The sequence below is a fragment of the Alligator mississippiensis genome, chromosome 5 (assembly GCF_030867095.1).
Source record: "Alligator mississippiensis isolate rAllMis1 chromosome 5, rAllMis1, whole genome shotgun sequence".
Lineage (NCBI taxonomy): Eukaryota > Metazoa > Chordata > Crocodylia > Alligatoridae > Alligator > Alligator mississippiensis.
Window position 1 is genome coordinate 72,438,182 of NC_081828.1, and position 71,736 is coordinate 72,509,917.

The following is a 71,736-nucleotide window of genomic DNA, read 5'->3' on the forward strand; positions in this document are numbered from 1 at the left end:
GCAAAAGGGAACCCCAGAGGAAGGGGGAAGGAGGAAATCCCAAGGGAGAAAGGGGAGCCTGGGGGTGTGGGAGAACCATGGGAGCCTGTGGGGCAGAGGGGAAGCCTGGAATGGGAGGTGTGGGGGGGATTCTTACTTTTCAGTCCTCCAGGCCCCTGATGGCCTGAAGTTTGACTGCTCCAAATTTGAGCTGATCAACATCTGTTTGGCTCATGATGTAATGTATAACAAGGCCCTTGTTCCCCAAACCTTCAAGGTAGGAAAGCCAATTGTATTCAGAATGGAGTTTTGAAATTCTATGATGCTTTAGTTTCCATTCAGCCCACAGGATCCGAAACTCAAAGCAAGGGCTGACTTACAAAATATGCAAATTCTGGTGCGTGATATATGTTACCAATACAACATCATGAGTAAAATGCTTTAAAGATCTGATGTGGGTATCAAAAAACTACACACCAGCTAAATGCCACAAAGGATTTATTTGTCAATTACAATTCTGAAAAGGGATCTGCGAGTTTCCTGATGCTAAGGATCTGGCTGACAAACTGAAAATTGAAGTCAGGTTTCTGCAGGAAACAAAATAGCATATGAGCCAAACAGAATGTTCAGGTCTGATTATGAGTCCAGAGACAAATAGTTAACTCACCTCGAAAAAACTATAAAGCCTTGTAGCTTCCTATAGTGTATATTTATTATGTTTTGGATACTGCCATACAGTCAATGAAAGAAAGATTTTTAGAATTAAAAGCATTGTCAGTTACCCAGAGGGTTTTTTAAAGGAATCTCTGAAACACTGAAGATGGCTGTAACAGGGAGCAAGAAGGCTCCAATTACTTTAATTTAAAGCAGCTCAGCTAAGCTACCACTGGAAAAGGCAAACTGATCATCAGGCCCAAACATGGAAACCCCTGTGGAGGGCTGGAGAGCCACCTTACAGGAGGGGACAGGGCTTAGGATGAACACAAGACCAGTGCCTAAGACCAGACAGTCAGTCAGGCCCTGCAGGCAGCAGGGAGGGGGCTCCTGAGCAGGAAGGCTGCAGGAGAGTGTTTGGCTGATATCTGAGCTGCCCTGGGAACTGCAAGTAAGGAGCTTACAACTTGCAAGGAAGTATGACCCAGTATGAGGACAGTTTTGTTATATAGTAGTGGGTTGGTGTTTACATTTGGAATATAGCAGCAGACCAAGAGTGGCTATAAGGGGTAATGAGGCCACAGGAGTGCCAGTGAGGCATGCTATTGAGCTCTGCCAGGGACAGGGGGTGCAAGCCACAGAGGTGCCTGAGAGCTATACTATAGACTTGAGTCCTACCAGGGGTTGGAGCACACCCATAGGGCTGCCAGAGGGGCATGTGAAGCTCTGAGATCCTCCAAGGGCTAGGCACAAACCATAGGTGCCTAAAAGACACATGAAATTTTGAGCCCTTCCAGGGGCTGGGCTAAAGACACAGGCAAGCAGAGCCTGAGATGGACAAAGCCTGAGAAAAAAAAGTAAGAAACACCTTGAAGCCAGGAGGGCCGGGGCGCAGAGCCTAAGAGGGGCAGAAGCCATGGCTGGGGACCTAGAGTCCAAGGGTCAAGACAGAGGCTGGAGACCATAAGCTAGCTCCAGTGCAGTGGGCCTAGGCTCAGGACCCAGATAGAAAAAAGAGGTGGAAGTTGAGCAGGCTGGGCCTAAAAAAAAGGCTTGGAGGCCTAACATTGTATTGTGGGCAATGAGCCCCACTGATGAACATTAACATCTGCAAGGCATGGTTTCTCCTAGCCAAATCCTAGACAAGGGCTCACTCTGGGACCCTGGGGCAGCCTCCCTTTCATCATGAAATTATTCTAAGAAAGACCTGGAAGGCAAGAGAAAAGCGAGGGTTACCTAGGGACCTGGAGTGGGGCAAGAGCTGCATGGCCACCAGGGGGCATCACAGCTGCCCATGGGGCCGGATATTATTACAATACCCTGCAGAGAATTTCAACAGCAATGCTTCTTTTAAACAACCATTAGAACAGGGGTGGGCAAAGTGGTGGATCCAGCCAACAGCCAGACTCCATTTCCCAGCAGCCCCTATTCACATCTTCCATGGAGACCCTAGTAGCAGCAGCACAGTAACAGCATGGGGCCAGGGTTTCCATGAAACTGGCAGGGTGTGTGACTGGGTGGGGAGCTGCTCCTAGGGTGGCCATCATAGAGGACAGTCTGGTTGTCCCCTGTCCTCTATTGATATGAAACTGGATGTCTGTATGTCCTCTATTTTTCTCTTTAAGAGAAAAGTAGAAAACATAAAGGTGTCAGGTTTCATATCAATAGAGGACAGAGTAGCAGGAAACCAGAATGTCCTCCATGATGGCCACCCTAGATGCTCCAGAGTCGGGATCTTACAGCGGTGATGATGCGGACCAGAGCTGGGGCAGAGCTGCAATCTGCTCGTAACATGCTCAGCTCTGCCTCAGCTCTGGACCATGGTGTCACTGCTGCAAGATCCCAGCCCTGGCCCTGGAGCAGCTCCCCGCCCAGCCGCATGCCCTGTCAATGCTGCTGGGGTTGATCTCCACGGGAACCCTGTCCCTGCACTGTCACGGCACTACCACTACTTGCATGTCCGTGGAAACTGGCTGCAAAAATGTGGGCAGGGGCTGCTGGGAAACGGAGTCTGCCACAGGCCTGATCCAGCTGGTGAGCCAGACTTTGCCCACCCAGAACTAGAAGATGGATAGCCTGCTGAAGAGAGACATTCTTTGACAGAAATAACTTGGACTTTTTGCAATATACATAAAGTTCTTGGCAGTTGGTTGAAACCTGAAACATTCCTGAAGACCAAACTGGAGTTTCTGTGCAAAAAATAAACTTTTGTCCTTATTTCCAAAAGTAGTTATCACACTCTGGCTTCTATTGGCTTTGGGAGTATCTAACTAAATGGAGATACCGGAGTCGTTTGACCCCAGCATTCTTTCCTGCCCATGGCAGGGGTCGGACTTGATGATATGCTCAGGTCTCTTTCGACCCTACCAACTATGAAACTATCGAACTATGAAACTATAAATATTTAAACTTCTAAGGAAGCTGGTGGGTTTTGCTTTCATTTCAGTTGGATTTTATGCATGCAAGAAAAGTTAAATCTATTAAAAATACTAGCTGCTAGTGTCAAATCTTGTTGTATGAACATTTTAAAGAATTGCTTGCATGTTTGGTTGTTAATTACTACTCTCTTCTTCATACTTGAATAATTACTGAACACGTGCAATTTAATTTTGTTAGCTTTTTATTGGGGAGTTTGGAAGTCAATAGGAGAATGCCAAAAAGTACTACTGCCTATTCTAAAAATAGGGTGTCTTTTTGTGGAGAAATGCAAAATCAAACATTCAAATTTAATGGCTCAGAATTTCTTCATGGGAAACCTTTGTGGGTGAAGCAGCTCTCAAGTTTTGCCTCTAAGCAAGCATCCCCAAAAACTTTTTAAAAGATTAATAAAAGGGTCAGTCTTTCCAAAAAACCTGGGTATTTCACATATCGACGTTTAAGTCAAGTAGCCAGATATTTTAAACTATTCATCAGAGTGGTAGTCATTGTTTTGGGACCACTTAAGTACATGAACTTTTGCATATCAGACAATGTATCCATGGAAATAATCTTTGTCTTTGCTGACTAAAGAAGTAAACAACACTCCAAACTGTCAAGTTTTCACAAATCTCCCTTGAGAGAGAGAAACCTTGGCAAGTCTTTCTTGAAACTCTACAGCCTTTTTATTCTATTTCTCCTTCATTTTAAAAAGTGTGATTCTGGTGAAAAGCATGGTGAAAATATTTTGTTATATATTTTACTCTAATAATTTCAAAATCTTTTGGCATTCTACTTTTCTTGTAATGTTTTTCAGTGTTAAATACTAGACCTAATTATATATGGGCACCTATGCACATGCCGGATGTTTGCCCTGCCTCATGTAAATTAATACACATCAGAGCAGACTCAACTAATCAAATCTGCTGGAACATGCTAATTAGTATGCTCCAGCAGCCTCTGCATCATGTGTATTCAGCGTCCCCATGCTTCAAATTGTGGTGGGGGTACTTTAACTAAAGCTTGTTCAACAAGCTATAATTAAAGCTCCCTTGCTGCCATTTTGAAGTGCTGGTTGCAGAATACATGTGATGCAGCAGGTGCTTTAATTAGAGAGGCTCTTGGAGCTGCTCTTATTAAAGCACTCCACCATCAGAGAACATGTGTAAAGACACCCCATGTGATTTATTTATATACTCTTCCATTTAAATTCTGGATCAAGCCAAAACATGTCTTACAGGTATATAAAATTAACCTGCAACATTCTTATCTTTAAATAAAGTCAGCATTTTCTTCTTCAGGGGAAACCTGTGCAAGAAAGCAGCCCCCAAGTCCTGCCTCTAAGCAGACATCCCCAAAAGCAGGTCCATTCCTAACCATAACCAAAAAAGGAGATTTCTCTGATAGTTTTGGCAGCAAATTACACCAGTTTCTATTCTTCCATAGGCATAGATCATTTATTTACAAGTTATGTTATTTTCAGTTGCCAAGCTACTGCCATCATAAAGTGGCAGAGGTGATGTCACCTTATTAACTCAACTTTTAGAAAAAGTTCCCTCTGGGTAATCTCTCTTTCTGTCTCTCTCTCGCTCATCCAAACAGGATGTTGGTGGCCATGATCTTCTCTTTGAGGCATACAGAATTTTCAGTGTTGATACCTTCATCCATTCAGATGGACTGTTGACATAAGTCAACCTTTGTCTTCTGTGATCCCTCCTTCCTTCAATCTTTCCAGTTACAACCAGACTTTCAATTTCCTCTTTCCTCACAACATGTCCAAGAAACTCCAACTCTCTTTTTCTGGTGCTAATCAGCAGCTTTCTCTTGCAGTTTGCTCTTCACAAAATATCTTCATTTGAAGTGTGACTTGTCCAACATACCTTCACATGTGCCTTAAGAATCACACCTCAGTTGCTTCAATTCTCTTTTCCTCACTTGGCGATAGAGTCCAACATTCTGATGCATACACGAGGACTTGTATAACATAGCAATCCAAAACTCTTAACTTTGTCCCCATAGAAATGTTGCTATTTGTCAATATCTTTCATTTTCAGAAATATGTCTTTTGTCATCCCTATTCTCTGTTTTATTTCATGATCACATTTAACATCTGATGTTATCCAGCTTCCCAGGTAGTTAAATTTATTGACCTGTTTTATCTGTTCCTTTTCCACTTTAATGTTGCATACTGGAATGATTTTCTTCTTTGTATTATCATGCATTCTGTTTTTCTACAGTAGATACTTAAAATCTTCTTCTTGCTTTCACTAGCAATTTTATCTAAAATTCCTTCTGAACCAACTATTTAGACTGTGTCATCAGCATAATGTAAGTTGTTCAAATTCTGCCTGCCAATGATCAGTGTTGGTAAATCCTCAATCTCCCTCAGTATTTTCTCACTGTATAAGTTGAACAGATCAGGAGAAAAAACACAGCTTTGCATCACACCTCTCTCTGAATTTGGTTGAAATCACTTAGGTCATTTTCTACCTTCACTGTTGCAGTTTGAAACCAATAGAGGTTTCTTAAAATTCTCAAGTCTTTACCATCAATATCCAGTTCTTCCAGCATTTTCATTAACGTCTCATGCTTGACTCTGTTATAAGCTTTGGTATAATCAATAAAACACAAGAAAAGGTCTTTCCCTCATTTCTATTGCCCTCTCCAAAAGCATTCATACCATGAAGATAGCATTTCTTGTACCTTGATCTTTAACAAAACTACATTGAACTTTTGTAATGTCCAGTCTTATTCTACTTCTAGCTTTCATCATCAGAACCTTTAATAGGATCTTTGTCATATGGCTCATTAAATTGGTGGTTTGATGAAGTTTCCATTCAATGGCTCTAGGTTTTTTGGGGGAGTGCAGTAAAGAACGATTTACTGAGGTCCTCAGGTATTTCTCCACTTCCATAAATCTCATTGATAACAGTTGTTAACTTTTCTGTACCAAACTCTTCCAAACATTTTATTTGTTCTACTGCAATCTCATCTGGTCCTGTAGTTTTATTGGTTTTCATTCAATTGATAAGTGTTCTTACTTCTGACTTAAACATTTTCAAACTATGTTCTTAATAGATTTCTTTTTTTCTTAACTGTCATGGAATAACCCTTCAGTATATTCTGTCCATCTTTTCAATACTTATTATCATTCTATAATTACATCACCATTGTTGCTTTTTATGCATCCCCTAGCAGTACATCCTCCTTTGCCTGTGATGTCATTGCTATTTCTGTATATTGATGCAACATGTAACATGTTTTTCCTCTTGTTTTTCTATCTCTGTACATTTTTCATTAAGCCATTTTTCCTCCTCTTCATTGCACATAGATCAAATTGTTTTGCCCAGTTTTTTATACTCTTCCATACTTCAGGTTTTCATCAAGATAAAAACCCATAGGCTAAACAATAGCAGGGGAAAAAAAGGAACAAGTTCATCCTTTCCCCACCCTGTCCAGCTCAGAGAGCTGTTAACATTTGAATTAAAGTTGGTTCCCATGGTCATTTGTCTGGAAAATGACACAATGGTAAAATGAAATCTGTTTTCAGGGCATCTCTGTGCATATTCAGCTTCATGCATGGTAGCAAATGTACTTTGTCCAAACTTTGTATTATATAGTGTCTTTTGCAGGTGCTATATCGCTTCAGCTTGTTACATTCATAAGTAGATATTGTGAAAGGTTAATTGGGTTCACATTTTCCTGAGAAATGATCAGGTGTGTGCATGTTCTCATGCATCTCCCTCAAGTCAAGAATTATTAATTAAATAAAGATTAGATTGTCTTCAGCTTGTGTTGTTGTTTCCAATTCATTGGATGCTCTTTCACTTGCTTTTTACATAATGAACAGTTTAATACTCTATTTCTTTGTACTGACCTTTTTCAGAAGTAAAAGCTTGTGTTTTTTAGCTGAACATATATTGAGTAGAACTGAAGTATTCATTTTAAATATAGCATGAATCCATCTGATCAAGAAGAGCCTCTACTGTAGTAACTTGTGGTGTGCAACAATTCTTTATTTACAGTACAGTAGAGAGGGAACATTTCTACTACTGCCCTGGCATTGCATGCTTAAGGTGTATAATTTATAAAGAAAAACAAACAGGATCTTTTTCAGGAGGGACAAAGTGATAGGCCACGTTTATTGAGAATACAAAAGTATTAAACTATAAACCTTTTATTGAATACAAAAACATTAGACTATAAATCTCTTATTGAATGCACAAAAAGCCTTAGTTTTGAATTATCCTAAAAAACATATAGACATACATACATACACACACACACATACATACACATATAAACAAACAGCAAGTTCTGTCAACGTTACATGCATACATACATGCATTAGCAGCAGGCTCTGCTGATGTTAAAATGTTACCAGTCTTAGTTGCTCAGGTTAGCTTGGTGGCCAGCCAGGCTAAGGACGAGAATGGAACTGGGCAATGTTGGGTGTGTACCAATGGTCCAGAAGTAGTTGCAGAGATCACCCAAAGACTTTCTGATCTCGCCCATCTTTTATGTTACTTGTCTCCTGTTGTTTTCTATAGCTGCGTGTTTGTGGTTAGACTGTTAAACTTGTTTGTTTTCATCTTGGGTTCTGTCGGTTGAATGTTCCATTTTGGAATATTCCATGTCAGTTACATGCTCTGCATCAGTTAGATGCTTCGTGTGATTGAATGCTTGGGCAGATTTCTTCACTTTGGGTCTTATCTATCTGCATTATCTGCATCTTCAACCACTTACTGCAGGTTGGACATTCTCATCTCTCTCTTTCCTATCCCATGCATACTGCATTCATACAAAACAAGACAAAGATCTTTCCAACCTATAAAACCTTAAAACATAACCTATAAAAACATCAAAGTGGTACTTAGGTTAAGTATAAGTTAAGATTCTATTTTGTCTTATGTCTTCTTAGCCTATTAATAAAGACTAAAGGATGAGAAAGAGAGAGAATCATTTAGTCTTTATTACATAGCCTATCTCTATCTCTAAATTAAGATTTCATTTTTTCTTATATCTTCTGTGTGTGTGTGTGTGTGTGTGTGTGTGTGTGTGTGTGTGTGTGTGTGTGTGTAAAAAGCTTTGCATGATTGCATAAGAGCAAAGGTTATTTTTGACCAACACTGGAAGGGATCTTGTGGCTGCCCATTCTTGTTTTACCACCAAGAAATTCCTCCTGAGCAGACTTCCTAGACACTCTGCAGGTCAGGGAGAACTTGTTCTAGGTCACATACATGATTTACAGCAACTATTTTTTCATATATGAGTTGTGTTATTGGAATATCACCTTTCTAATAGAAGTCAAGCTCTGAAGAAAAAAGTGTTATGACATATTGTGTAACTGCTATTTTAAGTAACCAGTAAAGAAAAAGCAAGCAAGGAGTATTGGGAGATTTTGTTATTGTTTTGCCACCCCATATACATGCGTTTTTATACCAGTTTTTGGCAAAAAACCTGAAATCTTGGTTACTTTCCAGCCTGCAAACAAATGTATCTATTTGGTGTGGATATTCAGGTACCATTGTAAAACACTGGAACTAGTCAGCAACAATGTTTTTATATTAGACAGAAGATTGTACAGGCATGAAAAATTTGCAAGATTCAAAAGTGACTGTCAGCTAGAAAAAAATATTGTAATCCAGCCAATTCTATGTGAGAGAGTCTGATGGCTTTTTTAAAGCTAAGTTTATGGATGTGCAAAAGAGTACATTTTGTGTGGAGCCACCTTAGATACAAGAGGCTTCTTTTTGATCAGTCTGTCACATAACTGTTCTGTCTGTAGCAGACACCACAAAGTAGCCTGTTGTCAAAAATGTACTGCTTTGTAATCACCATTTTATCAAAATATTCACTGAACAAATGTGTTGCATGCTATTTTATTCCACTATTAGGCAACAGGATGCCTTCAGGGAAGGAAGAGGCCTCTCCACCAAAAGCTCCCCCAAATAACTTTTGACAGTGGAAGGAATGGTCTGAACCACTTCAATCTAAATGTTTGGGGGTTTTTTGCTTCAGTGTTTTAATTTATTAGAATTCTGTATTACATCTAAAAGACAATAAAACAGAACATAATTTAGGAAAACAGAGTAAGGGAGAAAATTAGGGAAAGAATTTCTGTTTATCATGGTCTGCAGATTGAATACATTATCATCCTTCACATGTTTCTCAGTAGTTGCATTTTATTATAATTAACTGTGATCTAAATTTCATTCTCTTGGGGATTATTGAGTGACTTGTCAGATCGTATGTGCTCCTTTGTATTGTCCCACATGCAGCTATATTCACCTCTCACTAAACAGTATAATAGGCTTTTAAAATTATGTTAATGAAGAAGAACAAATACTGAGCTCATGTACAGAACTAGACCTTGCTTTCTTATGAGTATTTTAATAACATCATCTCTATTCTTCACAAATTACAGAAGTACAGACCCTGTCATTTTTGTCAGAATTTCCCATGTACATGACATCTAATCATCCCATTTCAAGTGCGAAGAGTTTGAGGAACTTAATGCTCTTTTGGGATGTTATATCAATAAGAAATAACCAAATATAGCTTGGTTGAGGCAGTGTTATTTCCATTGGTAGTTAGTCTGATATTGTGAGTTGAACATCACCTCAGTATCACTACTGACAGTTAAAAAATGAGTGATTTGGCGGGGGGGGGGGGGGGGGGGGAATAAAGTAAAACTGAACTCAGAAAATTGCCCTTGAAACTTAGTGGTTCTGTTCCTATTCCTGTTTGCCTAGTACATCTTCTCCATTTCACTGCATACTATGCCTGTGCAAGTTGGCAGTGATCTGATCTGGCTTCGGATCCAGTCGCTTTGTATGGCTGCGATCTGATCCAGACCCTGTGTGTGTTAAGGCACTGCAGGCTGAAAACTGCAGGAGTAATGGCCCCTGCTTAGGCTACAAAGCCTGCCAAGTTTCAAGAAGATCGATGCAGTGGCTTGGGGGGAACTGCACCTCAAGCTGCTGACAGGCAAAACTCATCATGTGGGTGGGTGCTTGGGCAACTGCATCTGTCTTGGGGCACAGGGGGGTGAAATGTAGTGCAGGCCTGAGTGCTGGGCCCAGTAAGGCCTCCTCCTCCCCTACATCCTCAGTGCTGGGCCCTGCCAGGCCATGAAGCCTGCCAGCTGTGTGTGTCTCGCTGGGGGAGTCTATCGTCCTGCTTGGGCGGCTGATTCTGTCCTGGGGCACAGGTGGGTGAAATCTAGTGCAGGCCTGGGTGCTGGGCCCAGTAAGGCCTCCTCCTCCCCTACATCCTCATGCCTGATCCTCCGCTTTACATGACAACAGGTAAAATAACTTAGCTGGCTCAATACCAGTAGCATCAGCAGCAGCATCAAAGGTACCCAAACAGAACTGTCAGAGAGCCTTTCTTTTTTATAAAGGAATTGACACAAGAAGTAAAGATGTTGTGTTGTGTTGTGTTGTATTAGACATATGATAGTATGTGATAGCTTATCTTGTGTTTTTATGTATATATGTGTATTATGAAAAGAAAAAACGGAGTACTTAAAAAATGTATCTTTGGAAGCTTTAGGGTTGAAAACTCCTTTGTCAGGCTGAGGACGTACCTGCAGTTGGTCCTGGATGGAAGGAATAGTAAAGAAGCCAGAGGTTGGCCTAGCACACAATGCAGGCAAGAAAGCCAGTCAGTGAAAATGGAAATGGAGGCGTCGGGGTGAAGGACAGGCTGGGGTGGGGGGCAGGGGGGAAAGGGGGATGTGGCAGCGCAGGGAAAGGTGCAGAGGTGCCTGGGGTGTCAGATGTCCGGCAGGTCGCAGTGTGCCAGAATTCCACTGTGGATATTGAGTCCATGAGTTTCTGTACCTGCTACCTAGGAGGCTGATGAAGTGCAGTTCATAGGCCCAGCTCTGAAAAGTGGTTTGTACATTCAAACAAGCACCTAACCTCATCACCAGAACTGAAGCCAACTTCCTACAGCTCAAAACACAAAACCTGCCACCTATTTCCAATACCCCCACAAACTGCACACCAGAATCTATCAAAGACAACAAAACCCAACTACCTGTGGGGGCACATCGCTCTTGAAAAAAAACACTCTGCCTCCAGTCTCTCAGGCCTGATCCTGAGAGGGAACAAATTAGAATGCAAACCACTTGCATTGTTCTTCATCAGCCTGACAAAGGATTTTTCAACCCTAAAGCTGGCATCCCAGGCAACTAAGCTGAGCTCACTGGGAGCCTCACAACTGCACTGCAACCAGCAAGCATCAGGCCTGTCAAAAACATGACAGGTCTGGGCATTCCCCATCCAAGACTTTGTGCATGCATGTGTTAGCTGGAGGTTATGGCACCTCCTACCCACCTTTCAACAGGGGATCATTGATCCAGGCATTTACGGGGCTGCCACACTGCCAGCAGTTCCACCAGGCCTCCATACCCTGGAAGGGTGCAGTTTTAATGGTCATGTCCAGGACCTGCCACACAGCAGATGCCAACAGACAGCCTTCACCATATTGGCCTCATTGTCAGTGACCATGAACCCATGGGTGAGCTTGGCCTGCCCAATGAGCCACCCCTGCACCATGTGGTTCATGGCCCCCATCATCTCCCTAGCCATGTGGGACTCATCCAGGACCTCGGCTTGCAATATCACCCACTGATGGCCCGACTGATCACACCAGTGTCCCATGAGGGAGAGGTAGGCATGATCGCCACCCCGGCTGCTCCAGATGCCAGAGGTGAAGTGCAAGGCTACCTGCGGCTCTGCCTTGCGCAGCTCCTCTCTCAAGTACTCCCTGAATGCCTCATAAAGGGAGGGCACCACCACCCTGCTAAAGGTGGTATGTGGGGGAACTTTGTAAAATGGAGCCAGAAGTGCTATGAACTTCCTGAACCTCGACCGCTCAACTAGGGAGAAGAGCTGGCTATCCAGAGCAAGCATGTCCCCAATGCTCTGGGTGATCTCGCTTACCTTGGGAACATGCCCCATGTTCTGTTCACCTTTCTCCCACTGGTCCAGGGTGGCCTGCCTCTGCTTTGGGGAAAGGGGGCTTTGGAGCAAGTGGGGGACTTTCCTTTTGGCATGCTTGCACTGGTGCCAGGTTGAGCAGGAAGGGCAAGAGGGTGGTGTCTCCTCAGTCCCCAGAATTGCTTGAGCCAGCGTGCTCAGCATCCCTGGTTCCAGCTCCAGCTCCTCCTCTGGCAGTGGGAGGCTCACGCTGAGAGCTGAAATTGGGGTGGAGGAGGCAGTGATTCCACTGCTGGTGCCCACTTCTGGGCTGAGCGGAGGTGGTGCAGATGCAGGGATGTCAGGTGCAGACACTGCTCCCATCTCCTGGCTTCCACTGGCAGCACTGATGTCATGCCTGCTTGGGAATAGAATGTGTCTGTGTTTGGGAGCGGGGGGGCTTGCAGCTCTAGCTCTCTCCCACCCCCTCTCCCTCCTCTGCCAGAAGACCTGACGCCTGCCTTTCCAGCATGCTTCGTATTGATCTTTCTTGTGCTGCAAAAGGTCTCTATGTGTGTGTGTGAATCCTTTTGTATTGTGCATTTTATTCCCTCTGTTGCGTGCGTGCACTGGCCTTTTCTCTGAATGTTTGCTTTGGTGTTAATTGTTATGTAAAATTTGTGTGCTGTCTGTCTTCTTCTGCTATGAATATCTGATTTTTTCTATATTGTCTGTATATCTGTGTGTGTGTGTGTGTCTGTGTGTGTGTGTGTGTGTGTGTGTGTACACGCACGTGCAAGCAATCTGTGCCTACCTGCACAGTGATAGATCACACTGGCAGGGAAAACACACCTTTCTTTTTTCAAAGTCTCCAAAAACAAAAGAGCAAATATAAATTCAAAGAAATAAATTGAATAGTAATACGAATAATAATTTAATAGAATAGCTAAATTAAGCTAAGCTAAATCCTCCCCACTCCTTTGTAATAAGAAAAAGAAGCAGGCAAGTTCAACTGGTATTGAGCCAGAGCAAGCCGCAATGTCTCAGTCTGAGCGTTCCTCTCTCACAAAATTCCTGACAGGGAACAAGCTGCAAAATGGTACAGAATGCCTCAAAACAGAGGCTTTTATGCTGTTTCTAGTCCCACCCCACAGACGCTGCCACTGGAGAGGTAGCCAGGGAGAAATCCTTCTCCCTGGCTACCTACAGATGTCAGTCTCCCCCCACACCCCCAACCCCTCCACTCTCCCTCCCTCCCCAGCTCCTCCTCCATCTTCTAACTCTAAATCAAGGTGTCCAAAGTATCCAAAGTGGATCCAAAGTGCTTTGGATGCTCCGACCCACTTCGGATAACTTTCCTGAGCCAGCGCTTTGATCTGGACATGCTGCTTCGGACACTGAAGCATCCAAAGCGGCTTTGGATCTGAAACGGGATCTGAACACTTGTACAGCCCTACTGCATACATGTATAAAGTTCTAATGCAAACTAAAGATAAAATCCTTCTTAAAAGCATGGGTAAAAATCTTATCCTTAAAGTGACTGCAATTTCTTTCCTGATTTTCCTTAAATCTAATTAAAATGCAGTGTACTTTTTCTACATCCTATTTGCCTCCATTGGAAAATGATCAGACAGGGATTAGTCTTGAACTCCTCCTTTTTTCAGCCAAAATTTCCACTCAGTTGAATGCAGTTCAAAATTGGGCCCAAAGATATGTCTAGAAGCTTTGCATTCAGCTTCTTCTTATCTGCAATTTCATTCAGATATTCATCAATGTAATTTCATTTATGTCTTTTATAAAAGATAGAAAAAATCATTCCACAAGCCTTATAGATATAGTATGGAAGAGTTGCATAAAATTGAAGATAATAACTAATATATAGTAACTCACTTTCTAAAGGCTAGATTTTATTGTTAGCTTGGATTGTATAGTTAGGGAAGAAGAGTTGTATCAATGTTAGAGGAGCACCAAGAAATGTTCTGTCTTAGGAATACATAATTATTCCCAGATACACTTTATTTCAGCAGAGAGTAATTTGCAGTACTTTTTTTTTTTTTTTATGGCGGCTCCATACCAGCTGTTTCCCAACTCCCAGCCCCACCTACCACGTGTGTTTTATGTTTATTCCTTCTTACCTTTTCAGTTAGCAGAGTGTAAAGGGAACAATTCATTGGCACTCCCTATACTCCATGAAGTATTAGGATTAGTATTTTAGATGCTGAAATGTTGGAGGAGAAAGACATATTGAACTGTATGCTCAGTCACAATATAGCTCCAAATGATATATCCCCACTAATACCAGCTCCCTTAAACATTAAAGCAAGTGATATAAACCAATAAGTGACCAGTTCAAATCTGTAATGTAACAGAAGTTCAGTGAAGTATGCATGTGAAACCTGAACAGTGTACAGATGCCATGCTCTGAAGCTGAACTACTTTCACATGGGCTGTTTGAGGAACCTAAGGATAAGAAGGCAAGAGAAGGTCCCAGATACTGAGCTTCTCACATGGGCAGGCATTCCAATCATCCACACTTAGTGAATAAAATCACAGCTGAGATGAGCAGGCCATGTCACCAGGATGTCAGATGGCCAAAGAAAACCTTTCACGGTGAGCTAGAGGAGGGAAAGCATTCTCAGGGAGTAAGAAACACTTTAAGGACTCCCTCAAGTTATCCTTGAAACATTTCAACATTGACCCAAAGTCATGGGAAGATCTCATTCATGGTTGTTGCAAGTGGTTAAGCCTCATCCATACTGGAGCTACAGTCTACAAGCAGAGGAGAACTGCTGAGGCAGAGCAGAAGCACAAACAGCATAAATCTTGCACCAGCAGCACATCCATTGTTGATCAAGCAGTCCAAAGTGGCATCTCTTGCTCAGTGTGCTATAGACAGTTCAAAACACAAATTGGCCTTATTATCAGCTATTCACATGTTCACGTAAACCAAACCAACCAGTGATGTCATGGTCATCTTGGTGGTGGATGGTTCCTTCTCGGCCTGGAGGGAGGTGGGCAGTGGGGTCCCACAGGGTTCAGTCCTCGGACCGATATTATTTAATATCTTCATCAGCTATTTGGACGAGGGTGTGGAGAGCACCCTCTCCAAGTTCGCTGATGATACCAAGTTATGGGGCAAAGTTAGTACACCGGGGGGGCAGGGAGCAGATTCAGGCTGACCTGGGCAGATTGGATTAATGGGCAGAGAGAAATAGGATGCAAGTTAATAAAGATAAATGTAAGGTATTCTACCTGGGAAGGAGGAACCCCCAGCACACCTATAGGTTGGGGAGTGTCCTTCTCAGCAGCTTGGAGGCAGAGAGGGATCTTGGAGTCATAATTGACTCCAAGATGAACATGAGCAGGCAGTGTAACGAGGCCATCAACAAGGCCAATTGCACCTTGTTGTGCATTAGCAGGTGCATGACTAATAGATCAAAGGAGGTGATGCTCCCCTTCTATGCAGCACTGGTCAGGCCGCAGTTGGAGTACTGCGTCCAGTTTTCGGCGCCACACTTCTAGAGGGACGCGGGAAATCTTGAGAGGGTCCAGAGGAGGGCCACTTGCATGATTAGTGGCCTTCATGATAGACCGTGTGGGGGGAGGTTGAGAGAGCTGAGGTGAGATGGCTGAAGTGAGATCTTGTGGCTGCCTGTAAATTTATTAGGGGAGGTCAACGGGGAATAGAGGAAGCGCTGTTTACTACGGAGCCCCAGGGAGTGACTAGAAATAATGGGTGTAAACTAGTTGAGAGTGGATTTAGGTTAGATATTAGGAAGACATTTTTCACAGTAAGGGTGGCCAGGATCTGGAATGGGCTTCCAAGAGAGGTGGTGCTATCACCTAGCTTGGAGGTCTTCAAGAGGAGGCTAGATAGTCACCTGGCTGGGGTCATTTGACTTCGGTCCTCTTTCCTGCCAGGGGCAGGGGGTCAGACACGATGATCCATTGTGGTCCCTTCAGACTCTACAATCTATGAATCTATGAATCTTTGAATTTGAAGGACCAACAACAGTATCAGACTGAACTGATTTAGTTTAAATTGGTTTGTTGAACTTCTGCCCATATCCCTTCCAGATTCAAGTTAACTCACAGTCCCAAAGCATCCCAGGATGCTTTGCACCTCCCCTGCAAACCACCCGTCCTCTCCCTCCTCCCCCCCTTACAGGATGCATGCCCTAGCCTTGACTTAAGCTGTCTGCTGTAGCAAATGTGCTCCTAGTCAGCTGGGTAGCAGGACATGGATCATTTCTTATCTCCCCACCTTGGCTCCACAACCACAGGGTAGGGTTTGAAGCTCTCTACTGCCAGGGCAGGGGGACATTGTCCCTGCCTGGGCTGGCAGTAGGCAGCTTCTGGGAGCAGAGAGAAATTATCCCAGCACCTGCCAGGATGTTAGGGTAGCTTGTCAGATTTTATACTTTAAAGTTACACCTGTTTATAGAGTGGTGAATTACAGTATTGTTTAAAGTTTTCTTTTATATTCAGCTTAAAGTTTTGTGTAGCTGCATTGTTATCTGAACTTTTCATTTTGATGGTGTCTGCATTATCAGCTGGCCTTGCCTCCTGCAAGCAGCTTATGGCCTTGAGTTTGCTCGCATGATGCTTCTTTCCTTTTCTATCACTGTGAGAAGTTTTTCTAACACAACTTAGTAATAGTTTTGTTACTAGCTCAAATTAACTGACCTTGGCAATAACCAGCTGAATTAGAGGGATGCAATGATTGGATATGTTAATGAAAGATGATAAAGGAGACCAGTGGACAATGCGCAAAGTAAGACACTGGAAAAAGGCTAAATTAAGAGGTGTGCTCATGGTGGATCTGTTGAACAAAGGAATATGCTGACAGGATAAATATGAAAACTGGTTTCCTTGCAGTCAACGTAATCTGAAAGCAAGGAGTCATCAAAGGAGTGGAGAAAGCATAAAAGGGGGCAGCAAGAAAGTTAAGTGTGTTGTTGTGGTCATCATCATCATTGCCATCTTTAATCCAGCCTTCAACACCTGTCTGGACTGTCCCAGCCAACAATGCACCCTTTGCTTCAGGAACTGAGTGGCTGTCTTTTCTGTTGAGCAAAGAAACAGCTGGGATTGAGTGATATCACTGTGCTAACTGCTGGTTTTTTTCCTCTGAATATAGAAACTGCTAAGATAACACTTATACTAAAAAAGTTAGACTTCGATTTTAGGACACTGAGATGTCTGTGTTTGTATTTCACATTCCATTTAAGGGTTAACTGTGCTTTAATGATCCCTAAGCACTATCTGCTGGACAATGGTGCTAACAAGAAGATAGCTCCCTGATCCCTGCCAGCCCCTGGGCCAGCACCCAGAGGGAGCCTAAAGCTCCCCCTGGCTGCTGCAGAGGACTGTGGGGGCAGGAGCAGACTGCTGCCCTGAGCAGCAAATCTGTTTCAATTTCCCTGCATGTATAGACACCTCTAGAGTAAGTTACTCTAAAGCAGCGGTGTCCAACCTTTTTCAATGTTGGGCCGGATCATGAACTTTTTATAACCCAGTAGCTGGCGAGCCATATTCAGAAACCTCACAGGAAGCTGTATCACATCACCCCTCCCCAACGAAAGTACAGTGTTTACTTTCGTTTCCCATTGCAGCACCTCGGGCCTCAGAAAATGGCTTAGCAGGCCGCGTGGCAGCCCACGGGCCATATGTTGGACAAGCCTGATCTGAAGTAAACCCACCCCAGAGCATTTGTACATGTAGACATGACCCCTGAGTTGCTATGAGACCCTTTGAAGGGTGCTGTTATTACCACTGTTAGGTGTGCACACAACTACTGGTAATAGATTCTAAATAGGAATTCATGGTGTCAAAAACATTCTGGAACCTATTGTTTTCTTTTGAGTTTTTTGCAACACAGGAATTGCTTTATTATTTTTCTGTAATCAAAAAATGAAGGAACTGTAAGAGCTAGCATTTTATGAGAGGTGCCTTGAGTCTAACCAGAGGTGTCTTGAATCTAAAAAAATTGAAAAACACAGCTGTAGGATATGTTTGAATCAAGGTTTCTCTGAATCCATGAGAGGTAGAGAGATCTTCATCAAATTGCATAACTTCAGGAGCTAGCAATTTAAAAATTCCCTCCCCCACACCAAATAATAAGAGTTTCCAGTTAAGAATTTAATTAATATAATTAAGAAGAGTTGCCAAAGATGGGTTTATAAATATGTATAAACTATGAGGATGATTTGTTAATATGATGTACTATAGGGAAGAAAAATGTGTTTTATTTTAAACAAATGGAAATATATTTAATAAGGTGTGCACATCATCTTTGATAATAGCAAAAAAATTAAATTAATTTATTCACAAAATTGTTGTCCATTTTCTTTTCCTTTCCTTCCTATAGCTTTTCTACTACCTCAAAAGAACATACATTAGCCTCATTGTTAGTTATTATCTGCTGACAGTGCAGAAGTTGCAATTTATTTCATTAAAATAACATTTTTTTTAAGCAATATATTTTTGCTCTGATTACATTTTTTTTGGTAGAGATTCTATTTAAAGGATCATTGTGTAATGCAGAAAAGATAAAGGAACAAGTACATAACCAAGAGAAGAAATGCATCTAATTTGAATTACAATTTAGCATCTACATGAATTGCAATGAATGGATCTTCAGCCTGGTTGCTAATTTGGAAATTAGCAACTCCATCAGCACCAATGTGCACTTGTATTCCAGTACAGTGGTTCCCTTCCTTTTGCCCAGAAATAACATCACAGTAAGTTCCAGCAGGAAGGCCAGTGTTCAAATTGATATTCATGTACCTATTTAAAAAAAAAAAAAAGATTTAAATGTAATGAATGAGTTTTTCAGGCATCAGAACATATAGTTCATTTTTAATAAAGAGCTTTGACTGTTATTCTAGACTGCAGCCCTTGGGATGGCATGACAATGCAAGAGATTTGGATTATATTACTGCATTTGGTGTTTCACCCTTGGTGGCAGCTAAAAGCTTCCTGAATCTGCACTGATAAATCTACTCAAAAACAGTGTGATCAGTGTCATAGCAAGGGTGGGGAGGGGAGTGGGGCGACTGCCCTGGGCACCGAAGCAAAGGGACACCAACAGGCATTGCCCAGCCAGAGCAGGGTGTGGGACGGAGCCATGAGCAGCTTGTTTGGGTGGGTGTGGGGACAGGGGAAGTGCAGCTTCTGCCACTGCATATACTTCCCAGGCAAGCATGGGGAGGCATGTGCCTCCTGGATCTGTGCATGGGGCAAGGGCAGGCTGCAGCTATGGGCTTTGCCCCAGGCGCCAAACTTCATTGCTATGGCACTGAGTATAATAATTACCAATGCAAAGGGATCAGACAGCGTCACAGGAACATCACATAGCCCCATCTTGCAGAACATTTAAATGTTTTGATTGCTCAACATGAGTGAAGGTGAGATTACACATTACAATTAGCTCATGTTAAGGGCATTTAAAACTTGAAAAATTGCAAATTCAACATCATTAATGAGTGCTAAGTGCCCTCTAGACATCTTAAAGCTTTGCTACTTGAGGTGAGGGTTATCTTTGAACTGTTCTAGGCAGCTCAATTTTGCTTAACTTCTAATGGTCCACAGAGGTGAAAGAACCAATTTGTGATCTGTCAGTATCCCAGAAGGCACTGTTCCCAGGTGGACTAGCTGTCTTCCTGGGCAGATGCCCCACTTCTGACCTCCGTAAAAGCCCAGACAGTGGAGTGGCAGGCTGGTGAGTGAGGGAAGCAGGGAGCTGCAGGGCTGCAGGGGGGCTCAATGGGATCATGTAGGAGAAGTAGGAGAGGAAAGAAGTGGGATGGGGAACTGCCTGGCTGCAGGGGGAGCTGGTGGGACATGTGCATGCATCCCCCAGAGCCCCAGGACACATTCCCCTGAGCACATACATACCCCATTTCCAGACTTCCCTTTAGCCACCAAGCAGCAGACAATGCGAGGGTCACTGTCCCTGAGTGCACAGGGCTGTTCAGAGTCTAGGAACATGCAGGAAGCTCCCCTATTGCCACAGAAGGGGCAATAGTGGAGAATGTATGTGCATGCACCTCTGGCTGCCACCACCCCTAGCAACAGCAATGGAGGTACTCCCTGCATGCTCCCAGGCTCTGTGGCACCCATCCCAATCAGGATGGGCTTCCCATTGCTGCTGCTGCCTCCTCTACCCCAAGACTAGGGACAGACATTCAAAAAGCCTGAGCCTGAACTGATTCAATCTTTGCAGGTTAGTCTAACCTGGCTAGGCTGAATCCCTTTGTAAGTGCACAGACATCCCAGAAATGCAGGTACATGCCTGCAGTGGTTCAGTTTAGAAGCCAGGGGACACTAGAGCAGCCCTCCTTTCCCTTCCAGAGAGCTGAGCTGAGGTGGTGTGGCCAGGCCCCAGCAGGATTAGAGAGAGGTTTCCCCCCTTTCCATGATAACAGAGCATTTATCAGCTCTGTTGTCAACATTTATCACCCCATCAGAAAACAAACAACCTCTATCCTTAGTTCTTTTCTTAAACAAAGAAGGAACAGAAGAACATTACCAGCTGAGCTTTGATTAGCTCCAAAAAGCCCTAAGCCAACATTGCTGTTTGCCACAGCATGAACTGGACCATAGCCAGCATGTGACCTGCTAGCTAATGCTGAAGTGTCTGTGTAAGGCAGAGGAGACGGGGGGGGGGAGCCCTGCTTAGCAGAGAATGGGGAGGGGAGGGGAGAAGCAAAAGGAAACCAGGCACACATTGTTGTGCCTGCAAGTCTCTGCCAGAACTGCAGCCAGTGAGCAGAGGGGAGGGGCCAGCTGTGCTGTGGAGCAGAGAGCCCTGCTGAGCCCAGAGAGCATGCTGGGATGCTGGGGGACTCTGGTTTATCTTAAACAAGCAAGGGGTCTGGGACAGACATTGCATAAACCAGTTTGAGACAAATCAGTTAAGACTGATACTACATTCAACCAGGTTTATTTCAAACCAGTTTCAGCCATTTTCAAACTGATTTATGTGCACTGAATATCTGTTCTGCTACAGGTTTAAATCAGTTTCTAATCACTCAAACCAGTTTATGTGTAATGTCTGTACCTAGCCTAGGTGTGCTTAGGGATAGCCTTATAGAAAATTGCACATTGGGTAAACTTGCATTTTGGCACTTCCCTAAGTTGGTATTGCTGCTACAGGCAGAGGTAGAAGCAGGCTGACAAGGGCATGGTGCAGGCAGGTAGACACCACTGCTGCTGTGCAGGAACAAGGCGGGCAGACTGGAGCAGGTGCCACCCCACCTATACATGCCTGGCTGGGCTCCTCCTGAGCAGTGGATGGAGGCTGGGGGCAGGTTGGGTGGGATACCACTCCTGCCTGGAGTTGGGGATTGTCCACTGTGGGGCAAGGCGGGAGGATAGAGCTCTGTTGTGAACGTGGGAAGCTCACACGTGTGTGTGTGTGTGTGTGTGTGTGTGTGTGTGTGTGCACGCACACACACACGCGCTTGTGGCACCCCCTGACAATGGGCCCCTGAGCAGTTGTCCATGTCATCCACCCATAAGGTCTCTGGGTGTGCTGCTCACTCTCCAAAGGCAAATTGGGATGGGTGTGTGAGAGCGCGTGGGGGGAGAGGGGAAGTGGTGCTTGTGTGTGTACATACTGTGTGTGTGTGTGTGTATTGTGCATGTGCGTGTTTGTGTATGCCGCCACTAGAGAACTGAACAGAACAGGCACAGAGCAGCTTGTCAGCTCCTATCCAGACCTCTAGTAGTAGGTCAGAGCTGTGTAAGTTAGACGGTTTTAACTCTGAACAAGCGGTTGCTTGCAGCGCGCACTAATTTTAACAAGAACCTAACATTCCTTGAGTTTAGCATGTGCTGCTTGTAATGTGTAAGCATGCCCTAAGGCAGGGAGTTCCCCAACTACTCATCACAAGATAGTTGTACTTAGTTCCTGAAAATACATCCTGATCACAGGTATACTTTCCACTTAAAGCCCAAAGGAATTGTACATCTATGAATTTATGTATGAGGGCAGATTTAGGCCCACAGGAATAACAGAAACAACTTAAACAGAGCAGCTCATGACATTTACTAGCTGTGATAATTCACTCTGATATGCACTTCACACTTTTACAGTTTAGATCCTCATTATCTTCTTTACTTTTGCCTTTTCCAATAATAAACCAATTATTAACACTCAAATTCTGTTATCTAATATTAATACTAAATAATCTCTTTGAATCACCTCTTCTGAAATTTCAGACCAGTTCTCTTCTGTCAAAGTAGTGACTTTAAGACTTCTCCTTAAGGACTGTTTTCCCAGGCCTGTTTCTGCACTTCCAACAAAAAAAAGCTAAGAACAACACAGAGCTTATCACAGCCTAGAGTCCTAATGGTACTCCAGTAGGGTCTTTGTGATCTCTGTCCAGAGAGGCAGAAGGCCTTATTGGGGAGGGGGGGGGGGGGGGAAGGAGGGAGAGGGAATGATCCAGCCTACTTAGGCAGGTATGCATTTAATTGAAGTGTTTTAAGTTGACACACAACAGTTATAATTATTTGTTGAATGGCACAGACCAATGCAAAGGCTGTCTCCATGTTATTCCCCTAAAGCAGAGTTGGGCAGTTAACATGGGCTGGATCTGGCCTGAAGAACAACTGGATCCAATGTGAAGAGCCAGGACTTCGGCGGCATTCAGTGGCAGGGGAGCTTCTGGAGTGCCATGGTGGGGTGAAGTGGCGGTGACAGGAAGCTTCCCCGTGCCACATCAGGGAAAAGCAGCAGCAGTGAACACTTCTGCCACGCAGGATGGGGGAGACTGGGTAGCAATGCCTGGGTGCTAGTTCCTGCCCATCTCTGACCTGATCTAAGTCATTCCAGCACAAGTTCAGGAAAGGTTGCTAATCGCTTTTCTGAAGAAATCCAGTCTGGGAATCTTGACCCACCCCAGACCTTTACAGCAAACCTGACCCAAGCTCAGGACTCTCTCCTCCCACTAACCTTTCCAGCATCAGCTGTATAACTCTCAGGCCTCTGACAATATTATTTTTATTATTGCGCATTATAAGCAATATTGAACACTATAAGCAGGTTCATGTGAACAGCTTCCTGCCTGGAGGGTGACAAAATATCCACAAAGGCACACCCTCTAGCCAGGGGGCAATAGGGATCTGCTCTTTAGCTCTCCCCACCCCTACGGGAGCCTTTCAGTGAGCCAGACAAATTTAATGATAGGCTTGCCTGATCAACTGCTCCTGCAATGGCAACTGCTGATTGAGGAAAGCACCCTTTAAAGTTTCTGGCCCATATGAAGCCTGGGACCAGGGAGTACTGATGGAATGGGTGCCCCCTGGTTCTGGGACACTTGCATGCCCGTCAGAGTTCCCAGCACACAGACAGCCCAGGGTCACAGACTGCCACTGGATGCTGGATTCTCCAGTCCCCCTGCATGGTCCTGCCAGGTCTTGGGCTGCCTGCAAGAAGTGCTCACAGGATGGCTTTTAAAGATCCCTTCTCACAGGCAGCCTAAGACCCAGTAAGATCAGACAGGGAGCGTGTCACTGCTAAGTGGAAAATTAGAGAGCCAGCTAGTCTCCCTCTATCCCTCCCTCTTGTGGAGGGGGGTGGGAATGAGATCAGGGGACTGTGGGTGTCTCAGAAATTACTGCAACTGCCAAGACAATAACATTTTCACAGAACCCCAAAGATGACCTGCCATTTTGCAGAGGATCTGACATTTTTTTCCTCTAACAAACTGCTTTGTTCTTCAACAAATCTCTGACCAGTCATGTAACTCACACACAGATTGCAAGAAATGTAATGCCTGTCACAGCTCTCAGTCAGTTTATTTTATGACCTATCCCTACATCCATCTATGTCAGACCTTCCCATTATTTCAACCCTGATCATGCAGAAGTTCTCTTTTACACCAGGTAAGAATCATGAGTGGCCCCATTACAATGTTGTAGTAGATACTATTGGATGGTTCTAATGGCCAGGGGATAACCTTGCTTCTCAACCACTTCACCTCATCTACTTACCAGTCATCATTATTGAAGACAATGAATCCTTTATTTCCACGTCCAAAGGCCACTTGATTGCTATTATTGTCCCACCAGTTGGAGAAAGGTTGTCCATCAACCACATTTCGGAAAATAACCATGTTCCTGAAAAAAGAAATGCCTGGACTTGACCATCATGAAAATATCCCCTCCACACCTCTACCATCCGGTAAAAAAAAACATATGGGGAACTATATCACCTGTATTTAAAGTTCTCTCTACTGTGTCCTACCTTATTTGGCGCCATCTATGTTCACAGACCCAGTCATTTCCACAAGTGGTATCTGGATTAATTGTAACAGGTTTGGTTGTTCCATCCTCAAAGCTTGGTGGTCCCACCCAATCATTAATATCCTTTTGTTAAACATAAAAATAAAACACTGAATTCATCTGCTGGGGATGGTGGGTGGCAGCTAGCAAGGGTGGTAAGGCCAGCTGTAACATTCAGAATAAAAGTCATTCCCATACACAGAGGAAATGCAAGGCTCAACAATCACTCAAGTTCTAATCCTGTCCTAAGGCCTTTCGTGGAATGTAAGTGGGGTGTAGGTCCTGTACTGTCCCTCCACACAGGGGTCCATTTTATTCTACTCAATTTATTTCCAAACGATAGAAACCTACCTTTCCATTCTGGAAATCCCTGGGCCACCAAAAACTTGACATCACACGTGTAAATCCATAAGGATGGGCAAGCATGAAGCCCGTTGCCATTTTATATTGTCTGAAGTGAAAAATAAAAAAAAATGAAATGAGAATAAGGAATGGGAAACAAAGAAAAGAAAGATAGGTTCGCACAGATGACCTTTACCTGGGATCCCAGAAAGTTAAAACAGAGGCTCCACCTGCACCATGTCCTCTCTGGTTGTCATGATTATCCACAAAGACAAGTGCTTTATCAGAAGGCATAAGTCCCCAGCCTTCTCCCCAGTTCCTAAGCAAACAATGGAAGAGTTAGATCCTTTGAAAATAATCATTTATGCAAGCTGTAATGTACTGATTAGAGTAAAAGATTTTTTTTTTTTTTACCTTAAATAAGCCATCTTTTCTCCATTCCATTTCCGTATGACTGTCCCCAGTTTTGCACTATATTTGAATTCCGTCACTCGGCCATTTCCAAAGTACTCGCTGCTTTTGATTGGTTCTCCACCTAAGTCAATTACCTGGTTGAATTAAGACATCCATTACCATGTTCCAGTTTACTCTTAAAGAGTTGCACACTAAATATTTCAAAACAAGGTAAGAGAGATAGAACATAGATTATTTGATACTAAACATTTATTTCTGCAACCTAAAGCAACCAAAATTCAATCCAATAATGCCAATAAGCACCTTTTTCATTTCATAAGTCCTGGACTTTGAGTGTGATATGGCCGAGTGCTTTAAAATTAAAAAAATTAGTTTTGATATTCATAATTATTAGTTCTTGCTTGTAAAAAATAGAAAAGGAAGAAAAAAAATCTGCTCTTGAAACTTGAAAAATGCACTTACTATTTGCTCAGGGGCAAAAGAAAACAAAATTGTTTTTATGCTCTTTCTGTTTGCTCCTCAGAATAAAATCCCATAGCCATGTGCATGTTTAAACCATGAATATTTCTCTAAATATTCTGAAAGAATCTTCAGTCTTCAAATTCTAATTATCCTATATCAACATCCTAATGTGAATGTTTGATTTTTAACTCCCCATATCCACACAGAATATCTTTTTTTCTGATTCTCCAATTCCTTGCACTTTGTGCGATCACTGGTGCCAGTTCAGAGTGACTACACAAGTATTTTTAGGCAGAAAACCCAGGGGCTTCCACACTTACTTGATTTCAGAACAGAAGAACTCATTTGTATGGCCAAACTGATGATCAGGTAAAACTGGAGATCTGAACACTTACCCCTAAAACCTTGCGTCAATTCAGATAAGACTTTGTTCTGAAAACAGTGTTCAGCACCTTATGCTTTGCAAGTTTGAGTCCGCATCTTATTTATATTTATGTAGAAGAACCCATTTCTCTTCATATTGAACTTTAGAAAATTAGCTTACCTCCTGATAAATAAAAGGTTTTGATCCTGAAGAAAACCATTGAGTATTTAGATTTTTCAGTTTGTCTAAAAATGCCTTCATGTCCCCAGGCCACATATGTTTGGAGGCATCAATTCTGAAGCCTGCTACACCAATATCAATAAGGTAGTTCATGTATTCAGCAATTTTCGAGCGCACGTAGTCTTTCTCCAGAGCAAGATCAAGAAGACTAACCAAGCGGCAGTCACGGACCTGTTTTAAAAAGCCTAGACATTAGGGCTGTTTTAAATATTTGCTAAAGTGTTACTCATTCATATTATTACACAGAAATCTGTCATTATATCCATAAATTCAAACATATTTTATTGTACATGCGAAATCCACAAGATAAAACCATTTGGAATAGAATTCCCTGAAAGTCAAAACTCTGAAACATACACTGTAATGTATTGTTCTTTTAGTTTAGGGCAGAAAATACAAAAATGTCAGCACCTTTTCTCATTGCTCTTCAGTGCGGACAGAGACAGGAAAGGGATGTTTGATTGTATTCTTTTACCTTTTTGGAAGCCCCCTCTACATGTTACACTTAGTCAAGCCTTAACTTGCAGGCCAGCTACACAGTCAACCAATTAATGGTGTGATAAAACAAGTAATACCCTGCAAATTATTCCACAAAAACATGTAATAACTTTCTGGCTTGTTCTAATCATGCTATTAATTGAACACGTAGCCAAGTGTGCCCCTGTGGCTAGGAGCCCCATCAACTGAGGAGCTCCCAGCCACAGGGAGTACTACTTCCTGCCAGCCCTGCAGCTGACAAAGCTTGCAGTGGCAGCAGTGTTCCCAGTGCTGCCCCTGCTGTGAGTCTTACCAGCTACAGGTCTGGCAGCAGGGAGAATACTGCCACCACGGCAAGCCTCATCAGCTGTGGGGCTTGAACAGGGGCAGCATCTTTGGCTAAGAAGCTCACATCAGGGGCTATATTATTAGCTGTAGGGCTTGCAGAGGAGGGAACACTGCCACCACTGCAAGCCTTGTAAGGTGTGGGCCTTGTAGTGAGGAGAATGCTACCACTACTGCAAGCCCCACATGACCTCTGAGAGCCAAGCTCATTAATGTGCCCAGAGCCTCACATGTATCAGCATCCCTGCACTGAAAAATGGTGGCAGGGTGCTTTGAACTAAAGCTCATCGAACATGCTTTGAGGTGCCCTTCCACCATTTTTCAGTGTGGGGATGCTGATACACATGACACTAAAATCTGCTGCAGCATGGTAGTTACCACACTCCAGCAGACTTGATTAATCAATTAGAGTGCATCAGAGTAGACTCTCTGCATGTGTATAGGAGCCCTTCATTTCCATGATCAGAAGAGAGGATCAGTAGGTTTTGGAGATAGCTACAACCCCATTTGAGAGAGGGACATATGGCTTGGGGAAGCAGTAAGAAGTGGGGGGACTTCCCTGGGTGTGAGTCGGGGATGGGAGGCAGGATTTTGGTTTTCTTTTTACTAAGGTATTGAATGTGGGTGGGGGAGTGAGACTGGGTTGGGAAAGTGGGAAATGCCCTCTTTGGTCAGAGGTAGGGGAAGAAAAAGGAGTGGACTGCATCTGAATTTTGTGCACTTTAGAGAGGAAGTTTGCTTTGTTGTACCCTCTTATTTTAATATGGTAGTCTGTTCCTTTTTGCCCCCTCTTTGTCTTTAATTGTAAACCACCCTGAGGCTTTTTGGGAAGGGCAACATATACATTTAATAAAAAATATATATAAATAACTAAATGTAACTACCATGAAAATGTAGGAAGAGGAGCTCCACTGTGTAATTTGGAGAAGATTATGTGAAAAGACTGCTAAAACTTGGGCTATAGAAAATGTTACATTCACCAGAAATCAAAGATTTTGGCTGTAGACCTTACACATCCAATAACACAAGAAAAAGTGTGATTCACTGACTCACTGGCAACACCACCTGCAGCACTCTTCACTTCTACTATCAATAGTTATTGCCATCTACATTTGCTCTGCTTAGCTTATGATCACTAACTGCAATCAGGACCCTGGAATTTATTCAATAACATGTTTGTTTATATGCCTAGCTTAAGTATATGAAAAAAATGACTGTCTTCTATCTTCATACATTTAGAATTATGGAAAAAAACTTAATGTATCTTCCACAGCTAAAGGCAATAAAGAAGGGGCACAAAGTACAAACAGATAAGGCAACAACACTTTTCTTTAAACAATCAATATGCATTTGTACCTGATAAGGATCATTGTAATTTTCAATTTCTCCACTTCCAGTTTTACATTTGCCATCATTAAAATCCCAGCCTGAAAATGGCACAGCAGGAAAATCTTCAGTCTGTGCATTGAAATAGCTTCCACAAGTACCTCCACTGCCAGAGCCAGCACCAGCTCCGCACATGTGGTTGACTACAGCATCCACATAAATATGAACCTAAACAGCAATGCTTGCATTTTAGTTTGCTTTATATAGGGTACTGAAATGACAACCTGAACCATTCCCCCATTAATAGTCCCTCATATTCTTCAACTCCTTTGAGATAGAGGAATGGGGCAGGCAACTCCTCTCACCTTAAAGTAATTATTTCTTGCCATATTTAATTTTAAATTGGAGGAACTTAAAGGCACTTACTCCAACATTGTTGCATCTGGTCACCATGTTTCGAAATTCATCCTCATTACCAGATCGTGTGCACAGCTTGTAGCTGACTGGTTGGTATCTTTCCCACCAGGGTCTCCAAGGGTTAGTAATTATAATATTTTCACTTGGAGGAGATATCTGTGAATGAAATTATGCCACTTGATAAGTTATTAATTGCTTGTTTGCTCACTTACAGAAGTGGTGCTCAGTGCTTCACAACACATAAATAGCACAAATACATATGTATCACACCCATTTTACTCTTGCTTTCCTTAAGCATGAGATCAGTATCCAGACAAATCTCTGTTTTACCATCATAGCACCTGATCCAGAAGGTGCTCAGGATCCTCAATGTAAATTAGACTCAGAAGAATTTAAAGAAGCTGGCTTCCTCTCAAAAGGTATCCAAGACTGTATGGGACTGCTTTCCTATGGCAAATATACCCTAGAAGGCTGAAAAAAATTAAAATATTCTTTTTAAAATTGGGATGATAATGGGATTACACCCTGATAAAAATGAGTATTTATGCACCTGGCTGAAGAAATAATGCATGTGAGACAACAGTAAATAAAGACTTTTAAAAAAATAAAATTGTAGTAAATAAAATTACTACAGGGGTCATTCAAATTCAGCAATATGTAGCAGAAAATATTTACTTTTGTGGATAACCCACAACAAAGTTAAGTAAAATTTAAGATTTCAAAATGTTGTTTATCAACATCTATTACTACTTCTATTGCTCATTTCAACATACATTCAACTTCCTGCATGCCCTTTGTAAGCTGGATATTTTGATCTTAAATTTGTGCCAACTATGAAGCAAGTTTACTTCATACTAATGTAAGGCTACATACCTGAACTCCACCGAATCCATTAGGTCCTAAATAGCGTTCACATTCAAGAGCAATATCAGCCCAGCGCCATTCAAATAGGTGGACAATAGAAGTCCTCCCAGGCTTTGTATGTGGATTGTACTGTGCCCAGCAAAGTCCCACAGCTGCAAGCACAAGAAGGATCTTCATAGTGATCTCAGGAGAAGCTGTGCTCTGCTCTCTAGCTATTTATAGACCTGCAAGAGGGCACAGTTCACATTGCAGCTTGCATATTTCACACAACTGGTTATTTTTTCATGTTGTTGTTTAATTGGCCAGCTGTCATTTCTTCTAGTTTATTTGTATTGCTCAGGCTGAAGATATCACATATTTTCACAAAGACATACATTTTAATGATAACTGTTACACAAATTGGAGCTCTCTATTGCAATTGTGTTTTAGTAACAGTAGGCACAGACAGAAGTGACAATTTTCACTTGATCTGGCCCCTGACATCTCTCTACAGCCATGACCATACAGAAGTGCATGGCTGCAGAGCACTTTAAAAGGACCCGATTCAAAAATATCTGAAGGGCCCAATCCCACGAAAATTATAACCACGCTCCAAAATGGAACACTCTCAGTAACTAGCATCTGTGCCACCTTCCAGCCCCAGCACTTTTTTCAGAATGGGAGAGAGGAAAAGGAGCAGAGGGCATTTGGTCTGGGTTTTTTTTCAGCCAATGTTAGAGGATGGGGCAAGTGGATTGGAGCCTCTGAGATGGGCTTAATCCACCCACCCCGCCCTCCAGCACCAGCTGGGGAACCCCCAGAACAAGTTCCCTCTGCACCGTTTCCCCTCTCCCATTTTTAAAACAGCACCAGGATTGGGGGGGGGGGGGGGGGGGGGGAGGCTGAGATGGGCAGGGCTTTGCTAGGAGAGACTGGCTGTAGGCTTGCAGCCAGCAGCTGGATTCCCCAGCCCCTGGGACCCAGCAGCAAAGTTCTGTTGGGTCCTGGGGATAGTTATAACTCATTATGTTTCTTGCAAAGCGCCATGAGTTACAATGGAAAGCTGCTCGTCTGTCTGCACCTAGTGGAAACAGATTTTTCAGAGGTCTTTGGGGAAGTGTGTGACTGTATACACGAGTTCATTTGCAACCTCAACCTGTGCAAAGCATAGGGCTGGATTATGTCCTAAATTCAGGGTTTCCCACAGAAGACTTATCCTGATTCAAAATCAGAAATATGAATTAGAATATGCCTAGCTACACTTCAGCCTTAGAGGATATGAGGAATCATTAATATTCCAGTTTTGTCTCTCTCCTTGCAGATTATGCCAGTGAAAAAGCAAACTGCACTGCCCCAGGGAAGCACTGGGGATATCTTGCGTCCTTAAAAATGTTTTACGAGTAACTTGAAGAAATTGCTTTATTATTTGGTAGCACTGAATGCTGCAAAATTGATATTGGGTATAGGCTATAGACCTTAAGTTCATTATTATTTTTTCCTTATTTATGAGGTAAGAATAATTTGTTAGAACCAAAAGAAAGAGTTCAAAGTGACTTTGGTAAATATTGACTACCTAGCTGATATCTTCCTGACATATAAAGGGAACTATGAATTCAAAGAATTCAAGGACAAAAGGGTTCCATTCGATCACCTTGTCTGATCATCTGCATAACACAGACCACATAATTCCATCCAGAACCTCTGCTGTAATCCAATACTTTGTGTTTGAAAAAAGATGTCACTTTTCAGAAAGAGAGCCAGTTTTATCCTAAGTGTGGAAAGAACAAAGAACAATAAAGGAAGTAGCAGTGCATATCAGCTGCAGTGATACTGCAGAGACAGCTGTCATATAATTCATGAATCTCAGAGACACATTTTAAGTCTTCCTTGCAAAAAATTAGGGCTGGAGTGGTGCAGGTACTAAGATTGACAGCCCAGAGGCTGAAAGTACAATGCCATAGCAGGAGCACTCATGGCATAGCCTGTCAGATTCCAATGAAACTGAGAATTCTGCTAAATACCTTGTCACAAGGAGACAAAAAAGGAAAGAACTGCAAAAAAATAGGCATTACGAATAGACATATGTTATAAGATACAGTCTCTGGTAAAATCCTAGCAAAGATAAGATTTTACCTCAGAATAAGCAAGGGAAGAAGGCACTGAGGTCTGTATCTCAGTGAGGAGGCTGAAAATGAAACCTATCATCTTCAGCCCCCTCATTGAAATACAGACCTCAGTGCCTTTTTTTCTAATGAACTATTACAGGCAGCCGTCTCCCACACAGAATAATAAAACGACAAACTCGATATTGATAGGACGTAGATAGCTGAGTTAGTCTAAAGTCAGGTGGAAGGCGGGGTAGAGATGTACCTTGTAGACTAACTGAATTAAAGATGCTTTCATGAGCAAAAACTCACTTCATCAGATGCTATGGAAAGGACATGCACAGAGCAGGCATTTCACACTACACAATTATCCAGTATGGTGGTTGTATTATAAGATTAAAAGTGATGTAAACTTCAAGTATTTTCTTGGCCAACATAGAAGATTTTGCTGTAAGCTATTACCTTATCCTTGTCATCTCGAAGACAGGATAGAGGTGCATCTTCTAGACTAGGAATGTCAAATTCATCTGGCCCTGCAGGCCAGATAAGCATCCCTGAACTAGTCTGTGGGCCAGACTGAGGCCAAGCCCCTGTGGAGTTCCTGTGGCACAGGGCCAGTTGATTCACCGCATGCAGTGCCAAAGCCAGCCCACATGCCATGGGCACAGTGAGCCCCAGGGCCAATGGATACTGGATCCCACCCTCACCTCCCATGCCATGTGTTGGGTCAGGACCAATCCAGTGACCCACAGGCCAGATCATATAGCTCCATGAGCTGGATCCAGCCATGGGCCATATTTTGACATCCCTGTTATAGAGTAACGGATTCAGAGATGAATAAACTTTCATGAGCAAAAGCTTACTTCATCAGATGCAATCAAGTGAGCTCTTGCTCACAAAAGTTTATGCATCTCTCTGATTCTGTTAGTCTATAAGTTGCACCTCTACCCTGCCTTCTGCCTGACTTCAGACTAACATGGCTAATTACCATTTAGTGTTGTACCAACACCTAATCGCAAGCCTCTATTCTGGATAACTGGCTGGTTGTTACAGATGCCACTATACTTTTCACTAGTTTATAAAACTCATGTAAATTATGCAAGGTTAAATGTACTGTATGGCCAGGCCTTTAGGCTGAATTGAGATTTCTATAAATTACTGAACAGTTACTGCCTTACCCTGGAGACATTTCTCTATTTGTCTTTAGGCTCCCTAGAGATCTGGCACTGTACTTCTGTGCCCACCCTAATCTGCTCATCTCAAAACCATTGCATACCTAAACATGACTGAGATCCAAACGTAAGGCAGAAGAATGCTTAAGTCACCTCACTGGCACAGCCTAGTAGGCATTCCCTAAGCATAGCTGGCAGAGACAGGTTTAGGGTCCTCACAAAATGATGTCATGGTCATTTTCTTTTAATGGTGAGGGTGCTGTAGTGGTACCCCTACATTTTATATAACAGCCTTGTGGTTAGAACATTTTCCCAATAAGTGGTTGATCCAGGTTCCATTCTTTCCTCACCTTGAGGGGAGACCTACAACTTGGACAATTTTGATTGGATTATGGTTATGCTCCCTGATGAGGCCTAGACAGAAAAGTGATACTTTAGTGCTAGCAAAGGAAAGTCAAGCAAAGAAAGAGAGGAGCTGATTGATTATCATATTGCCTGTCATATTGTGAAAGAGTAACAGGATACAACATCTGAGATAGTCTGTACTTGCATTCTCTTATGCATGGGTACCCGAACATAAAATTTGGGGGGGGGTGTAATTGTGTAAATACACACACACACACACACACACACACACACACACACACACACACACACACACCTCTATCTATCTATCTATCTATCTAAGGGCTCAGTCCATCTGTCTGTCTGAAATGCTCTTGGAGGTCATGGCTCCCTGTGGGGTGTGGCTCCAGCCAGTGCTTCATCAAGAATGCCCATCAAGAATGATGGGCAGGACGGGTGGGGACAGAGCACTACCACTCACCACCCTGTGCTGCTGCCACTTCTTGGGGGAGAGGTAGTGCAGGGCCATTCACAGAGTGAGGGGAAGGGGTGGTGCAGGGCTGGGCACAGAATGGGTAGGGGGGGATACGGGGCTGGACATCAGCAGGGGATATGGTCGAATGAAGAGCAACAGCAGCACGGAGTGGTGGGTGGCAGCAGCGGCCATGTGCAAGATTCTGTGCCCCCACCCCCTGCTTCTGGGAGGTGGCAGCAGAGGTGATGGGTGGTGGCGCTCCATCCCCACCCACCACCCCAGTCATTCTTGACAGACAATTCACACGTGTGTGTGTGTGTGTGTGTGTTTCCTTCGCTTTATGCTGTACATGTTCCTGGAAAATGGTGCATAAGCCAAATTCACATGTAGGGAATCCACTTTACAATGTAACAAATAGGGATACATTCCAAGACCTTGACTGTACTGACCCCCAGACCCATTTCTACAACTTTTACAAGACAATTTTGGTACTCACCAACATGGTACACACAAGCACAGGGCACTATCATAATAGGGATGGCAACTACAGAAATACATGTTGCAGACAACAAGAAAGGAACACAGATCCACACAGAAGACTATATTTTGGTGCGTATCACTCCCACAGTGCACCACACAAAGCAGCTGACTATGGGCTTCCACCACACTGATTGCATAGGAGTAAATTTACCTCACATATTGTAAAAGCTCTGTTATCCAGCATCCCCTGGGAATGGGGGATGCCAGATAACAAAATATGCCAGTTAACTGAGTGGCCTGAAAAGGCATCCTTGCCTGTTTGGGCCGCTGCTCCTCCCGTCGTATCTGGGGGGAGGCAGGCCCCCCACAGCCTGTTATGCCCCTGGGCCATGGCGGCTTGGCAGTGCAGGCTGCTTTGCCCCGGGACACAGAGGGTTGGAGAAACCAGAAGTGCCACAATGGGCACTTCCGGTTTCACTTTACCTTACAAGCCGGCATGCTGGTTAACACAGCATGCCGGCTTGTAAGGTGCCGGTTACCGGAGCTTTTACTGTATAATGATTTTTTGGTATAAAAAGGGTTATCTCATCAGAGCAAATTCACACATACAGAACCCTCATAAAGCAAGGGAAACCTCTGTGTGTGTATATACACACACATACAGAGAGAGAGACAGAGAGAGATTTCTAACACAAATATTATCTATATTAATAAAAGGGCGTGCGTGCGTGCGTGCATGCGAGTGCCATAGCTCCAAGACCATGATACTTAGAAACCTGAAACTTTGCATGCATACTAAGGGGGCCCTGGGGGCATGCACCTGGGTGCAATTTTTTTTATTTGGCTTTTTTTTTTTTTGGATCTATACTACATAACCCTCTGTGACAGGTCAGCCCCAGGAAGTAGAACAAATTTGCATGTGCAAAACATTCTTTAGCAAAGCTCAAAGCTCCTGGCCAAGTTTAACCGGTACAGCAGGAGAAGGCTCTGCATTTCAGAGTATTGCCCTAAGGGCTGTGGTTGGCGCTGGTTAACAGGACCTGGGAGTACCTGCAGGTGGAGTGAAGGCTTAAAGAAGGTCCAGGGAGAAAACTCTACTGGGCCTTCTCAGGGACTGAATAGGGAATGCCTCTCACAACCCCCTAAAAGGCAAGCTACAAGAAGCAAACTTGCCAAAATTTGACTTGCAAAAGTTGCAGCCAGAGCAGCTGAGACTCCAGAGCAGCAAGTTGCAAGACAAGAAACAAACAGAGCAGCAATGGCTGCATCCAGAACAACTGAAACTCCTGCACAGCAAGTTGCAAACAGAGCAGCAATGGCTGCAGTCAGGAACTGGCCCTGGAGGGAAAAAGAAAACTCTGCATTCTTCTACAATCCAGCCTTGAATTACGGTTCTAACCCATTAGTTGCAATTGGCTAAATGGCGACTTCTTGCAGCCACTTCCTTGCAATGAGATGGAAAGGAGAAGCTCCAGGGATATGCTGCAACAGTGGCAAGGTTCAACTGCCCCAAATGAATGATCCTCCTGAGCCCCTTCATACATTGTTGACATGCAGCACTCCAGATGCACATCATTTCCAAAGCAACATTACAAGATATAACTCATGCTTCCAAATGACACCTTTTGGCACTACAAAAGACATCAGAGAATATGGCTACATGCCCACATTTAAAGTGCAGGGCCAGGTTTATCATTGGATTGGCAGTCTGATGCCACCCCCAAATGAAGAGCCCAAATTCCTGCAGATCTACTTTATGGGTGACAATACAAAGCAGGCTGAACAGCACTGCAACAATGTCATTCAAACCAACCTGCAGATGGTGTTGCCCAAACGGCTAGTTTCGTGCCCATGGAGGCCTTTCCAATTACCTCAAGGAGAGAGTCACACACACTTAGGCTGGGTCCATTTCAAGTTTATTGTTTGCGCAAACAGATCGACAAAGGGGCTAGTCGCCCAAAGCTAAGTCGACCCCGGGTTTGGTCCGGGGGTCCCTTTTATAGCTTACCTAAACAAAGAACCTTAGCGTGTCATGCAACTATTGGCAGTCTTACAGCTTCTACAAGCTTCTACTGTTTTGTCTAAGTTTCCGCAAGCTGTCAAAGTTCCCATGGTTACGTCTAAGTTTCCACAGGATGTTTAAGTTCAAACAGCTATGCTCAACTTATTATGGGTTATGTTATAGCACCTGTGGTGTTTTTAACAGAAGGAACTGCGGCAAACTTAATGTCCTTTAGTAACCCCTTACCTCCGTGTAACTCTAGGTCACTGAGAATGTATGGTCGTGAAGTTTTATGTGTAAAGCAGGCTTCAACCTATGTGCAGAAGCTAGTGCAGAAGCCATTTGCAAGCCATGTTGAGCACTTTGCAAACAGGCATCATGTCTAAATTCTAATGTATTTGTACCAAAATGGTGTTGCAGTTGCAAGACATGCTTCACAAGGAAAACAACTATGTTCACAGTTTCAAGTATACCATGGAGAAGATGACTCCAGAGTATAATGTTGTCATTCATGCAGACGAAACTCCAGTTGGTGAGCATGAGTGGCACTTCAATGCACCCACAACATCAGAAGTGGCTGTCATTCTGGCTGGTGAACAACATGGCAATTGAGACATTGTGTTGCAACTCAGGAACAACTCACTCCAGAGAATTGCTGAGACACACTGATCATATGATGCACTTCAGTATCCCCTAATTTTCTGGCAGAGTGATGATAGCTACCATTTGAACTGTGACAAACAGACCCAGCAACAGGGCTGCCAACTCAAAAGATTTCTGCCATGGACTTTTATGCCTGCAGGACGATGCTGCAAGCTAGAAGTTTCAATCACATCTTGTGATCCAAAGTTCTCTTCCACCAATTTCTGTGGACATGTATGCCAAAATTGAAGCAGAAAGGTTGAGATTCATTGGAATGAACCAAGAGAAACTCAGAGCTGAAAACTATGTTCACGTAAGGGATGCCATGAACAATGACGGAGATGCTGCCAATGTTGGCCAGTTGGTCATCTTGCCTTCCAGTTTCACAGGTGGGCCTTGCTACATGCATCAGCGCACTCAGGATGCCATGACATGCGTGTGAAACTAAGGCTGCGCTGATCTCATTACCTTCACCTGCAACCCAGCTTGGGCGGAAGTGGCTAATGAATTGATGCCAGGCCAAAAACCACAGGATCGGCATGATTTGCTGGCAAGAGTATTCCGACAAAAAGTGAAGGCATTAATGAATCTCATCAACAAGGGAAAGATAAGGCACAGGGACAATCACTCAAGTTGTTGGCCTCAACCTGTGAAGCACATGCTTTTATGGCCAACTCTATGTTGATTGTTCCAGAGTTGGCAATGGCAAAAACCTTTTCATCTTGGCACAAGTGTCAAACACTGTCATAAACTGGGATAGAAAAATGTGATGTGAAATCCTCAGTGCTATGCTAAAATCTTACAAAGTAAATAAATAATTCTACCTCACAATTCAGTTGTTTAATACTTTCAAATGTTCAACTTTTATAGGTTTTTGGTATGACCAAAAGCTCACAGTGTCAAGCTGTATCACACAAGTAAAATAGGGTACAAAACTAAACACATACACACAGCTTTTTATTAGAGGGAAATAAGATAGAATGAAAATATTTTATTTATAAAACTAAAATTTGATTACTGCAACCCATGTGAAGCCGGGTACTTTGGCTAGTGTTCTAATACAGTAAAAGCTGTGTTAACTGGCATTCTACTATTCGGAATACTCTATTAACTGGAATTTCCATCAGGCTGGCCAGACGTCGTGGGAAAGCTTGCACATAGCCACTGCTGCCACCCACCACCCTGTGTTGTCACTGCTCCGTGTGCAGCTGCTGCCAACCCTTTCCCCGCCTCCCCCCCCCCCCTCCACAGGGGTTTTCAAAAAGGTTGAAAACCCCTTCCTCAGATAACCAGAATTTTTAGATACCCAGCACCCCCCTTACCCTGCTCATGCTAGTTAACACAGCTTTTACTGTAATATCATTGAGTTTGCAACTAAAATCCCTTAAGAGTTAGAATTGGAAAATATCAGAACTAATTTCCTCTTCATTGTTTGGTGCAAAACCTTAAACTTTGTTTATTCCATGATATTCAAACCCTATTCTGAAGATAATTTTTTTTACTTTGTGGGAGTTTCTATGCTGCATTTGAAACATTAAGTAATTAACCTTTACAAAACTCCTTGTAAAATGTGGCAATTGCTGCTATCTCCATTTTACAGATTAGAACTCAGGTACAGAGATTTTTAAATTGAGATTTTAAATAGTGTTCACAGTCAAGAACAATATCACCCCAACATAATTCAAATAGGTGGACAATAGAAATCCTCCCAGGCTTTGTATGTGGATTATATTGTGCCCAGCAAAGTCCCACTGCTGCAAGCACAAGAAGGACCAACCTATTACCATCATTTTGGATGCCTAATCTGGGACAACAATTTCAGAATATTCATATAGCACTGTATGTGTTCAAAGTACAGTTCCTACTGACGTAAGCAGTGGTTGTGAGTGTTCATCACATTTGCAAATCGATGGTAAGGTCTCAAGCCATGTACCCAGAATACAAGCAACATACAATCAGCCACCAGCTGGGAAAAGTTTGCTTTAAGTGTCTTACCCAACATCATATAGACACTCCATGGCTGAAGCAGGTATAGAATCCAGTTCTCCAAGGCTGCAGGCAGTTACCTTAACCAAAAGACTCTCCCCTTTTTTTCTGTCAATCTCTCCACACCTTTCAACTTTTCTAGCAAATAAAATAGCTCTGACAAATAATAGTCTTGTCTGTTCTATAACCCTGATTTATCCACACAGATGGTCCAAGGAGACAAGGCCCCCCCAAGAGAAAAATGTATGTGACCATGATTCAGTTCTTTACTCTTCCTTTTGTCACTAAAGGAAAACACTGAGCCTGGAATACAGCAGCACAATCTCAAGGTAAGGAAGCAGAGAAGGATTGCAAACAGTCAGCAGCCAATGTGTTAATCTTACCTTTGGCACCCCCTATGAGGATCTTTAAGCCATCATTGTCTGCCACAGCAATCCTAGCACGATTGTGGGCATGGCCAAAAGTCACATGGATGTCATGATCTGGACTGCTGAGAAGGCCTTCTGGACTACCCTGGCATGATTACTGTGCTGGCCAATAGTGTCAGTCTGCAGTGAAAGTGCTCCCTTTCATCAGGTCAAGGAGTTTCTGCTCATTTCAGACATGCAAGTTGAAAGTGTTGGATCATGGTGACTGTCATTTCAATGTCATATGTCCTTCCCATCAGGGCTTGTAGCAATAGCTCCTGGTTAGTGGAGTCAATCAGGTCCAGATCAACCAAGGCAACCATGCAGGCAGATGGAATTGCAGGATAGGCACCTCTCTGCCCAAGCAGACAGCAAGAAGCCACCTGCTCCTTGCATGACTCACTCAAGTTCACTAGATACTCATCAGATTCAGTGGTCATTTATACGTGTGCTACAGGAGTGTGTGTGGAGGGGGCGGGGGGTGGGGAGTGGGTGGCAATGGAGATACCATACTTCCCTAAGTAGCCTATTCCGCTGTTGCTCTTAGGCAGTGATTCAAACTGGAGTTAGTAAGGGAATATGAATGCTTTTTGAAGGTGGGGCTTCAAAGAACAGTCATATCATCTCTCTGTTGTTTTCATGTAAGAATCACAAAGGTTGCTAGCAGTGGCATTTTTGAGTGAATACTTATGCTACTGGGGTCATGTGCATCCACCTCTGAGTGGAAACTGTGTTATGCACCATACAATTACAATTGACAGATTCAGAACATCCTTGTGAAAGGGTTTCTAGAAACCCATTCTCAGGGAAATGAGTAACTCAGTCCAGCATAACACAATCAGTCCATGTTGGCATCTAAGGGGTTTCAGGCCATTTCCTAGGGGACTTCAATTCACACACAATAAAAATCCTAGTAGAAAAGCTGGCTTTTCCTAACCCGAAGCTTTTACAGAAAAGCAAGGGATGATTAGGCCAAGGAGAATGCACTTTATCTCATGCACTGAGCCTAGGAAACTCTAAAGAGTCTAGAGCCTACAAACTGCAAGACATGCAGCACTACACCCCAGGTAAGTACCAAGGGGCCCTTTGGGCATCAGAATGGGGGGGCACCAAAGGCACCATTTGGAGGGCTCAAGTGCCTCTATACTAATGCTAGGAGCATGGGGAACAAGTAGGAAGAACTCACACTTCTGCTTGCAGATAATAACTTCAATTTAGTGGGGCTAATGGAAACCTGGTGGGACTCTACCCATGACTGGGCAGTACACAATGAAGGCTATAGGTTGTACAGAAGGGACAGAGTAGGGAAGAAAGGAGGTGGGGTTGCTCTCTATGTAAAGGAGCATTATATATCTACCCTAATCCAAATGGGAGCAGAGGAGGAGAAAATTGATGCATTTTGGGTTAGGATACATGGAGGTGGTAGGGAAAGGGACTTGGTGGTGGGGGTCTGCTACAGACCACCACACCAAGAGGAAAAGCTAGACTTGGAATTCTTGAGGCAGCTCAAGAGGCCGTACAGTCTAGGGATGTGGCTGTCATGAGGGACCTAAACTACCCTGACATCTGCTGGGAGAAGCAGTCAGCCAAATCCAACCATTCACATAGGTTCTTACCCTGGATGCAGGACCTTCACCTAATGCAAGAGGTATACGGTCCCACTAGAGGGAATGCCTTACTGGACTTGACGTTGGCTATGGGGGAGGACCTGGTAGGGGAGCTGCAGATTCGTGGTCACCTTGGGGACAGTGACCACCAATGAATTGAATTCACCATACAGCGTAGGGTGGATAAGATAACTAGTAGGATGGAAGTGATTGACTTTAGGAAGGCTAATTTCAGTGTGCTTAGGAATCTAATCAATAACACAGTGCAGGATAAGAGTATTGGTGAGATGGGAGTCCAGGCAGGGTGATTGTTCCTAAAGGAAATGATCCTTTGGGCGCAGAGGGAGACTATCCCAGTATGAGGGAAAAGGGGGAAAGGAGCCAAAAAACTTCCTTGGCAAAATAGGGAAATCCAGGGGAGCCTAAGGGCAAAAAAGAAGCCATACAGACAGTGGAAGCAGGGGGAAGCTATCAAGGAGGCAGTTAGAAAAGCCAAAGCAACTAGAGCTGAGGCTAGCAACACAAATTAAAGACAACAAAAACTCTTTTTTTTAGGTATGCAGGGAGTAAAAGGAAGGTGCAGGGCAACATAGGACCCCTACTGAACAAGGAAGAGCAATTTAGTGACAGACAGGGGGGACAAGGCTGAGCTATTCAATGAGTTTTTTGCCTCAGTGTTCCTGAACAGGACTCAAGATAAGCCTCCTAATGGGTTCTTAGATGGGCATCAGAGGGGCACCAGCCCACCAACTGTCAATGCTGACTTGGTGCAGAGTCACTTGGACGGATTAGATGTATTCAGAGCAGCAGGCCCGGATGAGCTGCATCCGAGAGTACTGAAGGAATTGGCCAGTGTCATAGCAGAACCACTGGCACAGCTGTTTGAGAGCTCGTGGAGCTCAAGTCAGGTCCCGGAGGACTGGAAAAGGGCCAATGTGGTCCCTATTTTCAAGGAGGAGGATCCAAGTAATTATAGACCAGTCAGTCTCACCTCCATCTTTGGAAAGGTCTTTGAAAAGATTATGAAGGATAATATTTGTGGGAGTCCAGCAAGCAAAATAGTGCAGCAGGAACACCAGCATGGATTCGTAGCAGGTAGATCATGCCTGACCAATCTGGTTTCGTTTTAAGACAGGGTCACAAAATGCTTAGACACAGGAGTAGAGGTGGATGTCGTTTTCTTGGTCTTTAGCAAGGCCTTGGATACAGTATCTCATCCTTTTCTCATAAATAAATTAAGAGGCTGTGATGTAGATGTTTACACGGTCCAGCGGGTGGCAAATTGACTTAGTGGTCATTCCCAGAGAGTGGTAGTAGACGGGTCGGTATTGACCTGGAAGGATGTGGATAGCGAGGTCCCGCAGGTTTCGGTCCTTGGACCTGTACTCTTCAATATCTTCATCAGTGACTTGGATGTGGGTGTGAAGTGTACTCTGTCCAAGTTTTTGGACTATACTAAATTGTGGGGTGAAGTGTACACTCTGGAGGGCAGGGAATGATAGTAGGCAGACCTGGACAGGTTAGAAGAGTGGGCAGGACACAATAGGATGCAGTACAACAAGGACAAATGCAGAATGCTGCACTTAGGGTGCAAAAATATCCAGCACATCTACTGGCTGGGAAGTGACCCCTCAGCAGCACAGAAGTGGAAAGGGATCTTGGAGTCATAGTGGACTCCAAGATGAACACAAGTCATCAATGTGACAAAATCATCAGCAAAGCTAACTGCATTTTATCGTGCATTAGCAGATGCATGACAAATAGATCAAAGGAGGTGATACTTCTCTTATATGCGTCATTGGTCAGACCACAGTTGGAGTACTGCATCCAGTTTTGGGTGCTGTCCTTCAAGAAGGATGTTGATAGACTCGAGAGGGTCCAGAGGAGGGCCACTCATATGGTTAGGGGCTTACAGGACAAACCCTATGAGGAGAGAGTGAGGGATCTGGACCTCTTCAGCCTCCACAAGAGAAGGCTGAGAGGTGACAGCTATCCATGTCATCACCTTATGCCACTTCCATGATGCTGTGAAAATGTTCCCTCAGTTACCTTTCTACCAATCAGCAGGAGACAAGTTACCTGGAAGGTTGAAGGTTGTATTCAGCAGTTTGATACTGCAAAAAGCAGGTTGGGACCATGAAGAACCATGCTCAGAGTTCCTTTTCTACCTCACATCCATGGCAGAAAAGAGCATGTGCACATTGGTCAGGCATCCTTTACATTCAACTTAAACCAGATACACAGAAAGAAATACAAACCCAGAGAACTTTACAGACATTGAATTTTAGGTTAGGCTTAAAAAAAAAAAAAAAAATTAGAAAAGAGGACTTGGACTCTTATGAAAACTGTCCCTTTGACAATTCAATAATTTTGATAATTTAACAACTTACCTTGTATGCGAGTGGCAGAAAGTGTGTGTTTTTATAAATATATAATGATCAGGACTGAAAATATTTGTGATTTTTGGAGGAAATATGAATTTCTCTCTCCTCATCTTTTTTTAAAGATTATTTCTAACAAGGTCCATTTAGTCTGATTTATTCCATCTGAGGAATGACTAGACATTCTCTCTCTCAGGAGGGAAAAACAGCAAGACAGGCTGACAGAAAAAAGATTTTTATTCAGAAGAATGATCAAGAGAGACAGCTTAGCCCAGGGGTACTCAGCCCCCAGCTGGCCTGTGGAGCCATCATCCAGCTCACAGGGCCCCCGAGGGTCCAGAAATTTGGCAGCAGGGAAGCACTAGCAGTATTTTGGACCTGTGGGGAGCCCCATAGGCTAGATGACATGGCCCTCTGTGCCAGATCTAGCCGGTACGTGGCTGGACTCAAGCATAAGAGTATTGGGGGGTCCACAGTCTGACCCTATGCACTGACTCGGTGGGACCAGAAGGTTGGGTTCTGCATTGTACCCAGAAACTTGAACTTGATTTGCACTTGGGAGGCTGGTAATCCTGTCATTAGGCTACTAATTGGTCCCTTCTTGGCTGCACTTAGTCAGCATTGCCTGAAAGGAAGGAATATTTCATTAAAAGCTTTGCAGGGGTAGAGAGGCATGGGGGGGATGGTGAATCACTCTGCCCTGAGCATTCACAGTACAGGGCCCCAGGTCCCTAAGTGCTTAAGAGGTTTCTGGTCTGGACAGACCAGTCAGCTCCCTTTTCCCTCCCCTCCCATCCTGAACTACAGCCCAGGTGCCAGACTCCTGTCCTTGGGAAGTTAGGAGCCTATCTCCCATTCTATGGGAATATAAATCTTCCTAATTCACACCTCCCTGCCCTATCTTTCAGGGCCATGCTCAGGTGCTGAGAGAAGCAGAGCCTTCTTCCAGCTAGCCACAGTGATGCTGAGATAGTAACCTCCACCCCCACCAAACTCATGGAAAGGCACTAAAAGAATGTATTGAGCTCTGCAGGCAAGGTGTAAAAAACAGGTACAAATATGCGTGCTTGGTGTCCCTCCCACTTGGCAGCCAAGGTCTGGGAAGCCTCTCTGTGGGTCAGGTCATGGTGATCACCACCACTATACTATACTCTGCAAGGAGTTGGGAATGGTGTGGAGGTTGCTTTGCTTTCAGAGGTTGAGTTAGTGTGGGCAGGTCATCCAGGACTGGGATGGGGCTGCGATTTCAGGAGGGGAGCTGGGGGTTGCTTGGGGGGGGGGGGGGGGAGAATGGGGGAGGTGCTACCTGGGACCAGAATCGGGCTGTGATTGCAGGAGTAGTGGTGGGTATTGCCCTGAGGGAGTCGGTACAATGACAGTCTGCACTGTAAGACTCAAAAATCACTCAGCACCCATGCACTTTCCCCAGAGATTAGATAAAGGGCAGGGTGGAAAAGTAGCACTTGCAAGTCTTTCCAGGTACACAACTTGGGAGTCACTGTGAAAGCAGGCCCAGATCAGCTGAAATAATTTAGGACTCTTGCCTTCATATTAGTGCCTTGGACTGAAAGGGAAGGACTGAGGGAGAGTGGTAGCTTGGCAAGGGGGGCATTTTCTTGTTCCTGCTGTATTGCAGCTGTAGTGGTTCTCACAGATAACTGCATGTTATCTCCTGTCCCTGACCTCCATATCATCTCTGTACCTGGGCCATTCCCAACTCCTTGCAGAATATAGTAAAAGAACAGTGCTGGAAAGCCAAGCGCAGCACATGGCAGGACCCTTCATAGACAGCCAAGGTCTGGGAAGCCTCTGTGGGTCAGGTCATGGGTTCAGCAGCATATCAGGGGCTCAGTGGTGGTGATCATAAATCCATCCAGGGGTGTTAGCACATCATAGCAGAGCCACTGGTAGCATGCAAGGTGGATTCTCACATTTAATGGCAACTAGGGCTTCCCAGCATGCTGTCAAAGCAGGCAGCTGTTGAGCACCTCCCAGGGGGCAATATCCTGCAGCAGGAGCACAGCATATGGGCTGGCATTCCCCCTACAAGCAGTGGTAAAGCTCATCCCTCCAGGTCCGGCTGACTTTCTCCAGGTAAATGTCTGGAGTGAAATACTACTCCAGTATGGACACAGCTCTGAAACACCTCTGTTATAAGGAAAGGACAGGGGTAGGAAGTGGTGTAAGAGCTGTGCCAGCCCAGCCAAGTCTCAAAAGCAATGCCATGACCTATGTGCTCCTGCAGGTACATAGTGCTGAAACACCTCTCCTGTAAGGGAAGGACAAAGGGAGGGAATGGTGCAAAAACTCTGCTGGCACTCCCTGGAGTGGTCAGTCCCTGCCCACTCTGGGGATGGTCTGAGTTCCTATAGGACACAGGGTCCTTGGACCCTCTGAGGGAGTGGAGCAGGTGCCTGCTGCAGTGCCTGCAGAAGGACCTAGGCCTTCCCTCCCTGGAAAGCTGTCCCAGCACTGCTGCTGGACCTACTGCCCACCTGCCTCACAGTCAGGACCCCTGTCTCCACTGTGCCAGGTGGAGAGCAGCAACAGCTCCCAGCTTGAGTCCAGAAAGGGGACTTACCATAGCTCCCTTGCTGTCTCCACGTGAGTGCCCAGATGAGTGCTGGGAGGGTATTGGAGGCCTGCTCTTATACTTCATTTTTATCAGCAAAAACTGCAGCTTAGCACAAAGGCTCTATAACACCCCTGTCTAACTTCAGAGATACCACCTGTATGAGGGAGGACAAAACGGGAAGGATGAAATGGCAGACCAAGGTCAGGGGGCCACACAGCTGCAGAGCACATAAGAGATGTCCAGGGGAGGTGTTGAAAAAACAAGAATATTCTACAGGCCTTGGTCACTGCCTCCAAGCTCCAGGCATGTGTAGCTGACTTCTGATACCCGGAGCTGACGATAGACTCCAGCTGTAGAGGGAGGAGATGTGCTGGCTGGGGGATGCCTACACCTGGACTGCTGAGGTGCAGAAACAGGGGGGTCAAAATGGTCACCAGCTATTTTGAGCATGCAACCTAGACCTCTGTGGAGCTGGCCCAGTCACAGCACCTGGAAAGGGAATTTTTGGACAGGGTTCTAAACTGATTTGCATCCACTTATGACACCCCTGACAGGTGCCAGCGCTGCCTCCTGGCTGGGAGTGTTGGGAAAGGTTGCCTCCCTGCTTCCCACAGCATTCTGTGCCCTGCTCCAGGGACTCTTCAGGACCCTAGATGCTGAATTTGAGGGAACAATCCCCTCTGTGCCCTAACTGGGAGCTGCTGGAGTGAGAGGGGGAGCTAGGCTGGGAGCTGCTGGAGTGAGAGGGAGAAGGAGTGGCAGAAGGGAGCCAGGGACCTATTGTCCTTGTAGACAGAAAGGCACCAGGCAGGACTCGCTCTGGTGGGTAGCAGTAGGTGAAAGGAGTAATGCCAGGGCTATCAGGGACACTACCCCACTCCCAGAGCTAATCCATTCCCCCTCAGCCCTGGTGGTTACTAGGGCTGTGCAAAGCTTGTCCCTGATTTGATTTGGCAGAGATTCGGCCTGATTTGGTAGCCTAACCTCTGAATCCAAATTGAATCAGGAGACCCTTTAATCTCTCCAAAGCAAATTGGAACCCTCCAAATCAATAGAGAGAGGTTCAGAAAGATTCGGCAATTCGGACACAGACTCGACTTTAAATGTTTTTTCTACGTACCTCAAGATACCAGGTGGCTTATCAACACTGTGATGGTGAGGTGGATGGAGCATCCCACAGGAGCGAGGGGGACTCCCCAATGCGCTTGGCAGCAGACCCAGAAGTGGACCAGAAGTAGTTCTGGTCCACTTCTGGGTCCACTGGAGAGCACACTGGGTCCCCTCCTTTGCACCCCCCCCCCCCCCGCGCTCAGCAACAAGTACCTCTTGGGTCTAGGGCAGCACCTGGGGTCCCCCCACAGCTGGTCACTGAGCCAGGAGGAGTGCAGGAGTCCCCGCCATGCATGCTACCCTGAGGACCCACTGGGTTTGCTGCCAAGCACACAGGGGGGTCCCCCATGCTCCTGTGGAACACTCCATCCACCCCAGCATTACAGCATTCATGAGCCATGCCTGGTACCTTGAAGTATGTAGAAAAAACATTTAAAGCTGTGTCTATGGCCAAATTCTCCAAATCAGCATCGAATCTTCAGATCTGGATCTGGACAAAATGAATCAGGGACAGTGATCTGAATGAATGAATCAAATCACTGTCCCCGATTCAGGTCGAATCCAAATTTGAATCGAATTCAGCCCATTTTGCACACCCCTAGTGGTTACCCCATGTACACAGGCCTCCCAAGCAGTTCCAAAGCAGTCCTGAAGGGGTGCAAGAGTGACCAGAACTGAGGGGAGAGTGCAGCCCACCAGACTGCCTGCCCAGGCTATTGCTGGGCAAAAGAGCATCTGGCAACAGAGACTGCTGCCACAAATCATCCACCCACCAGCTGGGGGTGGTGGGGGAAAGAGGAGCAGGGGCAGGGTGAACTCTTTTGATGGGGGGCTGGGAATCCTGTGAAGGAGAGCCCATGGCCCTGATGTGGAGATGCCTACCTGCAGCCTCCTCCCCTGTGCCTCTGGCACTGCCTTGCAGCTCTCTCAATTGGACAGTGGGTCTAGGATCACAGACCTATCCAGTTCTTACATGAAGAAGTCCCTAATCTTCACTCCTGAGTCTGAAAATGTAGTGTGCCAAGTCAAAAGCCCTCTACCCTATGACTCCCCTCTAAGCTTTGGTGTTTGTTAAGTTCAGCCCCTGCAGCAGTCCCCTTAACCCCAACCCTCTCTCCACTCCCTATCCTAACCACCCCTTCCAGGTTCTTTTGCCCCTTTCACAAACATCCCTCACCAAAGGCCAAAAGTTTCTTCATTTGTGTTAATCAAGAAGAGGGACCAAGGTGAGACAGGGGTAATGTTCAACAGGTTCTCTTTATTAAACGTGCTAAACGTTTGGCAGCTGCAACACTTTAAAGTAAGCCATATCTCTTCCTCGCTCCACATTGCCCTGCACCCTGATGTGTGCCCCCCGGAGTGCACCTATGCTTTGAAACAGCCATAGGTACACTCTGTCATCATGTGGCACCTGCTTAGGCAGCAGTTTAAGTGTTCCTTGTGGCAATCAGCTGTCACCTATAGGGCTTCATGAGCCAAAGCATGAGGGGGTAGGCCAGGTCCCTGATGATGAGAGGAAGTAAAATATCATCAATGATGAAATCAGGGATCCCAAGCGTGTAGCATCTGCTCTCCATTAGTTCAAGGAGCAGGGAGTTGCAGAAAATGTGGGCTTTGTGGGTGCTGCCTGCTCAGCCAGTAGATGTGGGTGAAGCAGCCATCATGGTCCATGATGTCCTGCAGGACAATGGAGAAGAATCCCTGGCTGTTGATGAATATCTGGGCAGCCTGGGCCACACAAAGGATGAGGATGTGGGTACCACCTATGGTCCCCATGCAGTTGGGAAAACCTATGCAGTGGAAGCCAGTGATCATCTTCTGCAGGTTGATAAGACAGATTCGTCAGTTGGCCAGGACATCCTGGATGACCAGGCACATCTCCTGGCTGGCCTGGGTCTTGCCCACACCAAACTTATTGCTGACATACTGGTAACTCCTAGGAGTGATCAGCTTCATGATGGTGATGGCCACCTACTTCTCCAGAGTGAGGCTTGGCTTCATGCAGATGTTCTAGTGCACAATGTTGGGGGCCAGCTGGGCAATGTTGTCCATGAAGGTGGCCTGGCACATGCAGGTGGTCTGAAACCACTGTTCATCATCCCAACTGCCCAGGACGATCTGCTCCCATCAGTAGGTACTGGTGGCATGGGCCCAGAACTGGCTCTTGATGGTCTGAAGGTGGTACCAGAGCACCTCAGTGTCCATGATGTCTTGGGTGGCCTTGTCCCCATTGGCCATGTGAAAGTCAGACGCCCAGTCTAGGAAACTTGGTGAGCATAGGGTGAGACATCTGGCTGCTGGCTCAGAGGCATAAAGGTGCATGCCATGGTGATCTGCTGTCTCATCATGTCCGGGTGGGCACACATGATGTCTCACAGCCTCTGGTGAGTCACACAGGGCAACAAGCAGAACATGCTGAAGCTCCTGGGTCTCCCTGCTTGGGTGTGGGCAGCAGGACACTATGGTAAGTGTACAGGCAGGCTGAAGACATGGAGGTATATGTAACTCACAACACAGGGTGCTCACTCTGAGGTTCTTTTGGAAGCCTAGGGCTGAGCGCAGGGCAGGGTCTATAGTGATGTGACAGGGGATTGGGGGCCTGCTTGCCCATGCCTGGCAGACAATCAATGGTGGCCCAGGAGCTTGGCTGTGCTTGGCAGTCTCCAGCAGCATGGGAAGCCCAGGGGGCATGCTGGGAGGTGTGCAGGAGCACTACCAACCTGCTGGCCTTGGCCAGTGCAGGCAGCCTGCATGCCCCATCCCCCTCAAAGTGTGAACATGTATATTGTCCACTACCAATCTAACCTAGGCTGCTGACAGAAAACTGTATAACTTAAATCAATCCCTCCTCCGGCTTCTTGAATGTCTGTACTTAGCCTACTACTCACTACATCTAAAACAGCTGAGATCTCTGAGCCTACTGTTGAGTAGACAGTCTCTAAAAGAGCTAGAAGACAACAAATAGCCATGCCCCCTGGTGGCAACAGATTGGTAGTGGCAGTATCAACTCCTGGTAACAAAGCATCAATTCCTTAGCAATAATTCCCATGCCTTCAGAGCATGGCAGCAACTCCGGTATAGGCCTTTCTATCCAACACTTGCCATTTTGACTGGCGTAGGTGGTAAAGCCCCTCAAGCAGAGCAAGAATCTCTGCCAACAAGAAGTGGCAGGGTCCTCTGGGGTGGGCCTTTGCTATTCAACACCTGCCACTTCAGGCTGTCATAGGTGATAGAGTCCGTAGATAACAGCCCTGGCTGTCTCTCTCTTCCCAATGGATTGGGATAGGGGGTAGCTCCACTGGGTTGATTTGCCAGTGACTGAGAGATTGTCAACTGTGTGGGACTTCAGGTAATGTTTAATAGTCAAAGACTTCTTTCCCCCTGTAATAAACACTGATATAGTTGCATGGAAATGAGGAAGTTTGTGCTCTTTAGGACATCCATTTAAAATTTATTTTCCCAGGTTCCTGGGTAAGGATTCAAACCATATTTAGAAAGTTAGTGCTAAACCCCTCAGTTTGAACTCTTGGTTTGTTACTGCCATCCAGTGTTTGGCAAAAGGGTTACAAGAAAGATGGTTGCCCTGCTCCTCGTGTGATCTCTCCGAGACAAACAAACTTCTGCGATACACGAAACTGATAATGAGGAAGCAGTCCCTGTGAGCAGGATGCTTACAGGGGTTTATCCTGAACTGTGAGTGCCAAGTGCTGCTAGGGAGAAAGGGTCTGCAGCACCCTGGGTGTCCAGGTCAGAGGGTCCTTCCAACCGGGTGCTTAGTGCAAACTGGTCTTCATGATGACTACCTTAGGCCTCAGTGAGGAATTTAATTTGGCCAAGACCCATTGAGTTGCTCCATTGTCCCTAGTGGATCTCACTGGGAGAAGCAAGCATACACTCCACTACGTAAAAATAGCTTTCCTTCTTTAATTTTATTTATCTCTTTACCCTCATCTCTTTTTTTTCCTTCACTAGTTTTTTTCCCTTCCTTCCATGGTCTACCCTGGGTTCTTGACTTCCTTATTACTGTTCCACTTGCGTATTCTGTAAACTGAAGAGTGAAATTAAACAAATCTATTCTTTATGAAATATTGTCCCCCATTCATTTTGCCATTCCAGAACATGGACGGTTGCTAAGAAAAATGTGCAGTGTGTACTGGAGCTTTGCTCCAGTGGGGTGTATTTGTGAGCAACTCTCAGAAATGGCTTTAATGACTTGTGTGTCAGTGGCAGCTGAATCATTCATGTTGCTAAGTGCTCTGAAAATAAGCCAGGTTCACATTCTAAATCTGTCCCATGAAACATATCAAAAGCTATAGCATCTTTATAATGTATTATTGTATATATTCTAGAGCTCTTGTCCCAACCATCTGATGACAGGATACTTGGTTTTAAACACAACACACCAAGTCTGAGAAAGCAGCCAGTCACCCTCCAATGATATACAGCCTAGAAGCTTAGGAAGTGAACATCACTGTTAAGTTTTCCTTTTTTTTCCTCTTCACATTGTTACTTTCCATTTTAAACAGCACATCTTCCACATTGGAGTAATGCTACTCTCGTAGTAACCACCTACATATGTTAGTTCAAGAAAAAATATTTTCTCCATTCACAGACTTGTTTTTTTCTTACCCATGAACCCTCCTGGCTACTCTGGCAGCCACTGCTCTACCATCTGAGAGCAGACAAACTTGAGACTTAAAGGATTTTCAGGAATTCTGGTCTCAAATGACAACACTCTAGTTATTCCTGCATTTCTAATTTACTTTTGAAATGTCTTGCTTAATGATTCAAGGAAGAAGTTAGAATCCTTGCTAATATGAAATCTAACACTTTATTTAGAACTCGTGGCAGAGGTGATTAACTTCTGTTAGACCAACTAGACGATTGCAAAAAAAAAAACCAACAACAAAACCCACACTTTAAATTTTGCAAACATTTAGTTGGTCTAACAAAAGATATCACTTCTACCATGAGTTGTGATTTCTCTTGCCTCTAAACCAATACAGCTACACCCTGGATACCAAACACTTTATTTAAGAAAAGCTCATGATACCAGTGCTCATGTTGCATTGTATTTTTAGCAAACAAAATGGGCTGTTTTTGAAATTGGATCCAACATGGTTTTGCATGGCAGTGTACGGACATTTATCAAAGCTACCACACAGCAGGGTGTTCTCAAGGCAAAAGCTGCAGTTTAATCAGTGTTCTACCAGCAGCAACCAAAACAGAGCAGCAGAGGGCAGCAGCCAAATAAATAAGGCTGCAACTATGAAGTACAGGAATAATCTCCCCGTGATTCCAAGTTAACAGAAAAAAAATGCCGTCATTCAAGCCAACTTCTGGCCCCTAGAGAGCACACACAAATCCATACTTCACTGTTGTTGAAAACACTGAAACAACTTAGTTGACTGCAAGGAAGTGGACTTGATTCTATGACACTGAGCAGCTTTGAGAGTTTGATCAGAAGAGGGTATCACAGGGTCAAAATAAGGGTGCCACAGGGAACTGTGAATGCCAGGGTACAACTTTGGCCTCAAAGGGCACTCAGCCAGAGCACTCAAGCACACAACTTCAAAGAATCTGGGGGTCCCAGCACAAGGAGTTCCTGCAGCTATAGCACACACAATGTTTGTTCAACCACTCCACAGGTGGGTTCTGGAGGGCAGGGGGCATTGTCCTCTAGCAGAAAATGGTAGGTGGACACAATAGCAGAGGAAAGCCTCACCAGTCAGCCTTTTTTATTGTCACAACCTTCCACAGCCAGGGAACAAGCACAGCCCCGCATGATAAAAAGCTGTTCTGCTGTGTTAGAAAGCTGTCCCAGGGTCCTAGCATTCCTGCACACAGCTAACTAAGTGTGAGGAAAATTGCTGAATACATATAAACCTCTCATGCAGCCTGGCTCCTGCTGCCTATGCCTGTGGCTCTCCTTACAGTAGGCCTGTGCGAGTCTGCAGAGATCCGATCTGGCTTTGGATCCAGCCGCTTTGGATGGCTGTGATCCCATCCAGAACTCCTGACTGGGTGTGTTACGAGCGGGGTCCTCCAAGGAGGGTCGTGATCTCCTTAACGCCCCTTCCCCCCGTGCCAAGCCGGTCCAAGGGCACCCTCTGATTCTCACCTGCCACGTCTTTGATGTTTATATAAGTTTGGGAGGCTGCCTTACGCCCTCTTGGACACGGTTCGTTGGGACCTCCGTCCTTGTGGTTTCCCGGACTCTCCGTGGGTCTCTCTGTATGATGGGTGCTTCCTGGGCAGTCTAGCCTTGTGGGCTATGCGTGGCTCCAACCAGCCCTTATACCACATCCCAAGCCTCACAGTTGGACTAGATGTTGTTCGGTCTCTCGGTCTACTCTCACGCCCCTCTCTCCGGGCCTTCTCTGTACTGCTGCCCTCTCCTAGGGCTCTCCGTGCCCACTCTGGGACTTCTCAAGAATACCGCCCCTCTCTTGGGGCTCTCTCTATAATGCTGCCCCTTCCCTGGGGCTCTGTGCCCACTCTGGGCTTTCCCTGTAATGTCGCCCCTCTCCTGGGGCCTTCTGTGCCCACTCTGGGACTTCTCAGTAAAGCCGCCTGTCTCTCGGGCCCACTGCACTGCTACCCCCTCTCTCCGGGGCTCACCGCACTACTACCCCCTCTCTCTGGGGTTTATCGCAATGCTACACCCTTCCTCAGGGGCTCACCATGCCCGCACTGGGGCTTCTCAGTAGTGCCCTCTCTCTGGGGTTGGGGTCTATGCACCCCGTACGCCGCGCCCTTACTGGCACTGGGGTCCCCACGCCGCTGTGGGTTCCCTATGAGCATGCTGCGCCCTCATTGGTGCCGAGGCCCCCACAGCATTGTGGGTCCCTATGACCCCTCCAACCCCTAATAGCCTCACCCAAACCACCGGTGTAACAAAGCAAAACACAAACTCAAGCCTCTTGGCTACAACTTAAACATAAGCAGCCTGGCTATAACAACGTTACTCAGACATCATAGAGCTGCCACCCTTTACCCTGCTTGAGGAGTACCTGCAGTTCTCACATCTTAGCTCCAGAAGCTCCTCTCTGTCAAGCTGCTAGCAGGGAACTGCCTCTGGCCTCCTGCCTGTGATTGATATAGGAGCCAGGCCCTGCCCCTTTCAGTCAGCTGACCTCCTGGTTGCCCTGGCAACCCACAGCTGACCTCCTGGTTGCCCTGGCTATGCTCCTTACTCCTTGCTAGAGCTCTTTCCCTGGCAGTTTCCTCTCTCTAGGAGCAGGGCACCTCCGTGCTCTGCGACACACCTCCCCCCTTAAGATCAGACTCACCGAGGCAGATCTTCATTCCTGTTAGGCTGAGAAGAGCCACAGAGTCCAGCAACACCTTTCTTCAGGCACCTGGTGACTCAAATGCAGGAGGCGGAGGTTTTCAGGTGCCTCCTCCTCGCCTTTTCCCCAGGGCGCACCATGTGGGATTTTTCAGGAGTTACCTCGCCACAGGTAGTCCCCCCACATTAGCCATCCCTGGTAGGGTACAAACCAGGCCTCTCTCTCTTCCTCCCTCACTGCCCCATCACTATGGAGACAAAGCCTCCTCTCTCTTCCTGGGAGAGCTGCTTTCTGCTACTTGGGGTGTCTTGTCCCTTTTCTTCCTCATGTGTCCCAGATCTCTTCTTTGTGTCCCTTGTAATAAATCCCTCCTTTCCTTGGTTTCTTGCCAGTCCCTGAGCTTTCCCCAAAGCTCCCACTGTATCCTAAGTGCACGCCGGGCATCTTCCACCCTCCAAAATTCTATTTTTCCCTGGCCAGTAGATCTTCTGTCTGGCCCTGTATATATCTTTACGAATGCAACTCCCCTGACTCTGGCTTCAACTATTTTCCTCAGGGTCCACCATCTAACTTGCCCTGGGAGGTTATTAACATACACTCATGGCTGTCTTCCTCCCCCTTGTTCTCTCTCCCACCGAGTTACCCCTGTTGTCGATAGACCTTCTGCCTCTTTAGTTTGGCCTGCAGTCTGGGTTTGGCACAGTCTCTGCATCTCATCCTTAGGGTAGAGCTTGGGATGCATTTCTCCTCCCCCCCTTAGTTTCCCTAGGGTTTTGGCTCCTCCGGTCCATCTGAGGCCTTTGGACCTCTCTTTTACTTAGAGGTTCTACTGCTCTCTCTCTTTTGGAAGCTGCACCTTGCCTATTATATGCCCAAGCCTAGGCCATGTTTGTTCTCTGGCCCTCTTGTTTTATCTGTCCCCCTTTCCGAGTGTGAACATGGTAGTTTAGGTCACCGCTCTCATCTCTTCTACTGACCCGATCGCTCTTTTGTACCACCGCCACATTTCCCTCGTCTACTTTTCTCTGTTGCCCCTGTTTTGATATTGCCAATAGTCCCACATCATACTGTGGTGACCGAGGGCGGTCTAAGGCTATGGCCAGTAGCCCGGACCGTCAGGTGGGTATTTTCCACCATTTCATAGACATTAGGGCTGGAAGGGACCTCAGAAGATCATCGAGTCCAGCCCCCCGCCCAAAGGGCAGGAAGTCAGCTGGGGTCATAGGATCCCAGCAAGATAAACATCCAGTTGTGTCTTGAAGGTGTTCAATGAAGGCGCTTGAACAACCTCCGGTGGCAGGCTGTTCCAGACCTTGGGGGCTCGGACAGTAAAAGACATTCTTCCTTATGTCCAGCCTGAAACGATCTTGTAGTAGTTTGTGACCATTTGACCTTGTCATCCCTTGAGGCGCTCTGGTGAACAAACGTTCCCCCAGATACTGATGGTCAACCCTGATAAGCTTGTAGGTGGCCGTCAGATCACCCCTGAGCCTGCGCTTTTCCAGGCTAAAGAGCCCCAGGGCTCTCAGCCTTTCATCGTAGGGTCTGCTTCCCTGACCTCTGATCATGCGCGTGGCTCTTCTCTGGACTCTCTCAAGCTTCTCCACATCCTTTTTGAATTGTGAAGCCCAAAACTGGACGCAGTACTCCGGCTGCGGCCTCACTAAGGCCGAGTACAAGGGGAGAATGACATCCCGGGATTTGCTTGAGAAGCAAATATGGATGCAAGCCAGTGTTTAGGTCGCTTTACTAGCCGCAGCATCGCATTGCAGGCTCATGTTCTTCTTGTGGTCAATGATGACCCCCAAGTCTCTTTCTTCTATACTGCTAGCCAACATAGCACTGCCGAGCCTATAAGGATGCTGCGGGTTTTTCTTCCCAAGGTAGAGAACCTTGCATTTATCGGCGTTGAACACCATCAGATTCTCGTCCGCCCACTTGCTGAGCTTGTCCAGGTCAGCCTGGATCACCTGCCTGTCTTCTGGTGTGGATGCTTTGCCCCAAAGTTTGGTGTCATCAGCGAACTTGGCCAGTCCGCTTCTGACTCCAGTGTCCACATCATTAATGAAGATGTTGAACAGTATGGGTCCAAGGACACAGCCTTGGGGGACCCCACTGGTCACAGGACACCACGATGAGTGACTTCCATCAATTACTACCCTCTGGGTACGACCCCGGAGCCAATTTTCCAGCTAGTGGATCCTGGAGGACCCAAGGCGACAATTGGCCAGTTTCTCCAAAAGGTGATCATGGGACACCAGATCGAAGGCTTTTCTGAAGTCAAGATATATGACATCAATCTCTTCTCCCTTGTCCAGGTGATAGGTCACCTGGTCGTAGAAGGAAGTGAGATTGGTCAAGCAAGACCTACTCGCAACAAATCCGTGCTGGCTATCCCTTAAGATGTTGGCGTCGACCAGTCCATTAAGGATGGCCTCCTTAATAAACTTTTCTAAGATCTTCCCCGGGATAGAAGTCAGGCTGATGGGCCTATAGTTAACCGGATCCACTTTCCTCCCTTTCGTGAAGATAGGCACCACATTGGCCTTCTTCCAGTCTTCAGGCACTACACCAGAGTGCCAAGAGTTTTCAAAGATCCATGCTAGAGGCTGGGCTATGATGCTCACCAGCTCCTTGAGTACCCCGGGGGTGAAGATTGTCAGGGCCGGCTGACTTGAAGGTATCCAGCTTCTCAAGATGTTCCTTCACAAAGTCAGCATTAATGGAGGGCAGGGGATCACCCTCACCTGGACTTCCCGGCCCTGTAGCGGGCATGGGCGTCCCATGGGGCTGATGAAAGACCGGACGCAAAGTACCTATTTAATAGGTTGGCTTTTTCCTGGGCGTCAGTTGTCAGTTGCCCCATCTGGTTCAGCAGGGGTCCAACGTTGCCCCTGCTTTTCCTCCGGCTCCCCACATCTGAAAAAGGACTTTTTATTGTCCTTGATGCTCAAAGCTAGCTGGAGTTCAGTTGCAGCCTTGGCTTTCCTGGTCAGCTCCCTACAGGACCGGACCAGTGCAGAATAATCCTCCTTGGAGGTGACTCCCATCCTCCATCCTTTGTAGGCCTTTCTTTTAAGCCTCAGGAGGTCTGCTAGGTCCCTGGAGAGCCAGGGGGGCTGCTGTGCCCTCTTGCTGCCTTTCCTCCGAGATGGAATAGACTTACTTTGTGCATTGAGGATCGCTCCCTTGAGGAGCAACCTCTCTTCTTGAACTCCCCGCTCCCAGTGGTCACAGTCCCTTAGGGCCTCTCTGACAAGCCTCCTGATCTTGTCAAAGTCGGCTTTCCTGAAGTCAAGGACTTCCGTGTTGCTGACCGACTTGCCAGCTTTTCGGCGGATAGTGAAGGTGATCAGCTCATGGTCGCTGTCACCCAGCTTCCCATCGATCACTAGGTCATCCCCAGTAGCCAGCACCAGGTCAAGCAGCGCTTTGCCTCTCGTTGGCCCATAGACTTCTTGAGTCAGGTAGAGGTCATCCACGCACGAGAGGAAGCTCTGCGATGGAATAGAGTTAAGCACGGAAGCGTATCGGTTGTATAAAGAAAGCTTTACTTACACTGCCAATGGTCGCAGTGCAGGAAGAAAACTTGCTTGAATTACAGTTGCACACAAACACACAGGGGCAAGATCTCTCTTCGAACCAAACCGAGATGAGTCATCGGTGTACGACTCCACGAGCGTTCAACACAGGGGTACGTCAATATTTCCACAATGACGGGGAGCGTGGTTAGAGACTGATCAGGCCCCTAAGTTTTCCTCCAAGACACACGCGGAGTTTGCTAGGCTCCACAGCGCGCTTAGAGTTCCCCATGAGATGGTTGTGGAGTCCTCCAGCTTAGGCGGAAACTGCTCTAACCTTTTATACGGCTAGCAAACCAATCGCTAGCCGCCAGGTAGGAATAATTTAGAATTGACCAATAGTGGGACACAAATTTGCATACGTGTGGCGGGAACTTTTTTGCACCTGGGTTTTCTCTCTGCAGCTGAGAAATCCACCATGCAAAGAAAGCTCCATGTGGTGGGAAAATTCCAATGTGCCGAGGCACTAAAAATCATTGGGTTATGACACATACCAGCTGGCAAATTTCTCTAGTTTCTCTCTCAGGCAGTTCATTGCGTCAGTGTATTGGTTCACCCACTGCCCCCATCTCCGATCCAGGCACTCCATGACTGTGGAGGTGATCTCTTCTCGCATCCTCGTGGGGTTTATCCCTGAGAGTGCCTCCATCCTTGTACTCTTTTCCTGTTGCTCTGTTTCCCCCTCTTCTTTAGGAATCTCTAAGCCTTTTGTCCTGGGCAGTCCTTGGTTCTTCAGGACCTTTAGGAGCATGGGCTGCACAGTCTCTATCAGTTTCTCTGCATCTATTAAACCCCCCTTTAAGCCTTTAAGTTCCTGAAGGTACTCCTTGCATCCTGCCTTAGCCTTGGATGCATGTTTTTTCCAACTGCTTACTTATTGCAGTCACTCTCTCATTCCATGTTTGAGCAGCAGGTACTGGTTGCTGCTCAATCTCTTGTTGCGAAACTGCCTCCCTGACTGTGCTCTTTTTTAATAGGGTCTTCAGGGACTGTATCTCTTTCCTCAGTTGGTCTCTTTCCTTTTCTACCTTTTTCCACTGGGCTTGCAGCTCTACACACTCCTCTGTTCTGGCTCTTACCTCTGTTTCAAGGGACTGCTTCTGCTCTTCTAATGCCTCATGATTGGTCATATATTCTCTCACTTTCTCTATTTCTTTTGTTATCGCTCTACCTGTCTTTTCTGCCTGGGCATAGCTCTCTATTAGCTTTTCTCGCAGTTCTTCAACCTGGTATTCCGCCTGTAAGCATCGTTCTTGCCAATCCTCCAGGTCCTCCTGCACAGCTTCCAGGAAATCCTCTGCTGGAGCCTTTGGTCCTCCTTCCATTTGGGTTGCTGTACTTGTTACCTGTGGACCTTCCAACTCCCCAGAGTCTTGGCCCTTTGTAGCCGTCTGACTGCTTGCTATCCGTAATGTTTTATTTTCTGCCTCTAAGGCCCGAATCTGCTGCCTTAGGGTTAGCCTTTGCAGCTGCGACTGCTTTCTTTCTGCATTGGTCACTGCCTGTCTAGCTGAGCTGGCCTCTAGGTGGGTTTCAAGGGACCGTACCTGTTCTTCAAGGTGTCCTTTTTCCACCTCCACACTTTTCAATTGGGACTGTAGCTCCTCGTTCTCTCTCACCCCGGTCTCTAACTCCTTTTCCAGGAACAGGTTTCGCTTGCAGAGTGCCTCGTACCTTGCCCTCCATGCTGCCATTTCCCTCTGCATCTCTTGCAGTTTCTCTTCCCTCCGTCTGCTCCTTTTGGTCTCCTCTGCCATGAGCCATTCTAGTGCTCGAGTCCTCTCTGCCTCTGCTGCAATCAGGCGCCTGATTTCTTTAGGCCCTCCTTCCTTTCTCCCTGCTTCTACCCGCTGTTCCAATCCAGTGGCCTTTGCCTCCGCCTGCTTCTTCTGGGATTGGGCTATTTCTAGCTCCCACTGTAGCCTTGCAATGTCTTCCTCCAATTCACTCACCCGTAATAGCCAGGTGAAATTCTCTTGTTTCAGGCTCTCTCTGTCTTCTATTCCTGCCATGATTGTACTTTTGTCCTAGACCAGACCCAACGTCTTCCCTTCTACGTCTTTTAATAGCAGTCTCCTCTTTGATCTGGGCTTGCCTTCACAAGCCCCAATCTTGCTGCCTTGTCCGTCTGTAAATCTGTACTAGCCCTAAGGTTCGTTCCCCTTCTCAGGGACACAGGTTCCTTCCCCGTGCATGGCCTTAAGTTCCCGGCCAATGCACCAGTGTCATGAGTGGGGTCCTCCAAGGAGGGCCGTGAACTCCTTAAGGCTCCTTCCCCGTGCCAAGCCAGTCCAGGGGCACCCTCCGATTCTCGCCCACCATGTCTTTGATGTTTATATAAGTTTGGGAGGCTACCTTACGCCCTCTTGGACACGGTTTGTTGAGACCTCCATCCCCGTGGTTTCCCAGACTCTCTGTGGGTCTCACTGTATGATGGGTGCTTCCCGGGCACCCTAGCCTTACAGGCTATGCTTGGCTCCAACCACCCCTTATACCACGCCCCAAGCCTCGCAGTTGGACTAGATGTTGTTCGGTCTCTCGGTCTACTCTCACGCCCCTCACTCCGAGGCCTTCTCTGTACTGCTGCCCTCTCTTAGCCCAGAGTGGGCACGGAGAGCCCTTTCTCAAGAATACCACCCCTCTCTTGAGGCTCTCTCTCTCTAATGCCACCCCTCTGCTGGTGTTCTCTGTGCCGACATGGGGCCTTCTCCTTCAAGCCGCCCCTCTCTGGGGCTCACTGCACTGCTACCCCCTCTCTCCAGGGCTCGCCACGCCCGCACTGGAGCTTCTCAGCCGCCCCTCTCTCCGGGGCTGGCATCTATGCTAAACTAAGAGCCAACATTGTGAGTAGAAAAGGCCGGCGAGGGTTGCACATGGGATAGAGACAACAAGAGACCTATATTGCACTCAGTGTTCTCGCTTTCCATTTTTTGTGGGTTTTTTTTTTTTGGGGGGGGGGGGAAAACATACAGGATGTCTAATATGATATGTGTAATGCATTAGATAGCCAATACTCAGGGATGTTGTATATATTGTGTACAAATGAGATGATGTGCAATATGATATCAATTCCAATGTTTTGTATTATGTTATTTGAAATGTTGTAGTACCCTTTTGTGAGGCCTTTGTTTGGGGTCATTTTGAGTCTTTTGTTATAGTCTGGTTTTCTAATAAAACGTTAAAAAAAAAAAAAGCCTATGAACCCCATACACCGCGCCCTTACTGGTGCTGGGGTCCCCATGCCGCTGTGGGTTCCCTATGAGGATGCTGTGCCCTCACTGGTGCTGGGGCCCCCATACCACTGTGGGTCCCTATGAGGATGCTGCACCCTCACTGGTGCTGGGGCCCCCACACCACTGTGGGGCCCTATGAGGCCTCCTCCAACCCCTAATAGCCTCACCCAAATCACCGGTGTAACAACAAAGCAAAACACAAACTCAAGCCTCTTGGCTACAACTTAAACATAAGCAGCCTGGCTATAACAACGTTACTCAGACATCATAGAGCTGCCACCCTTTAACCTGCTTGAGAAGTACCTGCAGTTCTCGCATCTGAGCTCCTCTCTGTCAAGCTGCTGGCAAAGAACTGCCTCTGGCCTCCTGCCTGTGATTTATATAGGAGCCAGGCCCTGCCCCTTTCAGTCAGCTGACCTCCTGGTTGCCCTGGCAACCCACAGCTGTGCTCTTTATTCCCTGCTAGGGCTCTTTCCCTGGCAGTTTCCCCTCTCTAGGAGCAGAGCACCTTGGTGCTCTGCGACAGGGTGTCCACTTTGATCTGGCCGAAGCGGCTCTGAAGCTTCAGAGCCGCCTTGGAGATCCGGCCATAGGATCTCCATTTCAAGGAGAAATTTTATTCAAGCAGGAATGAATGAAATATCTATAACTTTGGGGGTTTTTGTCCAATTTGGATAAAACTTGCAGGGATGGTAGCCTCTGCTAACAGCATGAAACCTGCCATGTGTCAAGAAGATTGGTGCAGGGTTTGTGGGGAACTGTACCCCAAATTCTTGACAGCCAAACTCATGTCACGGCTGTGTGTTACACCACAGGAAGTCAAAACTGCAGGGTCGGTAGCTCTTACTGAGGCCACAAAGCCTGCCAAGTTTCAAGCAAATCGGTGCAGGGGTTTGGGGGGACCTGCACCTCAAGCTGCGGACAAGCAAAACTCGTGCCATGGGTGACTGTGTGTTAAGGCGCAATGGGGTGACAACTGCAGGGATGGTGGCCCCTGCTGTGGCCACGACGCCTGCCAGCTGTGGAGGAGATTGGTGCAGGGGGGTTCTGGGGCCCTGCACACCTAGCTGCTGACAGGCAAAACTCGTGCCAAGACTGTGTCTGTCTTGGGGCAGTTGATTGTCTGTATTGATTCTTTCCTCTCCTTAGCCTGGTTTTGTAGGTGCTAATTGATGCTCATTAAGCCGTTATGTAGTAGCTGGGTCCTGTGTATTGAGCTGGTCCCTGAGACCCTGGTCCCTGAGTGAATCATGATTGATTGATTGGTAACTGGTAACACAGTAGCTTAGCAGACAGGCCTGCAGTGACGTCCCCCCCTCCCCACCCTAAGACAAACACAGTCAGTCCTACAGCACTCATGGCACTAGTTTTGCTTGTCCGCAGCTTGAGGGGCAGTTCCCCCTAGCCCCTGCACTGATTTTCTTGAAACTTAGCAGGCTTTGTGGCCTCAGTAAGAGCTATCACCCCTGCAGTTTTGACCCCACTGTGTTGTAATACATAGATGTGACAGGAATTTTGCTTTCAATAATTTGGGGTATAGTTGCCCCCAAACCCCTGCACCAATCTTCTTGAAACTTGGCAGGCTTTGGGGCCCCAGTAAGAGCAGTTTTCAACCTGCTATGTTGTAACGCCTAGACGTGACATGAGTTTTGCTTTCAAGAATTTGAGGTGCCGTTCCCCCCAAGCCCCTGCACCAGTCTTCTTGAAACTTGTCAGGCTTCATTTCTCTGCAGAGTCTACCACCACTGAAAATTTCATCCAAATCAGACAAAAAACAACAAAGTGATAGATATTTTATTGTTTCCCCATTATGCCCTATGGCCGGATGCCCAAGGTGGCTCCCAAGTGCTTTGGAAAGCCTAACGAGGCCAGCGCTTCAACCCAGATGTGCTGCTTCAGACCCCAAAGCCTCCAAAGCTTCTCTGGATCTGAAGCTCTGTCCAAAGCCTCGCACAGCCCTACCTTACAGCCACATGTGGCTCTTGTGGCCCCTCACATGTACTTCAGGTCCAAATTAGCTGTGAAGCCCAGACAGCCTTTGGGTGATAAGAGAAGTGGAAAAGAATTACTCAGGGTTGCAGGAAGCCTTTGTATACCTCTAGAGATAATATGTGCTCAGTAACTGCAATGGCAATTTACCTGGTTAAATTTTAGGCACGTAAGTGCACCTACATGTGTAAGTACAATTGCAAAATAAGAAGTCAAGTAAAATTGCACTTAACAGGGTAGGTACATAAACAGTTTCCTAGTGGTATTTAAACATCTACATGGCAAGAGGATTCTGCCCCCTGCCCACCACAAAAATGATTCAATTACTATCATAGCAATAAGTACTAGACAAATTCAGACTAGATTGAAAATCCTCTGCAGAACTGGCTTAATAGTTAGATTGTGTAACTGACTTTCCAAAATGGTAACCTATTTGTGTCAGTTCTTATCATACTACCATGCCTGAGGCCAGTCTAAAGGTTGCTGGGAAGCCTGAGAGAGAAATCTTTGCATCCCTCTTGCCACAGAAATAATCATTTAGAGGAATGTTACTTTCATTATTAGCATTCACCTTGTAGCACTTTGAATTGCAACTTTGAATTGCTAAAATATAAAAATAAACAGCATACACTGATGTTTTTGTATCTCGGTTATTTATACTACAAGAGCTGGACAAGATTCCCATGCTTTCATTGTCACCAATATATAAAATATTGCACTGTGATATTAAACTAAGGATAGTAGCAATGTAGAAGATCACACTCTGTAAGCATAATATCAGGTCAGACAGACTGCAGCATAAGGTGGAGATACTCTGCCTCAAAGAGCGGCTTAGTTCCATAAGTGTGAAGCATAATTTGAAAACCCCATTAAAAAGTGCAAAATACGTCTTTTTCTTGGCCAACAGCTTGTCTCCCAGTTAGCTTTCCAGTGAGTTGCTATCAGGAGAAGCAAACCAGTGGGGATCCTGTCTGCTCCAGAACACAAAAGCTGCAGTGAGCATGACAAGGCTCCCTTATTCTGTGCCCAGCTCAAACCTGGCTGCAAGTGAATGGTTTTTGTTTTTGTTTTTTTTTCCTCAAATGTATCTTTTCATAATGGTACAGACATTGCACAGCATATAAGTAAACATGCTCAGGAGAAAAAAGCTGCTTTTGTTTCAGCCATTTTCTCAGCTTTTAATTTATTCTGCTATTTATGAGAATGAAAAAGAGGCCAGTCACTAATCCTAAATTTGGTGTTTAATGTTTTTATTTTTCTTTCTTTTGCTTCTTGTGAATAAAATGTTGCATTTCTATACCATGCTACTAGTGTCATACTTACTAATCTATATTAGCACTAGTGATAATTACTGTATAATAGTAGCACAGAAATTATGTTTTTCTTTATTAAAAGTGTAACCAAATACTTTTATGCTTTTTTATTCTTTGTGAGATATTTCTAGACAGAATTATACATGCCTGTGTGCTAAAAACATAAGGAGAAGAGAAAAAGAGGTGCACAGCCAAAAGGAAAGAGGCATATAGTTTTGATTACATTTTTGCATCCACGTGAATGGCAATAAAAGTATCTGCGTCATTATTACTAATCTGGAAATTAGCTGTGCCATCATTAGCAACATCAACTTCTAATCCAGTGCAGTAGTCATCATTCTTTTGTCCAGAAATAACATCACAGTAAGTGCCAGCAGGAAGGCCAGTTTGCAGTGTTACATTCAAGTACCTATGTAAAAGCAGAAATGAAATGTGTGTTATTCAGATGTTCAAATGCAGCTACTTGTCTGACTATAAAGCTTCATGTGATGACTGTGGGGTTGATGTTCTGTATTATAGTGGTAGAGACTGGAGACTTATTCCTGGGTTAGGACTTTCCTCCCCAAGGCAACAGAGCCTGAGAATGATGTGCAGTAGGAAGTAATTTCAGCTTCATGTTATGAGGGAGTGGTGTTTTCAGGGAATCAAAAAGCCTTGCTTATTGAGTTCAGTGGGAGATTAGGCACATATACATGAGTTAGGAGCCTGAATGTGTTTGTGAATCTGGCACTTAGGTGAATATTCAGATTGAAAGAAGGCCTCATTGGAAACAGAATGTCTTTGTTTTAGGCAGAGAGACATAGTGGAGCTTTTAACAGTCAAACCTTAACAGAGCAATGAAAATTCACTGACTAGAACTGAACACCTTATGTTCCTTTGCACTTTTGGCTCTTCGAATCACAGAAAAGAAGGGGTGGAAGGGAGTGCAGGAGGCCTCTAGTCCACCCCTCCCTGCTCCCTCAAGGCTTTCTAAAATATTCCAATCAAATGTTTGTCTAATTTGCTCTTAAAAAAACTTCCAAGGAAGGAGATTATATAGCCTCTTTAGGTAGCCTGTACAAATACTTAAGCACCCTTACAGTGAGAAAATTCTTCCTAATATCTAGCCTAAATTTCCTTCGCTGCAATTCAAAGCCATTGTTTCTTGTTCTGTCCCCTCCATATAACCACTCACCATATAATCACTGTAAGTTTTCTCCTCTCCAAATAAAATAGTTATTCCAACCTTCTCTCTTAAGTTAGGATTACTAGTTCTCCATTTCTTTTCTTTTGCTCTCCACTTGAGTATTTTTATTTTGTCCATGTGTTTCTTCAAGTATCAAGCCCCAAACTGGATGTGGGACTCCAGTACCTCTAAACCAGGGGCTTTCAACCTTTTTTAAGGAGTGTACCCCTTCTGGGTACACTTATGGTGGAGTGGGGAGGGGTGGCTGCCAGACACAGAGCAGAAGGGGGGCTTGCATGCAGCAGCGGTGTAGGGTAGTGGCTGCAAGCTTCCCCTCTACCCCCATGTCCAGCTGGCCAGGTGGCACCTGTGCAGCCCACAGAGGCTGTGACGCCTGCTCCTGGGAGGCAGCAGTGCGGGGTGGTGAGTGGCCTCCATCCCCACCCACCCACGCCACTTTCCAAGTACCCCCAAGGGTATGCATACTAGGGTTGTGTGAAGCTTTGGTCACCAATTCAATTTGGAGGAGATTTGTTCTGATTCAGAGAATCAATTTGGAAAAGATTCAGAGAGATTCAGAGGGATTCAGAGTTTTGGATTGGCCGGGGAGAGGCAGGCACAGCCGGGGGTGGCTGCAGGTTCTCCCACAGCTCCTCCAGCTGTGCCTGCCTCTCCCTGGGTGGAGGCAGCCACAGGAGAAGCCCCCATGGCTGCTCTGCCTGGCCCCAGCCTCCCAGCACTTAAAAAAAAACAAAAAACAAAAACAGAAAGAAAAGCCCCACACTCACTGGCTGCAGCAGCAGGGATCAGGGCCTCCGAGAGCTCGTGGCAGAGCCCCCCAGCATAGTGTGGGGCAGCAGGGGCAGCACGGATCACCGCCCCCCCCCCTCCCCCCCAAGGCACCTGCGCAGCAGCTGCCCCATGGCATGGGTGCAGTGTGACTTGGCAGGATGTCGTGCACCATCTGGGAGCTGGGGCCACTGGGGCTGAGTGGGATCCTGTACTCCCCAAAACAGTACCTGTCACACTACAATTAATTTTCTATTTACTTCCCTAAAATTATCTCTTTTATCCCTTCCCCACTTTTCTCTTCAGACAGGTTCCCATTTATGGTCAAAGATCTCTCTCACATCTGCATAATGAGGCATATCCAGCTGACCAGCCTTTTTATTGCTGAGTTTGAGTCTAATGATCAGGAAACACCAGCAGAGTGGTAACTGTCTGGAAAGAGCTTTTGGGACAGGAGAGCTAAGTTTGAATTTGTAACAGATTATAGTTCTGAGCTGTCCCATAGTTTATAATTCTCCATGAAAGGGATAAGAGCCATGAATTGTCCCATTACAACACTGTGGTAGACAGTTCTTTCCATTGGCCAGGGGATAACCTTGCTTCTCAATCTCTTGACCCCAACTGCTTACCAGTCATCATTGCCTGGGTGCTAGTTCCTGCCCATCTCTGACCTGATCTAAGTCATTCCAGCACAAGTTCAGGAAAGGTTGCTAATCGCTTTTCTGAAGAAATCCAGTCTGGGAATCTTGACCCACCCCAGACCTTTACAGCAAACCTGACCCAAGCTCAGGACTCTCTCCTCCCACTAACCTTTCCAGCATCAGCTGTATAACTCTCAGGCCTCTGACAATATTATTTTTATTATTGCGCATTATAAGCAATATTGAACACTATAAGCAGGTTCATGTGAACAGCTTCCTGCCTGGAGGGTGACAAAATATCCACAAAGGCACACCCTCTAGCCAGGGGGCAATAGGGATCTGCTCTTTAGCTCTCCCCACCCCTACGGGAGCCTTTCAGTGAGCCAGACAAATTTAATGATAGGCTTGCCTGATCAACTGCTCCTGCAATGGCAACTGCTGATTGAGGAAAGCACCCTTTAAAGTTTCTGGCCCATATGAAGCCTGGGACCAGGGAGTACTGATGGAATGGGTGCCCCCTGGTTCTGGGACACTTGCATGCCCGTCAGAGTTCCCAGCACACAGACAGCCCAGGGTCACAGACTGCCACTGGATGCTGGATTCTCCAGTCCCCCTGCATGGTCCTGCCAGGTCTTGGGCTGCCTGCAAGAAGTGCTCACAGGATGGCTTTTAAAGATCCCTTCTCACAGGCAGCCTAAGACCCAGTAAGATCAGACAGGGAGCGTGTCACTGCTAAGTGGAAAATTAGAGAGCCAGCTAGTCTCCCTCTATCCCTCCCTCTTGTGGAGGGGGGTGGGAATGAGATCAGGGGACTGTGGGTGTCTCAGAAATTACTGCAACTGCCAAGACAATAACATTTTCACAGAACCCCAAAGATGACCTGCCATTTTGCAGAGGATCTGACATTTTTTTCCTCTAACAAACTGCTTTGTTCTTCAACAAATCTCTGACCAGTCATGTAACTCACACACAGATTGCAAGAAATGTAATGCCTGTCACAGCTCTCAGTCAGTTTATTTTATGACCTATCCCTACATCCATCTATGTCAGACCTTCCCATTATTTCAACCCTGATCATGCAGAAGTTCTCTTTTACACCAGGTAAGAATCATGAGTGGCCCCATTACAATGTTGTAGTAGATACTATTGGATGGTTCTAATGGCCAGGGGATAACCTTGCTTCTCAACCACTTCACCTCATCTACTTACCAGTCATCATTATTGAAGACAATGAATCCTTTATTTCCACGTCCAAAGGCCACTTGATTGCTATTATTGTCCCACCAGTTGGAGAAAGGTTGTCCATCAACCACATTTCGGAAAATAACCATGTTCCTGAAAAAAGAAATGCCTGGACTTGACCATCATGAAAATATCCCCTCCACACCTCTACCATCCGGTAAAAAAAAACATATGGGGAACTATATCACCTGTATTTAAAGTTCTCTCTACTGTGTCCTACCTTATTTGGCGCCATCTATGTTCACAGACCCAGTCATTTCCACAAGTGGTATCTGGATTAATTGTAACAGGTTTGGTTGTTCCATCCTCAAAGCTTGGTGGTCCCACCCAATCATTAATATCCTTTTGTTAAACATAAAAATAAAACACTGAATTCATCTGCTGGGGATGGTGGGTGGCAGCTAGCAAGGGTGGTAAGGCCAGCTGTAACATTCAGAATAAAAGTCATTCCCATACACAGAGGAAATGCAAGGCTCAACAATCACTCAAGTTCTAATCCTGTCCTAAGGCCTTTCGTGGAATGTAAGTGGGGTGTAGGTCCTGTACTGTCCCTCCACACAGGGGTCCATTTTATTCTACTCAATTTATTTCCAAACGATAGAAACCTACCTTTCCATTCTGGAAATCCCTGGGCCACCAAAAACTTGACATCACACGTGTAAATCCATAAGGATGGGCAAGCATGAAGCCCGTTGCCATTTTATATTGTCTGAAGTGAAAAATAAAAAAAAATGAAATGAGAATAAGGAATGGGAAACAAAGAAAAGAAAGATAGGTTCGCACAGATGACCTTTACCTGGGATCCCAGAAAGTTAAAACAGAGGCTCCACCTGCACCATGTCCTCTCTGGTTGTCATGATTATCCACAAAGACAAGTGCTTTATCAGAAGGCATAAATGCCCAGCCTTCCCCCCAGTTCCTAAGCAAACAGTGGAAGAGTTAGATCCTTTGAAAATAATCATTTATGCAAGCTGTAATGTACTGATTAAAGTAAAAGATATATATATATATATATATATTTTTTTTACCTTAAATAAGCCATCTTTTCTCCATTCCATTTCCGTATGACTGTCCCCAGTTTTGCACCATATTTGAATTCCGTCACTCGGCCATTTCCAAAGTACTCGCTGCTTTTGATTGATTCTCCACCTAAGTCAATTACCTGGTTGAAGTGAAAAATGTTGGTTATATACTCCAGAGTATTGAAAAGGACATATAGCAAATAACCGCAGATGCTAGATTTAGGTGAGAAAAAGTCAGTTGGGACAACAGAAAAGTGCCGGTTTATTTGCTAATCTCCAGATCACTATTTCTTTAAAAATGCAATGTTGTTGAGCAAAAATTAAGAATGCCTGGCTTTTCCCCAACATTATTGCCATGAGTAGTAGCTTTAGAAAATAAATCACCGTTACCATAATCAAAAGGTGTAGTTTGAGGATAACGAGGATAAAAATCACAGTCTTGACGTTAAGGGGCCATTGCTAGGAGATTTGGGTCCATAAATTGAATTAACATTTTAAATTATTAACTGTGCTAGAGATACTTAGGAATCTAATAGGTTTCCCAAGTCATTGTGTGTTCTATACTAACACAAACAACCGCATAACACAACGCCATTTATATAGTGATCGAGTTGCATACTAAAACAAGGTGGGTTTCTTGCTTACACTAGCCTTGTCATAAATCTCTCCTTGTAATATCCTGGCTACCAATTCATAGCCTTTTTGATTTCCTTGTTATTCTGGTAACCTAGTTATTTAATGGTTTTAGCTTAAATGGCTGTTCTCTGTTTACTTCCCTCATGTATTTATAGGCAGAAGGCAGAGCAGGGTGGTACTTTAAAAACTAACTTGTTTCCTGTCTTCTGCCTGAGTTCAGATTAATTTTGCTAATTACCATATTTATTTGAATCAAAAACAAGGTTTTGTTTTTCATTCAGCGTAGGGAAAAAATCCTTTTGTCTTGGATTTGCAGGTAGCAGGTAGCTGCGGCATCCCAGGGACAAATTTAAGATTATCCTTCAATAATTAGATTATTTACTAGGAAAATTATAAATTTATAAATTTCCCTTGTGAAGAATCTGAATAGCGGTGGATTGTCTTAAAGTCAAAGTCATCTTGGACTTGATGAGCTTTCCTTTGTGTTATTAAATTTCATCCCATTTATAGTCCAGTCCTCAGGGTCATTCAGTTCTTTCTATAGAATATCTCAGTCCTCTTCTGTACTGATAATAATCTTCCATCTATCAATAAGTTTAATTAGCAAGATCCTGTATTATGCACCGGTGTTGCTAATCAAAATATTAAATAAGATTAGGTTTAGGACTGATATTTTGGAAGTTCCACTAGTAACCTCCTTACAGGACACTAGTTCTGCTTTCAATATAAACCAGTTAGTCATTTAGCATTTAAATCCCCTTAGTCAGTTTCTTACGCACCTTTCAATTCTTATATTAATCCTCACCTTCTCTATCTTCACAAGTATTTCCCATGTGGCACCATCTTCAAATACATTAGCAGATATCAAAACAGATTAGATCTACCACATTTCCCTTGATAGCCGACTTCTTAAACAAAGGAAGATACTGTGCAATTGTGCATGATCTACCTTTCATTGGCTCATGTTACACTTTATCCCAGTTTTGTATTTATTTCTGTGTCTAATTATTCTTTCCTTTCAAATTCATTCTAAAGTCTTTGAGGTCAGGCCAAAAAGACTGTACTGCCCTGGATCATTCCCTTCTTCCCCACCCCTTCATTAAGTGTGTGTATATATATATTTGCAAGAAGCAAAGGTGTTTGCAGGTGACATTTTTTATTGGAACAACTGAATGAGTGGGATAGACTTAGACAAGCTTTTGTATGCAATATATTCTCATTCAGGTAATATATTTCTATTTTCCAAGCATATGTTATCATGCCCAGAAAAAAACTGATTCATTAGAAAACCTTGCTGCTGGACTTGTAATTCCATGTGTTATTGTTCAAATTTTCTGTAATGGAAATTATCCAGTTTGTTTGACCCAAGCATATTAAACTATTCGAGTTCTGCTTCCAACCCCAATATGGTAATATCTGTTTCCATACATTCATTCCTGTTACCTGTCTTGCCTGTGTCCCCCTATCTTATATTCCTTAATGAAATCAACGGAAAAGCATACATTTAGTTTTTCTGCCGTACCTAAATTATCTGTAAACCCGACTTCCCTGTCACTGCATAGCAAACCCATTCTTCTCCCTTATTCTCTTGTTCTCTCTCTCCTCCTTTATGACTAAAAACCCCTGTAACTATTAGTTTTAACTCATCCTGACTTATAGCAATGCTCACTTTACATTTTAGAAACAAAGTAGTTTAAGGATAAACAATAACTTTGTTTTTGAACTAATTTCCTACTTCTTACAAAGATCTCTGTTTATATCTAATGCCAATTTTAAAAGAGGTTATTCATCCAGTTAGGTGTAGAGCTATTCCTTAGGTTTTTCTTTGCTTTGTTATGTAAAGACCAGTAAATTTTTATTTCTTTTTCTGTTTTCTCTTTTACAGATAAAAGTGGTGCAGCATTCAATTAGTGAGAGCTGGATGCCAGGAGGAGGGGCTGGAATGAGGAGGGGTTGGAACAAGGAATAAAACCCAACTGGAACTGGCCAATTTTTTAAATTAAATTTGAAAGAAAACAAATTCCAAATTGTTGCCAACTGGGGG

At 45.1% G+C, this 71,736-nt stretch overlaps 2 protein-coding genes across 2 annotated transcripts in view; both read right to left on the reverse strand.

The window, feature by feature from the left end:
* Positions 1 to 18,254: 18,254 nt before the first annotated feature.
* LOC106739102 (pancreatic alpha-amylase) lies at positions 18,255 to 53,877 on the reverse strand. The gene is made up of 11 exons (XM_059728450.1): positions 53,803 to 53,877; positions 29,533 to 29,747; positions 28,669 to 28,815; positions 28,273 to 28,470; positions 26,035 to 26,265; positions 25,029 to 25,162; positions 24,811 to 24,933; positions 24,624 to 24,723; positions 24,235 to 24,356; positions 23,982 to 24,107; positions 18,255 to 18,767 (listed from the first exon to the last, which is right to left on the reverse strand). The coding sequence occupies exons 2-11, from the start codon at positions 29,698 to 29,700 to the stop codon at positions 18,578 to 18,580; spliced, it is 1,539 nt and encodes a 512-aa protein (XP_059584433.1). The 5' UTR covers positions 29,701 to 29,747; positions 53,803 to 53,877; the 3' UTR covers positions 18,255 to 18,577.
* Positions 53,878 to 64,117: 10,240 nt separating this feature from the next.
* LOC102573115 (pancreatic alpha-amylase) overlaps positions 64,118 to 71,736 on the reverse strand; it is a 24,238-nt gene continuing 16,619 nt past the window's right edge. Inside the window, exons 5-10 of the mRNA XM_019500881.2 lie at positions 69,063 to 69,196; positions 68,831 to 68,953; positions 68,644 to 68,743; positions 68,255 to 68,376; positions 68,002 to 68,127; positions 64,118 to 64,606 (exon numbers count right to left, since the gene is read on the reverse strand). Coding sequence (XP_019356426.2) covers positions 64,417 to 64,606; positions 68,002 to 68,127; positions 68,255 to 68,376; positions 68,644 to 68,743; positions 68,831 to 68,953; positions 69,063 to 69,196 — 795 coding nt within the window. The 3' untranslated portion in view covers positions 64,118 to 64,416. The remainder of the gene's footprint in view (positions 64,607 to 68,001; positions 68,128 to 68,254; positions 68,377 to 68,643; positions 68,744 to 68,830; positions 68,954 to 69,062; positions 69,197 to 71,736) is intronic.

What these genes read in the sequence shown, in the direction of transcription:
- LOC106739102 (XM_059728450.1), bottom strand. Translation starts at nt 29,700, where the DNA reads ATGAAGATCCTTCTTGTGCTTGCAGCTGTGGGACTTTGCTGGGCACAG. An exon ending in AACCTTTTATTTATCAGGAG is followed by an intron (nt 25,163 to 26,034) that starts GTAAGCTAATTT and finishes TAATTCAACCAG; the next exon opens with GTAATTGACTTAGGTGGAGA. An exon ending in GAAAAGATGGCTTATTTAAG is followed by an intron (nt 24,934 to 25,028) that starts GTAAAAAAAAAA and finishes TTGTTTGCTTAG; the next exon opens with GAACTGGGGAGAAGGCTGGG.